We start from the raw sequence: 72,089 nt of genomic DNA, 5'->3' as shown, positions 1-72,089 counted from the left end.
GCCAAAAATATGAAGCAAAATCAATCAAGGAAGATCTGCATTAAAAGGAGAATTTAAGGTTGTTCAACTGTAGGAAGTTACTTGCTACATTTGTATCAATCTCCATGCAATAGTCTCAGAGTAGAAGAGTTTTTCCCCTTCTTTTTAGTTCCTTTTATCCTCAATTTGAACACCTTTTCCCCTGCTCCTGAAGCTGCCAGGAGTCATGATTGGCAGGTGTGTATGGGAATACAGTACTGGCATTTGTGGTTATAGCTGAAGTGCTCAGCATATATGGTAATTTGACTGTAGCAAGATGTTTGTTACATTTGTAGCAAGCTGCTTGTTAAAGTTTCAAGTAGAAGAGCTCTCCAATTTTGTTGGTCTTCAAAGTGAAGACATTATTTTAGCTATGAAAACAACACAACCAACTAGTACTCGTGAACACAAAAAGACAACGAAACTTGCAGATGTTTTCCTTTTCCAAAACATTATTCTGTAAGCACTTTCGTAAGGACTAGTATCCAAACTTCCTCAGACAAAGTTACACAAGCAGTCAATGACTTATATACTTATACAATTAATAAATAAAACAATAAAGCAATTATATAAAAAAGCAATTGAATAATTAAATAAACAATTCCTTTCCTCCTATGGAAAACTATTTACTTTGTATTTACATATGTAATTCATGATTGTATTATTAAATATCTAGACACTAAATTAGTGACTTGAATTAATATAAAATACAAATGTATTAAGTAGAAAAAAAAAAAAAAATATATATATATATATATATATATAAAAGCATTTGTGGTATAATTAAATAAATTAAATACCTGGGGCTATGTTTTTTTGTGTGTTAACCCCCACACACACACACACACACACACTCTACCTGTCTAGCTGTTTAAGTTTCAAAATGCATTTAATGGAAGCATATTCATTAAGGCCAGGGTATGTGTGTGCAAAGGTTCTAATTTGTCACAACAATTCCTTTTCTTCTAACCTTAATGCCCATGGCCCTCCTCTTTTGTTATATAGTTCCTGGTGCACAATGGCAACCAAATATTTGTGAGTGGGATGTTGCAATGTATGCCTAGCCAAAGCATTTGTGGTGGTACCTTTACTTCTATGATACGTATGCTTGTATATGCATTGGCGCACTGTCCTTTCTGCCTTTCCTATATAAAAGGATTGGCATTGTTGGCATATAGCAGCATAAACAACGGCCTTTGACTCACAATTAAATTTACCTAATATGTTGTATTCAACATCTCTAATGGTTATTTTAGTGCCACATGAATATGCTGACACTGATGGCAGTGACCACATTTGTACATACCCATGTTCTTTTCTGTAATTCTACTTGGAAGTTTTAAGCTGTCTTTTAAATTTTGGCCACGCCGATAAATAATGTGTGGCAATTTTTCAAACTTTTTGTTGATGTGTGTATCTTCTGCCAGCAGTGCCCAATTCTTATAGATAATATTTGAAACAATTTTTACATCCTTTGAAAAAGTTGTGATAAGTGTGGGACCACCCATGTCTAATATGCCTTTAGTATGGGAATTCATTTGTGCATAACAATTTCTATCACCATCCGACTCATGAATAAAATCATGGTATCCATTAAACAGGATAGGTCTAAAATGTCCCATGTTTCTCTTGTTAACTTCTTGCCTTATTTTATCAAATAGTCTGGGTGGATAACCTCTACTACTGAACATGGATCTAAGTAAACTACATTGTACTTGGAAATCATCCTCGAAAGGAATCATTCTTGATGCCCTGACCAACTGGCCTTTCATAACCACCTTCTTTTGATGGAAGGGGTGGCTGCTAGAAAAATGCAAGAAAGTATTGGAATATGTGGGTTTCCTATATATAGTTGTTCTAAATATGTTATGGGATCTATCTTTTGATATGTACACATCCAGATAGTTGATAGCTCCTGTTTTAAATTGAAAGGTGAAATCCAAAAAGTTAATGAAACATTTAATCTCTTCTATAAAAATTGGAACTGTGGTATGATCACCTTTCCAAATGAAAAACATGTCATCCTGGTATCTAGTATACCAGGCAGCATGTCATTGGAACAAATCATTTTTAAATAAAAATTCATGTTCCCAATATGTTAAAGCACAATTGGCGAAGCTACCACCACAGGGTGCACCCATGGCAACACCTGTAGTTTGTTTATATGCTTGACCATCAAATAACATGAAATTGTTGTGCAGAACTAGTTGTAAGAGTATTTCCAAGACATGTATTTCATCATTATCCATGCCTTTGGCATACAATAGATGCCTAACCCAATCTATGCCTTGATCTTGTGGGATAACAATGTATGAATCTTTTATATCAACTGTTAAAAAAATTGTAGTTGGCATTAAATTCTAATTTATTTATGCCTTCTAAAAATCCCCATGAATCTGGGCAAATATGTTCTTCCCCTTTTATGATTGGTTTTAGTTTTCCGTCAACATATTTGGCACAAGCATATACAATAGAGCCTCGTCCGGCAACTATAGATCTAAAAGGTGGATGAGAGACTTTCTTGTGTACTTTAGGACACCCAAAAATGGCCGGTGTCTTTGGTGCTGCCATGGTTAAGTAGTGAAGTGTATCCAAATTGATACTACCTTCCAAAAACAGATTGTTAATATGGTTATAAATTTGCTTATATGCAATGTTAATTTCATTAATACTAATCAACTCATAACAGTCATCTTCCAAAACATCATGCATCTTTTTTATATAATCATGCTCATGCATAAATATAATCTCCCCTCCCTTATCGGGTTTCATTACCCGAATTCTGTGTAACTTCAGGGACACCAAAAAGTCCAGCTCATCTGGAGTTATATTACTAGTAGTTTTCTTAGAAATGTTACTGCGTATACCATCTTTCAAATCCATTTCACAAATGCGTTCGAATAGTACTATGGTAGAGTGTAGTGGTGGGTTGAACAAACTCGAAACTTTCAAATCATGTGTTAAGCAAGGTGTATTGCCCATTAACACTGTTAAATTAAGTTTCTGAGTGAAAATTTTCAAATCCAGAATGGCTTTTGCTAAATCAGCCCTTTTGTCAGGCAGAAAAGAAAGCCCCCTAGATAAAAAATCAACAAAACACATATCCAACTGAAAATTGGTATAGTTAAAAACTTTAAAGTCACCTGGGAGCTCAATGTAATCAAAGGGCTAGCAAGCGAGCCATGGGCTACCTCCTCCGGCGATTCTGCTTCTTCCGTTGCTGCCCCTGATGGCTGGAATTCTGTTGTGCCAGAGTAGCTTTCTGGCGAGCACCCTGAAAACCCTGTCCGTTCATATTATTTGATGTGAACCCTGATATTTGTCGTGGACCATTGCCATATTTAATTCTCTTGCTCCGCCTAACCTGTGGAGGTTGGATGTTATTGTCAGAGCCTTCATCCTCGCAAACATTGTCAAAGGAGCATGAATCATGGTTAACCTCATCAGTGCCAATGAAATTAGACACTTGTGGAGGTAAAGGATAAGCATTGCCTTTTTCGTAGGCATAGATATCCCTATTCAATTTTTTAGTTTTCACCTCAATGCTTCTCTTAATAACCACATCAATAGATGAAAAAATTCGACCATAATTGAATTTATACCTGGGGAATTCTGTATCAGATGTAATGTTTTTCTCCAGGATTTCTAGTTCGCCTTTAAGAGTAGCTACTTGTATGTCATAATGTTTTATGAGGATACCTAGGAATTCCATGCCTTGTCTGTCGAATAAACTAATAAGCTCTAGATGGAAACTAGATTTTGGAATAAGTCCGACAGGATACCTCCACTGATGGAGACCCTTAGGTACTACCCTTTTATTGATGCATTGTTGCAGATAACTAATTTCCAACTGTAGTTTCCGGTATTTTAATAGCTTCTTGTCAAAGTCATTCAAGTTCACTATTATGTTAGAATTGTTGTTGACCGGAGAGCTTGGAGAGTGTAAATTGTTATCTTGGTCACCACCAAAAAAGATTGGGGTTTTTAGATATTCGCCAAAGACAGGTAACATGTTTAATGTATTTTGTAGTTGTCCTTGACTGTCATTTTGATTCAAGCCGTGATCAGATGTTATAGTGCCACTTCTAGTTGCATTGTTCATATTTTCACGGCTGTTTGATACTTGAAAATGGGACAAACCTTGTCCATTGGGAATCAAGCTGTTTACCGAATTGGTAGGCAGACAGAAGCCACTATTTCTCTCATTGTCAAGTTTTTTAGACAGAGTATCCACTCCGCCTAGCAGTTGTTGTACCAAAAGGGTCAAATTGCCCACAGCATTTGCTTCGTTGTTGGTGCTCACAGGTGGATTGAGTTCATCTTGTGAAAATAAGGATTGTGAGGAGATACCTGCACCGTTCACCATATAACTTCAGAAACTTGAAAACAACACAACCAACTAGTACTCGTGAACACAAAAAGACAGCGAAACTTGCAGATGTTCTCCTTTTCCAAAACTTTATTCCGTAAGCGCTTTCATAAGGACTAGTATCCAAACTTCCTCAGACAAAGTTACACAAGCAGTCAATGACTTATATACTTATCCAATTAGTACCAGCTTATATTTATGCATTTGGGGAATACCTCCCAATATCTTTCTTCAAGAATTCTGGGCAAAGGCAAAAATAATGGGGGAAAATGTCCAAATTTGGGACATTTTTAAATGTTACTCTAATTCACTTAGAAATTTAATAGAATGGCAGGTTTTGCATGAATTGGCATTTTCTGAACAATATAACCTATGAAATTCTAATATCTGGCATTATTGATTGACGTTAATTCCCAGTAATTGACTAGAAAATCAATAATTCTGTGAGAGACGTCAAAAATATGAAGCAAAATCAATCAAGGATGATCTGCATTAAAAGGAGAATTTAAGGTTGTTCAACTGTAGGAAGTTACTTGCTACATTTGTATCAAGCCCCATGCAATAGTCTCAGAGTAGAAGAGTTTTTTTCCCTTCTTTTTAATTCCTTTTATCCTCAATTTGAGCACCATTTCCCTTGCTCCTGAAGCTGTCAGGAGTCATGACTGGCAGGTGTGTACGGGAATACAGTACTGGCATTTGTGGTTATAGCTGAAGTGCTCAGCATATATGGTAATTTGACTGTAGCAAGATGTTTGTTACATTTGTAGCAAGCTGCTTGTTAAAGTTTCAAGTAGAAGAGCTCCCCAGTTTTGTTGGTCTTCAAAGTGAAGACATTATTTTAGCTATAGAGCTAAACTGCAGATTACAGTGACAAGTGTGGGGCCCTACTGCACCCATTTGGCTGAGTCAGCCTAAGGCTGAACCTGCAAATTGGGGGAAATTTAGCTGGAACATTTGGGGAATTCCTTGATCTTTTTTCTAGTAAGTACTATGAGATTTTTCCACTAACTAAAGTAGGTCTCATTAGAAGGACAGCATGACAAGAGAGTAACGCCCTTCCTCCCAAGCTACACTACAGTGCTAGTATTTGAGTATTATGTTGAACTTACCTAAGGTGCATTTCTCTGTCTTCTGTGCTCATTTTGCAACTGTATTTTTTTTTTTTAGTTTAATATGTCACAGGTCATTTCCTGAATTTCACTCCACTTATCTCAAATAAAAACAAATAGGGCCAGATTCCAAAAGAGATGCCCTCAGTGTAAGTAGGTCCTGATTCCAAAAGACCTGCTCTCGGGGTAAGTGACATACTTCAGAGTAAGGCCTATCTATAAACAGGCTTATACCAGGGGCCAGATTCCCAAAGACCTGCTCTCAGTGTTAGTGGTCACTTGCACTGAGAACAAGTCTTTTGGAATTGGGCCCATTATGTGCAGAAGCTTACTTCAGTGATTTTGACACTTCTGTCCATATTTACCATTTTGTCTTTGTACAATTTCAGTATCAGATAGTACATATTCTTGTACTGCCATTTCAATACTGATAAAAAACCAACAAAGTATTCTCAAAAAAAGTATAATTTAGCTAAATTTCTAACTTAATAGAATATGACTATAGATAAAAATGCAAGAACATTTTTTTAATTTTTATTGTTGCACATCTTAGTGCAAAAAAATGAATATTTTTAAAAACTGCATCCTGGTATCAGATATAACACTATCTTCCAAATTAACAAATTATAATTGCACATACAAACTGTGCGTGCATGCGTGTGTGTGTGTGTGTGTGTGTGTGTGTGTGTGTGTGTGTGTGTGTGTGTGTGTGTGTGTATATATATATATATATATATATATATATATATATGTGTGTGTGTGTGTGTGTGTGTGTGTGTCTAAATTGTTTGATCAAACATTTTAGCTCTTTAGTGTGTCACACAAATGAGTATTTATGCAATTTGCATATATATATATTTATATATATATTACACACACATAGAGAGAGAGAGAGAGACAGAGAGAGATATCTTTATATCACATACGTATGTGTATACATTTTTTCTCTCAAATTATTGTTCATGTTTAACCACATACTGATGTCTGCACTTATGCATATTTTATATGTATATATATATATATATGTATGCACGTGCAATTTTTTTTCTTTTTCTTTCTTTCTTTCTTTCTTTCTTTCTTTCTTTCTTTCTTTCTTTCTTTCTCAGAAGATTGTAGTCATACCAGTTATGAACTGGCCTCCATTGCTATGCACTGTATTTCAGCATTTTTATATATTAATGTGCCTTTTGTTAAGCAGTGGATATGATTGTATCTGCAAAGTCATTATCTGCTCTCAGTGTTATGAAGTATCTGCCTGCATCTACAAAGTGCTTCTTGACTTATGACTACATTTTTCTGTTATTTGGATTTTTTTATGTTTGAGCCCATGTGTGAATTTTCTGACAGTTCCTTACGAAGCACAGGAATTGTTCTTTTATTTGTTATTGATTTTTCAATCAATATGTGCATTTTTCAACAACCTTTTATGGAGCAAGAGGCTTTGCATTAGCTGGGATTAGTAAACAGGAACCTGGCTGAGGCAACCCTTAAATAGTTTGCTGCACCCCTCACACAAAGTTGGCATTTACTGATGCCCCACTTCCATTTAATAGTATTGTGATTTGGAAAATATAAAACAAACAAAAAAGATGCCTCTGTTTAACAAGCCTGTCCAGTAAATCTGTGAATCAGGGCAGAGATAACTGTCACATTCATCTGTTCTTAAATCATGCTGCAGCAGTTTTTAAGAATTTTAAATTGGTCTCTGCTGGAGACCTAACAGGTCTCAGCCCTGGCTGAATGCAGTATTTATTGTGTTCATGTTTGGATGTATGAGACTGAGGAGAACTGGGTTAATCCAGAAAACCACAATACTTTGAAGCCTAGTACGTGGCTCCTAACAGACCTGCTCATTGTCAGTAAAGACACAATTTAAGATGTCCTTACATATATTGTGGATTCCAGAGCACTGGTGCATAAAAGCGTTTTTACAGTCTGCTGTTGCAGTCCACTGGCATGGACAGGGTGTTCCTACTTAGACCAAGAATGTGACAAGAACAATGCAGTCTTTCTTTTCCTGAGAACACTAAGGAAATACAGCCTTAAGCCTGCTAATTATTTTACTGATTTTGAAAAGGGGATAATCTGTCAAACTTTATTACCAAAATTAGTTACTAAAATGTACCGGTGCTTTCTAAGCTTTTACATCTTTTGCTTGATTTTGTTCTGCTTGTGTGGTTCTGCTTTAGCAACAAAAAAAAAAATAGATTACAGAGGTCTTTAGTGAGGTGCAAGAAAAATATTACAGTTTAGGATAATTCAGAATGTCTTTCATTGTTTAAAATGCTTCAATGATCAATTCTAGTGATTTACAGGAGCAGGAATAGTCCTTGAAAATAGTGCAACTATGCCCTTTTAGAGACACTGACTTAGCGAACTTTACTAGACTGTATGTAGATTAAAAGCTATCAGATTCACTTACCGTGGAGTAGTTACTCTTTAAAGTAATGCATAATGACCTAATCTATGTCATCAGTACACGTAATATTTGAAATAGCAAGGTTATGGACCATGATTTTGTAAAGAATAGTGGGGTAAGCTGGGTGATGCAAGTGATGTGCCAGGCTGAGGTTATATCAGTGACTGTCCTTGCTTGCCACCCATTTTCTTACATTGAGTCAGCAGTATTGAAAAAGAGATTCTGGACAAGTACAGGGATGGTCATGAAGGAAGTGGCTTGGCATTTTGGTTCCCTATTATGCCGTTGCAGGTGCAGGTTGTCAAATGCGTCTTTGTCGAACAGTAAAGCGCAAAAAGGCAAAATAGCGAGGCAGCTTTTCAGCGAATTCTTTCCCTGGGAAAGAATTTGTTTGGCTGCTTTCGCTACTTTGCCTTTTCGTTACTGTAGTACGATCTCGAAGTTGGTATATTTAAGTAGGAGGGTGTAGGGGGTATAACCCCCATGTCAGGGGGTGTGGGGGTGAACCCCCCCCCACATTAATCTTCTTTTCTTTCTTGATGGGTTGGAGGTTCGATCCCTCCTCTCAGCCCACTCTGCTAAGCTCGAGAAGAGTCTTTTTACCAGCTCGAGGCAGCCCCCCCCCCCATGATGCATGCAAGGTACCCCCAGATCTCGCTTTGCTGACAGGCAATAGCAGCAAGCAGCAAAAATAAATCCAAAAAGAAGAAAGAAAACTGGAAAAAAAAAGACCAGAGTCTGAATGGTCTTAGCATATAACAGTTTCTTATACAAGGTCTGTCCAGGCCAGGGGAGAGGAGGGGAGGAGAAGAGAAAAGAGAGAGAGACGAGAAACAAACATGATGGCTATGGGGGGTACATATACTTAAATGTTTTGTCAAATCTCGCCTTCTCTTCTTGATGGGACCGCCGGCCCCTAGCACCTCTATCCTGGGTGGCTCAATGGAACAAACTGTCAGCTTGAAAAGCTGTAGAAGTAGCTAAAGCTCCTAGTTGAATGTGCTTTAGGCCTTTTATTATCCTGACAGGGAAACAAAAAGTTGATCAGATTTTCTAAATTTTATAATGTAGCTTTTTGTTCAGCTTCTTTTTGAAGCTTTTTAGGTAAAAAAAAGGTTGATAGTTCTCAAAGATACTCTCTTTTTGAAAAAACCAAATAGGGGTCGAAACCGAAAGAGCATGAAGTTCAGACACCCTCTTGGCAGATGTAATAGCCACTAGAATAAAGTTTTCCAAAGAAAGATATTTCAGGAACAAGAACAGCTGCTCAAGGGGGGAAGAATCAAGGGATGTCAGCACTAAATTTAGATCCCACTGAGGAGGAGGATTCCTGACTGTGGAAGAAGAGGAGCCTGCATGAAAAATCTCGCTAAGAAGTCCAGGACTGCCTGAACAGGGGCAGTAAAAGATCAATATATTTGGGCCTTAGCCCAATAAGAGAACGCTTCCATTTGCTTGCATCCTCTTTCCGGTAGAGGATTTTAGCCGGTCTGATATCTATCTCTAACTAAGAGATCATCAAAGGCCTGGCTAAGAAGGAAAGTGGATAACCATGCTGTGAGGTTGAGAGAAGGGATTGACCGGTGCAGCTGACCCGATTGGTCACTGGGTCCAGATGCCACGGCTGCACCAAAAGGTGATGATGGAGGACGGGAACCAAACTTGTCGAGGCCAGTAAGGGGCAATGAGAATCAATTTGGCTCTCAAACGCTTTTCTGGATCACCTGAGGGACGACACTGAGGGATCAGAGGAACCTGGGTCAGAGCGCTGGGGGGGATGGCCTGATAGAGGGAAGAGGCTGAAAGCAAAAGATCGCAACATGGGACGACCCCATTCTGTTATAATGTTGGTTTTCCAGATATATGCTGCTACCAGAAACCGATGAGAGGAGATCGCCCATTGCCATAGTCTGAGCGGACAACACAAGGTAGGACTGGTTTTCCCCTGTTTTGTGATATACTCAAAACTACAGACATGTGTGTGGTGTGACTGCAATTGTCCCTACGGGAAGAGGGCTTGCAACGCTAAAAGCACTGCTCTCATCTCCAGGTTGCAGATGCAGATGGTACTGAACGGCTGCCACGCCCCCATGACCATCCTGCCCTAATGACCCCCCCCACCCGATCAGGAGGACAGTGGCTATCGGGATGGGGGGGCAAAAGTACCCCTTGGTGAACCTTGAGACGATGTGATCCACCAAGCAAGATGCTCTTTAGATGTCTTGTCACCAGAATGGTGACGCATTGGAAGTTGCTGGTGTAATGGTCGCAGCCATGAGACCTAATACCTTTAATTTTCTTTGAATGATCCATGAGTCTGAATGTCTGAAACTCTTTGTTCTGTATTGGTCTGAGCTGACATAAGAAACAGTGTTTAAGTTCTCATGCTATGAAGGTAAGCTGGCAGGGCGATAAGGATGACTTTTCGAAGTTGATTGAGATGCCCAAGTCTCGAGATACGGAAACACCTGGAATCCTTGACGCCTCAGGTGATGACTGGACCAGCGGAGAAATCTCCTGAGCCGCCTGTGAATTTTTGTGATAGTGCGCATGATAGTACGATCCTGAGATAATCTTCCCACTGCCTCCAAGGAGGGGGCTTGTCAGAGAGCTCCCCCTGTTTCCCTTTTTCTTCCCCCTCTCCTCTGCCTCTAGAGCGCCTGTTGTTGTTACCCCACGTGAACCGGCGTGACTCCTTGGATTTTACAACCACATCTTCCAGTCTGCTTGTCCTGCTGCTCGCACCTGGTCAAGTTTCCTTCACGTGAAGGACCTTTAAAGGGATCCGCGAAAATCACATAGCCGCATCAGGCTTTACGCCTAGGGTTCCTAGCTGCGATTTTTTTTTTCTGCCCCTGCAGCTGTTGGATCCTGAACTACTTCTCCCAGCGCCCACGCTGCAACACAACCCATAAGGGGGGGTCGAAGGCGACATCCTTCTTCTCTTAAGTCCCCTTTCCAGGAGGATGAGCTCACCAGGTTCGAGGCTCCAGGGGAAGGAAGAGCGGTTCGGACAAGGAACTGCGGGTGTGGACCAACAGTCGCTGTTGAGACGGATCAGGTAACATTTGGGCCAGTACCTGTGACTGAAGATCGGCTTGCTCCGATAGAAGAGGTGAAGCCGGAAGAAGAAGTATCCGCAAGTGAAGGAGACCTCGGACCCTTCCTGGACTTGGCAATGGGAGCCACATAGCCATAGTATAGATCCGAGCCGACGACACCGGAGCGGACCTCGACGGAATCTTCGCTCGGCGCGCCGGCGATACAGCCACCAAAAGTAACGTGTCGGGAGCGATCGAGCCGGTTCCCGATGCCTGTGCCACATGGGTGTCGGAACCCATCGGAGCCGACATCGGCGTAATAATTCCGCAACCGAGCCCATCATCGAAGGCTTTGTTGTTTTTGAATCCATCGCCCAGCCCAGCGATCTCGACTCAACGAAGTCGGAGCCGAGGCAGCAGGCTTAGATACATGGAGCCGACTAGCCGGAGAGCCCTCCCGCTTAAGAAGGGAGGACCTCATATTAAGGCGGCAAACGAGATCTGGGTACTTACCGCCTTGCATCATGGAACATGTAATGTTTTACTGTTTTGTTTTGTTTTTTGTTTCGGAACAGCAATTGTTTTCCATTGGAAAAGAATCACTGTTCTGAAGTTTTGACATTGTAAGCTTTTGCTTACATGGGGTCGATTATCTGTCGTTCACTCTTCTGAGCATGAGATATGATAATATAGACCATGGCATTTTATGTAATGAGTAACTAACCCTCCTGCTGTACCAAGCAGTGTGTTATATGACATGACCTATCAGGCCCTATAAAATTACTATTTAACTGTAGCCTCCAAACAGGCTTTATGCCTCACGAATAGAGAACAGCAACAGTAATCCCTCTCCACAAAGGTGAAACATCTATAGACCCTGGAAACCACAGACCCATAAATCTCACTAGTCTTAAATGTAAAGCCATAAAAAGAATTATCATAGAAGTAATCAATAATGATATAGGAAGCCTCCAGACACTGGACGAAACCCAGTTTGGTTGCATCAAGGGTAGGTCATGCCTACTCAGCCTGGTACACTTTTTGAGAAGGTTACCAAAGCAATGGATAAGGGCAAAATGGTTCACACTGCCTACCTTGACCTGGCCAAGGCATTTGACACAATACCCACTCAGTCATTGTTAACAAAATCAAGAGGTTAAGTATAAACTCTTATGTCACCCAGTAGATAGCCAGCTGGCTCACAGACAGGACCCAGGACGTTAGAATTAGGGAGTCCACCTCTACAAAGAGGCCAGTCACAAGGGGAGTCCCTCAAGGATTGGACCTGGGATCGCTCCATTTTGGCATTTACTTTTCTACAATCAAGGCTATGTCAATGGTCTCTGGCAGACTAAATTTGCAGATAACTGCACATTAGAAGCAGTCATAGAATCCCTCACATATAGAAATATTCTCCATGAAGGGCTGACCCAGACAAATAACTGGTATCAGAGGCGTGGACTAAAACAAAATGCCAAGAAATGCATAATAGTATCCTCTGGGAAGTCATCCAACCCTGGTGACTACCATATTGACCACACACCACTAGAAGTCTACCTCTACAGAGAGGCCAGTGACAAGTGGAGTCCCTCAGGGATCAGTCCTTGGACTGCTCCTTTTTGGCATTTACTTCTCAGAGGTCAAGGCCAATGTCAGTGGTCTCTGGCTGACTAAATTTGCAGATGATTGCAAATTAGGAGTTGTCATTGAATCTCACACTGACACAAATGTTCTACAGGAGGGGCTAACACAGACAAATAATTGGTGTCAGAGTCATGGACTAAAACTAAACACCAAGAAATGCATAATAGTATCCTTTGGGAAGTCATCCATCCCTGGTAACTATCATATTGACAACACACCCCTTAGAATTGACCCAGTAGTCAGGGACTTAGGGACACACATAGTAATCTGGCTTCTGACCATCATGTGTCTACAGTATTGAGAAAATCATTCTGTGTTGTGCATCTTATAAACAAAATTATGGCATCTAGTTCCAAGGAAGTCATTGTTCCGGTGTATTCAGCAGTCATCAGACCTATCATTGACTACAATGCCCCCTTTGGCATATACCCAACCAGGCACATCCAGCAATTAGGACATCCACAGTGGTTCCTCACTCAAAGAATACAGGGCATAAGTAATATGACCTTTGCAGACTGACTCAAGGCCCTATCCCTGCATTCTGTCTCCTACAGGCTGTTGAGCATACGAGGCATTGTCAGACCCCACTCTGATGGACCTCCTCCATATCCACAAAACAAATCATCGTCATCATCATCATCAAACCCCCTTTTCCCATTTTCTATATAGGGTCAGGGTATTGTGTTAACTGTCTCCATCTCTCTCAATGCAATGCCATATTCCTGATTTCTTCGACACTCATGCCTAACTATTGCAGAGCTTCTCTCACACAACCCATCCATCTCTTTTCTCGGGTACCTCATTTCCTCTTACTTTCTTCCTGTTTCATCTAAATCTTCTTCACAAATTGTCTTCTGCTTTTCTGCATGAGTTCGAACCACTGAAACCTGTTATCTTTGACCTTTTCTGCAATTGAAGCTTCTTTGGCTTCTGCTCTTATGTCCTCATTTCTTTGTTAGTCCCACAGTGTGCATCCTACCACTCTTCTCAGGCACTTCATTTCCATCACCTCTAGCTTCCTCATCTGCTTTGCCTTTACTGCTCAGATTTCTGTGCCATGCAAACTACTGTTCACACCACTGTTTTGTACACCTTACTTTTCAGCCTCTTTGGCATTCATCTGTCATTCACTACACCTGAGACTCTATGCCAGTTGGCTGCAGCTCCTCTGATTCTATCTTTGACCTCTTCTTTCAGACTTCCCTTCTCCTAAACCACCCCTCCTAGATACTTGAAGCTATTAACCTGTTCCACTATCTTCCCTTCTATCTCAAGTCTCAGCTTCTTCTGATTTCCACAATTTGCTGACATTACCACTGTCTTATTTGTGCTTAGTTTCATCCCATGTGCCTTCAGCTTTGCATTCCATTCCTTTATCCTTTGGTAAAGTTCTTGCTCAGAGTCTGCCTGTAATGCCACACCATCTGCATACTGCAACTTTGACGATCTGTCCCCTCTAACCTCTTTGTAATGTAGTCCGTCACCAGTATAAACAGCAGTGAGCTCAGAGCTGAACCCTGGTGCACACCCACTCCCACTGGGAGCCCCTCTGCGAGACTGAATGCTTTTCATACTTGAGTCACTGGCTCTTTGTACATAGGTTCATAGGTAGGTACTAGGCTATCTGTCTGAAGGCATTTATAATCCTAGCCAGAATGTGTTGGCTTTTGCCGCCCCTTTAGATTAGTTCCCTGTGCCTCTGTCCAGCAGAGCTACTGAAGTGATCCTCGGGGTAAACTTTCTGTTTCCCATCCACTCATCAAGGTTTCCCTTGAAGAGGGTTAGCGAGGAGCCCTGCCTAATGTAGATTGGAATCTTGTTCCAAAGCATGGGAAGTCTCTGGGACAGGAATCTATCCCTCCAGCATGTCCTATTTATTGTTGTGGTGAGGTTTAGATCCCTAGAGCATGTGGCTTGAGGGGATATGGTTTTCTTTAGGCTGAGCATGTCCATCAATTCTGGGTTGGACATGGCCTTGTATGTCAGGCAGAGATCACCTGTGAGTAGGCAGTATGCAACCGAGTACAGCTAGAGTTTCTTCAGTCGAGCTGCATAGGGCACCTGTTTGAGGCCAGTGATCCTCTTGGTGAGGTACTTCTGTGGTCTTTCCAGCTGTTGCAGGTGTCTTGTAAGGTACATCCCAAATGGGGCGTTGTACTCTATGATGGGTCTGATGAGCGATGTGTAGAGGGGCACAAGGACCTCTTTTGATCTGGATGTGAACCCTTTTGTGATTAGGTGGGTCACATTGAAGGATTTTCTAGCCACTTTGGCAATGTGATTATCAGAGGTGAGATTACTATTTACTTGGGTCCCCAGATCCCTTATTACGTCTTCCGTATTTAGGGGACTACCACCTATGTGGTAGTTCATGGGTACTTTGTTTTTTCCAAAGGGGATGACTACGCACGTTTTGGCATTTAGCTTGAGGCCATGATTTTGACATCAGGTATCCGTCTCAGTGAAACCCTTTTGGGGGGTGTCTGTATCAGCCGGAGAGTCAATTATAGCCCCTAGTTTTCAGTCGTCTGTGAACTTGGTCAGCCATAGTCCTCCTGTGCTTGCCTGTACCTCTAAGAAGTATATGCCAAACAGGAGGGGTCCTAGGACTGAGCCCTGGGGAACACCACTTGTAACCGGTTTAGAGTCAGACCTAGCTCCCACAACTCTCACCATGTGGGTTCTGTCCATGAGCCAGTTGGCAACCCATCTTGTGACGTAGGGGTTTATGTTCAGGCTGGTGAGCTTGTCTATAATACCAGAATAGGGAATAGTGTCAAAGGCCTTTGTGAGGTCTAGGTAGGCTGTGTGCACCACCTTTCCCTCATCTATAGCCTTGGTAACTGTCTCAAAGAAGTCCACCAGGTTTAGGAGGCATGATCTGCCCTTAACAAAGCTGAACTGGGTAGGTTCCAGTGTTTGGAGGTTCCCAATGTCTCTGTTAATGAGTTCCATGATGATGTGCTTCATAGCCTTGCAGACCAAGCTAGTCAGGCTTATAGGGCGATAGTTCCCGGGGTCTGTTGTGGCTCAACTTTGTGGGGAGGAATAACCATTGCTGTGTGCCACTCTATGGGTATGTAGCCTGTGGGGAGGCTGAGTTTGAATAGTGTGTTTAGGTGAGTGGTTAGTTCGTCTTTGAGCTCATGTAGGATGCAGCCTGGGACATCATCCGGTCCCATTGATGCTGTGTTTTTGGCTTTGGAGAGGGCTGTTTTAACCTGAGTGCCTGTGATTTCAGGGGCTGTACATTCCTCTGGTATGATTATGGGCCCTTTTGGGGTTGAGAGGGAGGTGACATTTGCACTGAACCTGTCTGCCAGGATGTTGGCGATATCTGTCAGTTCAGTGTATTTTGTGCCATTCTGAACTAATGCCGAGCAGATCTGAGCATTGCCACTTACATTCTTGACATAGCTAAAGAATGCCTTGTGGTTATCTTTGGAGTCCTTGGCAATTTTTCTTTTGAAGCTAGCCTTGGATGATTTTATGAGGGATCATAGTTTCTTGCTGATACTGATCAGGGATGTCTTCCCTTCTTGGGATATTACTCTTTTCTGTACTAGCTTCCTCCTTCTATTGTATAGCTTGTTTATGGCAGGGGTCCACCAGACTGGTTTCCTTTTCTTGGAGGAGTGAGTCTTGGTTTTGCTTGGGATAGCATGATCCATGCATTCTTGTAGGTGCCTGTAGAATGCATTAGTAAAGGATTTTTCAGCTTGGACAGCATTATCCTTTAGCAAGGGGGCTTTGAAATTTTCCACCTCGGTCTTAAGTAACTTGAAGTTTTCTTTTGAAAAGTTTTTCATGGTGGTTTCCTTGACCGGGGGTGGGGGCGGAATGTGGATATCCAGAGTGATTTATTTATGGTCAGATCTAACCAGCGAGGGGTTGACCTCCGGTGTGGCACCCATGTTGGTGATGACCAGGTCCAATATGTTGTCACCTCTGGTGGGAGTGTTGACCAGTTGATCCAGGGTATTTGAGTTTATAAATTCTAGGAAATATTGGGCAAGGGAGTTAGTACTTGAGTAGTTCTCCCAATTAATGTTTGGGTAATTGAAATCACCCAATATTAGAGTGTTTGGTAGGACCTTTATGTTTCCAGTGTTTCCAGAAATGTGGAATGGGGGTCCTGGGACATGGTGGGTGATCTGTAGCAAGCTACAATTTGAATTGCAGTTTTGCCCATTGTTAGTTGCACATGGATGATATCTGAAGCATCGTGCTGTGCCACTAACCTGGAGGTGTGGGTATCCTTGATGAATATGGATACATCCCTACCTTTTGTATTTCGGTCCGGGTTCAGTGGCCAAAATGTATGGTATGAGTTATAGCCTGGTAGTGCTGGGGTGCTCTCTGGAGCCTTAAACCAGGTTTCTGTTACTGCACATATATTGATTTTCTCCATACTGAGGAGTGCCTCGAGTGTGTGCATTTTAAACTTTAGACTTCTGGCATTGAGTAGCATTACCTTCAGTTTTTTGTTACTTGTGCTATTTACGGTGGTGGGTTTGTCTTTTGAGCCTTGCCAAAAAAAGACACTATGGGGGTAGCAAGAGCCTTGGCCAGTATTCGAAAGCCTAAGGGTGACAGGTGCAAGCTGTCTCTAGTGAAGCAGCATGGCTTGTCGAGCATGTCATCCCAGGTGGACAGACACTGGATCCCCTTTGAATGACACCAAAAACTTAGCCAATTGTTGAAATTAATAATTACTTCTTTATACCATGGTATCAATCTTGGTGAGTACAGGATGCTATTCAGGGTCAGGGTCATACCAGCCTGGGCTATGTGATCAGAGAGCTCTTCCATGTCTCTTTTCATGTAGTCCTGGGAGGTATGGCTCAGGTCATTCACACCAACATGGAAAATGACAGAGTCGTATTTGTACTTGTTCTGGAGTGACCTGAGTGCTTGTGTTATGTGGTGGATCCTGGCACCCAACAGGCAACTAACAGTAACTCTCTCTTTGTTCAGCCTAGAGAGTGGGATGTCAGTGTGCTTGACTATAGAGGCACCTATTACTAGTGTGTTGGGTATGTTATTTTGCATTAAGGGCTGTGATTGTGTGGCACACTGGTTTTGTGAAGTATGTGTTTCATGGTTTGTGTTGGGAGGTGGAAGTTGCTTGGATGTCTGCTTTGGAGGTCTCTGTTGCTTTTGCAGATTTTTATTTAGAGCCTCTGAGTATGTTTTTGTGTATTTATGTGTGTTTTTTGCCAGTGCTGGTTTAATGGGTCTATGTAAGACTGGTGGTGTGATGCAAGTATTTCCCTTCTCCTCTTGACTGCATGACCCAGTCTTGGGTTGAGAGAGCTTAGCCTCCAGTTTGGCTGTATAATTGCATCTCTTACATGTATTAGTGTTTGGTGGTAGGAGGAGAGGGTTGTCTGTGTACATGAGGCAGTTGTAACATTGCCTCAAAATGCCCAGATTCACCAGTTAGACTGGAGAGTACACCTGAAACTGCCCTTTGGACATGCCTGGATAGGTACAGTGAACTGTTTTACTGATTGGCTGGTAAGGTCGAATACAGAGCCTTGTCCTTCTGTACAGTATTGGGGGGGGGGTGCAGTGCTAGGGTTTATAAGTGCTTGCTATGAGTTTTGTGCAAGTGCCAGGCTGAGAAATGAATGGTTTGAGTGTTTAAGTTGAAGGTTTGTCTAGTTCCAAGGGAAAAATTGAAGAGTAGACTTTGTGGAGCCAGGAATAGTTATACCCTAGCTAACCAGTGCTGCCCGGTGCACAAAACCAGGCAAATGCAGTTTTTATAGCAGGGAAATGAAAGAGATAGAAATTAGCCCAAAATGGCCAATAAACTACTAATTTCTGGGCTGACACCACTCCTCCAGGGACAGATAGGCTGCTCAAAGCTCCTCTCTTTCACAGGTGAACAGAGAAACTTCTTTTTATCCAAGTAAGGTATGGGCAAACGCAGAGACTTGTAACACAGCCCTGAATTCAGCACTAACCAATAGCCTGTACTATTCTACAAATGTTTCTGGGACTTCAATCCACCACATTACTGCCCAAATCAGCTTTTTTGGGACCTTGTCATATGCTTTCTCCAAGTCTAGGAATGCCAGTTGGACTCTTTCCTCATCTCTAGCTTCTTCTCAACTGTCTGTCTCACTGCAAACATCAGGTCAGTTGTGCTGCATCCTGATCTGCATCTGAACTGCTCATCTTCAATCTTACATTCTACTACGCTGAGTATCCATTTATCAATCACCCTCTTCAAAACTTTCATGCAATGTGACAGGAGGTTGATGCCTCTGTACTGCCCGTACTTGTGGATGTCCCCTTTGTTCTTGTGCGCTGGCAGGAGTATGCTTATTCTCCAGTCATCTGGGATACGTCTTTCTCTCCCCACTGCTATGAGTACTTCAGGAACTATTTCTCGCCATCTCGCCCAGCATTTTTATCATATCTGCTGTGACCTCATCTGAGCCTGCTGCTTTCCCTGACTTCATTTTCCTTTAGTGTTATTCTTACTTCTTCTAGGGTAGACTCCTCCTCTTCTTTCATCATAGGCTGGGTCTTGGTCAGTACAGCTTCTGTTGGGTTTTCTTCATTCAGAAGCTACTAGAAATACTCTTTCCACCTGCCTTTGATGTCCTGTGGACTGGTGAGCAGGTTGTTTCTGGTATCCCTTATGAAGGATGTCTGACTAGCTTCTTTACCTTTCTGTCTTTGCCTTACAACCTGATTTAGTTTCTTTGTGCTACCTACTGAGTCACTTTCCAGAAGCTACTAGAGTTCCTTTGATGCCCTGTTCTTTGTTATTGCAACTCCTTTCTTAGCTTCTTTGTTAGCCAGCCAGTATTCCTTCCTAGGTTGGTCTTTTTTATCTCCCACTTTTTCCTGCACTTCTTTCTTTTAATGACTTCTTGTACTTTTGCATTCCACCACCAGTTTTCCTTATGTACCTTATTTCCATACCTGGCCCAGCCACATATTTGTTCTGTAGTCTTAAGGTGCTATCATTTTTCTTCAACTTCACCTATTTCCTCCTCTTCTTGGGGTACTAGAGCCCTGAGTAATTCTTTGAACTGTTGTACTTTCTCTCCAGTCAACTTCCAGGTCTTTGGCCTGGTCTCTGTTGCCTTTAAAGCTTTCTCTGACCACTGCCTGCAGCTGATTGTGGCAACCAGTGGTTTATGCTGTGGGCCGACTGTTTCACTTGGGATGACTTTACAATCCTGCATTATTTAGTATGTCCTGCAACTGCTGTTTGAATGCACTCTTTTCCTCACTATCACACCCCTGCTGTGGGGCATAAGCTAAGATTATAAATACTGCCCTATCATAACACTGGAGTCTAATTGCCATGAGTCTTTCATTAATTCTAATGATATCCCTCACTTCCTTCTGAAGCCTCTTTCTCTCATCACAATTCCTACACCATTTCTAGCCTGTCCTCCTCCTGAGTAGTAGACTCTGGATCCCAAGCCAAGTGGCTTCACTGCACTGCCCTTCCATCTTGTCTCTTGGATACATAGGATGTCCAGCCTCCTCTGTATCTTCATCAAGTCATCCACTTCCAACCTGCATCCTGTCAGTGAGCCTCCATTAAGTGTAGCACTTCTCAGTTCATGTTTGGCAGGTTGATTGGTTTTTACATCCCGCTTTCACTCAACAAACTTATCCCAGGTAACCCAGGCTGGACAACTAGACACCATCCGACCAGTAGCTTATTGACCTAGGACTGCTGGGCTTTGTGGCAGGCATACACTGGCCAATAGAGGCACATACACCCCTCTCACCATCAGCATGGGTCCTTGGAGTAGGTCGGTCCTAATAGCAACATTAGTCAACATGACTGAATCACATAGAGCATATATTTACACCATCAAGGGGTAGCCCTGCCACAGTGCACAGTCTGTGATCTATTTTCTCCTATCTTGAGGATACTATGCACCGCAGTAGATACCCAAAGTGGTTAGTCTGTACAACTCCTTCTCCTTAGTCTATGCTGCTTCCCACAGCTCCATTCATTGGGAGTTTGAGATGGAACCACTCAGCATGTTTTGTGGAGGTGGGAGGAACCCCACAGAGACACAAGAAGAACATGCAAACTCCAAATAGGCATTGGCTAGATGTCAGGACTGAACCTTGTAACTTGTACACAGGAGGCGAAGACCATAACCATTATGCTAACTGATCTCTGCAAAACAAACAGGAACAGAATTACTGATTCTAAAGACTTAAACCTTGCCTGTGATATAAATAGGACCTGCTAATGAGACAGGTGTGTATCCCACAGTCTACCCTTCTCTGGAGCAGGCTCCCCATCCATGTAAAACAGAGTTCCTCCTTAACCCAATCCAAGTGTAACATGGACAATTAGATGTGGAACAGGAAATTCATCCCTGGTTTGGCACCTATGTTTCTAATGGACACATGCAGCTTGTAAATGGTTCATCTCCCAAGCCCCTGCTTGTAAATGTTTCATGTCCTAAGCCCTTGCTTACACTTATCAAGGGAACCAAAACTTGCCAGAAATTTGGGATGCATGGCTAGACTTAAAAAAGCCCTTGTGTTTGTTAGCCTAGTAAACAACTATAAACCTATCAAACTTGGTGGACTGTGGTATTATCAGCCTGGAAATTACCTAACTGATTAGTGATACTATCCTGATTTCCCAGCCTGCTTATACCAACTAGTATTATGGCTGACCTATTTATGTCTGAAGCATGCACTGTAGATCATACATCCCAACCTCTTGGTGCAGGAAATCTGGACAAAGCCCAAAAAAAATGGGGCGAACAAAGGCCCAAAAATAGGGACATATTTTAAATGTTGCTCTTATAAACTTAGACAGTTGCTAGAGTAACAGGGTTTGTGTTAACATACATTTTCTGAAGGATTTGAAGTCTGAAACTCAAATGTATGTCATTAGTTAGGGACTTCAGTCCTGAGATCATCCCAGTGATTTGACAGCAAAACACAAATTTTATGAGGAACAGATGAAAAATATGAACCAAAAAATCTGGAGAGTTGAGAGGTATGCTGCAGATGGGTTTGCCATTTCATGTGTATTCACATGCAGACATACTGGAGACTATATTGATGAATTCAGTCATTCTCCTGTTACCTACTTAATCCAGTTCAGGGTCATGACAGAGCTGGTGCCCACCCTGTAACTCAAAAGGTAAAAAGCTAAAAGAAACTAATCCTAGATAAGGCACCATCCCACTGCAGGATGCATGCATCACACACGCACACGTACACGGACACGCACACGCACACGCACACGCACATACACACACACACACACACACACACACACACACACACACACACACACACACACACACACACACACACACACACACACACACACCCCACGCACAAACACTCACTCACACATGGGACACGCGCACACACACGGCACATGCACGCATGTCTTTAGGACATTAGAGGAAAGAGGAGCACCAGGCAAAAATCTCTGTGAAACTAGGGAAGGCATGCATACTCAAAGAACTGAATTAAAGTGCCATGTGGAAAGGAAGCATTTTATAATCCCTGATCTCCGGTGACACTTGAAGATGTATTAATCCTATCATAAAATAAACAGGCTTTAATATTATGTAGTTGAAAAAGCAGATATAATTGTTTTATCTTTCAACTGGAAAGGCAGAAAAAGTCTATGGACTTCAGTTCCTTTAGCTACTCTTCCATTGATAAGATCTGTGTGTGTGTGTGTGTGTGTGTGTGTGTGTGTGTGTGTGTGTGTGTGTGTGTGTGTGTGTGTGTGTGTGTGTGTGTGTGTGTGTGTGTGTGTGTGTGTGTGTGTGCGTGTGTGTGTATGTGTGTATGTGTGTGTGTGTGGTGGGGAGTTAAAGCCTAAGGAAGGATGCTTACTGCTAGATGTTAGTCCTTGCTGCATCATTACTAGGGGAAGGGGAGTAGGGAAAGCCCATAAGAAAATATCTGGTGATAGATGTTTTAAACTGGGCCTCTAAGCAGGATAGGCAACTGTTGTTGGAGTATAAAGATAAGATTTTTTGAGGTGGAGCATGTCCATTAATTCTGGGTTTGACATGGCTTTGTACGTCAGGCATAGATCGCCTCTGAGTAGGCGGTAAGCAGCTGAGTAGAGCTTGAGTTTCTTTAGTCGAGCTGCATAGGACATCTGTTTGTAGCCCATGATCCTCTTGGTGAGGTACTTTTGGGGTCTCTCCAGTTGCTGCAGGTGTCGGGTAAGGTACATCCCAAAAGGGGCATTGTATTCAATTATGGTCCTGATGAGTGACGAGTAGAGGGGCACAATGACCTCTCTTGATCTAAATGCGAACCCTTTCGTGATAAGGTGGGCTATATAGAAGGTCTTTCTAACCACTTTGGCAACGTGATTATCAAAGGAGAGATTACTATCTACGTTGGTCCCCAAATCTCTAATTACTTCTTCCAGATTAATGGATTACCACCTATGTGGTAATTTGTGGGGACATTGTTTTTCCCAAAGGGGATGACTATGCACTTTTTAGCATTAGGCTTGAGGCTGTGGTTCTGGCACCAAGCATCCGTCTCTGTGAAACCCTTTTGGAGGATGCTTGTGTCAGCTGGAGATTCGATTATGGCCCCCAGTTTGCAGTCATCTGCAAACTTTGTCAGCCATAATCCCCCCCGTGTTAGCCTGAACCTCAGAGAAGTATATACCGAACAAGAGAGGTCCCAGAACTGAGCCCTGTGGGATGCCACTTGTAACTGGTTTGGATTCGGACATGGCACCTGTGATTCTGACCATGTGGGTTCTATCTCTGAGCCAGTTTGCAATCCATCTTGTGATATAGGGGTTGATATTTAAGCTGGTAAGCTTATTTATGATGCCTGAGTGGGGTATTGTGTCGAAGGCTTTTGTGAGGTCCAGGTAGGCTGTGTAGACTACCTTGCCCTCATCTATGGCTTTGGTAATTGTTTCAAAGAAATCAACTAGGTTTAAGAGGCAAGATCTGCCCTTAACAAAGCCGAATTGGGTAGGGTCCAGTGTCTGGAGGTTCCCAATGTCTTTGTTTATGAGTTCCATGATAATACGCTCCATAGCTTTACAGACCAGACTAGTCAGGCTTATGGGGTGATAGTTTCCGGGGTCCGTTGTGGCATCACCTTTGTGGAGTGGGACCACTGTAGCTGTACGCCATTCTTTGGGTACATATCCTGTAGTAAGGCTAAGTTTGAACAGTGACTTAATGTGAGGGTTCAGTTCTTCTTGGAGCTCATGTAAGACACAGCCTGGGACACAGTCCGGTCCCATAGATGCTGTGTTTTTTGCTTTGGAGAGGGCAGCTTTCACCTGTGCATCTGTGATGTCAGGGAGGTTACATTCAGTTGGGATAGGCGTTTGCTCCTTTGGGAGGAAAGGGGGGGGGTTTGCGCTGAATCTGTCTGCCAGGATGTTGGCTATGTCTGTAGGTTCGGTATATTTTGTACCGTTATGCAACAATTCAGAGCAATCTGGGAGTTTCCGCCCATGTTTCTGACATAACTAAAGAAGGCCTTGTGATTATCTTTAGTGTCTAGGGCAATTTTTCTTTCGAAACTGGCCTTTGATGATTTTATGAGGGATTGAAGTTTCTTGCTAATACTGATCAGAGATGCCTTCCCTTTTTGGGATTTTGCTCTGTCATGTAGTAGCTTCCTCCTTCTGTTGTATAGCTTATTTATGGTCGGGGTCCACCAGACCGGTCTCCTGTTTTTGGAGGAGTGAGTCTTGGTTTTATTTGGGATAGCACGATCCATGCATTCCTGCAGGTGCTCATAGAATGCATTTGTAAAGGATTCTGCAGATTGGGCTGTATTATCCTCTGGCCCAGGGGCTTTGAAGGATTCCACCTCAGTCTTGAGAAGTGCAAAGTTGGCTTTGGAGAAATTCTTTACAGTGATTTCCTTGGCTGGGGGTGGGGACGGGATATGGATGTCCAGGGAAATTTGTTTATGGTCTGATCTTACCAATGAGGGGTTTACCTCTGGTGTGGAACATAGAGTCCCCATGTTGGTGATGACCAGGTCCAATATATTGTTCCCTCTTGTGGGAGTGGTGACCAGTTGTTCCATTGCATTAGAGTTTATAAATTCAAGGAACCATTGTACGTGGGTGTTTGGACTTGAGTAGTTTTCCCAGTCAATGTTTGAGTAGTTGAAGTCACCCAATAACATAGTGTTTGGAGAGACCTTCATATTCTCCAGTGTTCTCAGGAATGCCAAGTGGGGTTCCTGTAATAGGGAGGGTGTTCTGTAGCAGGCTACAAACTGAAAGGTAGTTTTGCCTGCTGTTAGTTACACATGGATGGTTTCCGATGCTTTGTGCAGTGCCACTAACCTGGAGGTGTAGGTATCTTTGATGAATATAGATACTCCCCCTCCTTTTGTGCTTCAGTACAAGTTTTGGGGCTGAAACGCATGGTATGAGTTATAACCTGGTAGTGCAGGGGTGCTCTCAGGAGCCTTGAACCAGGTTTCTGTTACTGCACAGACATCGATTTTCTCCATACTGAGGAGAGTCTCGAGTGCGTGCATCTTGAGGTTTAGACTTCTGGCATTGAGTAGCATTACCTTTAGTTTTTTTATCTTTGGGTTGTCTATGTAGGTGGGTTTGTCCTTTGAGTCTTGCCTAAAAAAGGCACTATGGGGGTGGCAAGATCCTTGGCCAGTATACAAAAGCCTAAGGGTGAAAGGTGCAAGCCGTCCCTAGCGAAGCAACATAGCTTGTCGAGCATGTCATCCCAGGCTGACAGACACTGGATCCCCTTTGAATGACACCAATACTTTAGCCAATTGTTGAAACTGATCATTTTGTCTTTATACTGTGGCATCATTCTTGGTGAGGGCAAGATGCTACTCAAGGTCAGGGACATACCAGCCTGGGCTACATGGTCAGAGAGCTCCTCTATGTCTATCTGTCAATATGGTTTGTTCACTAAAGAAGGCAGGAATGCCGAAACCGGTATGATGGTGGAGCCACTATTTTAAAATAATAAATGACTGTGTGCTTCTAACATTTTGGTGCTGACTGTTTTGCTGGACTTCATGATTTAGTTTTTTGGCCGTCTGCACCTGCCGTACTTGCGAGTGCTTTTTGGTGATGATAGATGTTTTGAAACCAGGGAATTCATTTGCTTGAGCCATGGCTGGTTTATGAATCTTTCAGTTTCATCTGCAAAACCAGACATAAAGTGGCATGCATTGTAAACATCTGTATATATAAGCAGCCATGAAGAGGTGTGTGATGTATATACCTGCAAATGAAGGAAGACATGAAGTGATGTGTGGTGTACATACTTGTACATGTTGCCCCCCATTAAGTGGTGAGTGGGATATACAGATACACCTGAAGGATTATGCAAGCACTCAACCCTCCTGGACCTGAACCATTATGGAAGTATTTCAAACCTTGTTGTTTTGTCTTCCAGCCTTAGATGAGTCAAATAAAAGATATAGATAGTGGGTCAAGCAACTTCAATGGCTGCCAAAAAAGAACCAGGACAATGAAGTGGACAGTGCATGCTTTTATTTCTTCCTTTAGTTGATTATTCAAAATTGTGCTGAGACCTTCGTCAACAACATCACAAATGGCATGTGACAACAGTGCTCTTATAGTTTTAGCTTGTGCACATCTTCACTAAGATCCAGCCAATCAGAATACTGTTTTACTGCATCAGCTACAAATTATGGTTTAAATGTATATATATAGAATGGAGAAATTATAAAAGAAATCCCAAAGTAGGGTTGTGTTTTACATACTGACATTTAAAAAATGTTACTTGCAATACAAATAAAAAGAAAACTGCTGTTCTTATCATCGTAGCTATCATTAATAAAAAATAGGGGTGAACTGAGAGAAACTGGAGCAGCCTTTAGTTGACTTCAAGGATATAATGTTGTTTGAATCAAATAGAAGAATTTTCTTAAACTATATAATGGTTTTGTTCTATATTAAATAAGACTGCAGATAAAATAACTAAATGTGTGGAGTCAGCATAAAATGAAATCTGTCCCATGCACCAAGGAATATCCTGTCTTTCCTGAAAATGCTGTGGATATCTTTAGTTTTGCATGGATTCCTTTAGAGAGACACCAGCAGACAGAATGTAGAGATCATTCTGCTATTAATATCTCATTCAGACAGTAACAACACACAGCCAGCAGTACAAAACCCAGTATTATGGATCTCAATTCTTACCTGAATCGAAACCCATCATGGGATTAGAACTCCTGATGTTCTAGTCCAGTGCAGATATTTTATTAGTCGAGTCACATTTATAACCCTGAAATAAACCATCTGAGGATAAAGAGTTCTAGCATTAAGGTTGTATCTGAAGGAACTGTATAATCACATTTACTTAAACAATGCGTCAGTATATGACTCATTATGAAATCATGATGTAATTGTGTGAGAAACAACACAGTATGATACACATCTCAGTTTACAATTTCTTTGAAGTCATTGAACAAAAGGCATAAGCATTTGACTGCTTTTTGTCAGGATTGTTTCATGTACCACACCCATATTTCAATGCAGGCGAAGGATGAACCATTCTTGTGGTAGTTAGAGGGCTGAGTCATCAGACTACATAAAGAAGTTTGCAATGTTTTAAAACTTCCTCCAGCACAAAAACCATAAACAGGTATGATTTTAAACATAAAGCTTTCTGGCATATCACTTGCTGTCCCAAGGGCCATGATTTCTTTTATTTAAGGTCAGCTGAGGTTGCTTCAATGTGCCCATGCTGAACAGACCATTTGTAAGAACATATTTTCAAATATAAATGCATCTTTACTTCATGGTTTTGCAACCAACTGACACGATTCAATGACCACAGCCTTGTCTGTTATTGCCAGATTTCCAGGTTTCATGATTATCTTAAAGAACTGACTTGAATTGTTGCTTTATATTAATGCAAACACCACAGTTATGATACTAGTGATTTCATCTTTTGCAGTGTGGGAACTGGAGCTGATACTTCATCTCCTGTACCTGCCTTTCTCTCAAACCCACTACTGATAAGGGTGAACTCTGTATTGGAAAAGCTTAACATCGCATTAAACGAAAGAACAGAATTTGTTAACAGGTGAAGACCACCTGACCTATTTGGTGTTCCTATATATCTATATTTCATTTTATTTATTTATTTATTTTTATATTTATTATTTTATAATGTTTCAGGTAAGAAGTTCATTTGCAACTACTCCAGATGAGAAGAGAAAAATTAAACAAACAGGTTATAATATGTAAGTAACAATGGATAACAATAGATTCCTTGCACTGCAGGGATACATACACCAGTCAGAGGAACAAGTCTTGTGAAACATGGTTAAGGTGCAAACAGAAGAATATTTTATAGCGTGGGACAACAGATCCTTCACTTACAGATGATGGAAACAAACATTAACTCATATTAAAAATAATGTTCACTTTAATATCTCTCTAAGGAAAACCACTAAATAATGAGGTAACTAAAGATTAGTTACACCTTTGCCCATTAAAATGAAAACATGGGAGAGTCTAGAAGGAACCATCCCAGAGTTAATGCACCATTTTCAGGTAGCTATCAAAATTGCAAAATTAGAGAGGGAGGGATGGATTGCGATTTAAAAAATATTCATACATGTAACTGTATAAATACAGTGGATATAAAAGTGCACACTCCCCTATTAAAATGCCAGATTTCTGGGATATGAAAAAATGAGACCACAATAAATCACTTCAAAACATTTCCCACCTTTAATGTGACCTATAACCTGTACAATTCAATTAAAAAACAAACAAATCTGTTAGGGAAAAAAATATAAAAAATAAAAAATGTACAATAAGCTGGTTGCATAAGTGTGCACACCCTTAAACTAATACTTTGTTGAAGCACCTTTTAATTTAATAACAGCATTCAGTCTTCTTGCATACAGACCTGCCATCAAATAAAGAGACTCTGATTAACCCCAAATAAAGTTCAGCTGTCCTAGTAGGATTTTCCTGACATTTACTCAGTTGCCTGCTACAGCAAAAGCCATGGTTCACAGAGAACTTACAAAGCATCAAAGGGATCTCATTGTTGAAAGGTATCAGTCAGGAGAAGGGTACAAAAAAATTTCCACAGCATTGCATATACCATGGAACACAGTGAAGACAGTCATCAAAAAGTGGAGAAAACATGGGACAACAGTGACGTTGCAAAGAAATGGACGTCCCCCCCAAAATTGATGAAAAGACAAGATGAAAACTGGTCAGGTAGCCTGCCAAGAGACCTATGATGAAGGAGTTGTAGGAATTTCTGGCAAGTACTGGTTGTGTACTACATATGACAACAGTCTCCTGTATTCTCCATACATCTGGGCTATGGGGTAGGGTTGCAAGACGGAAGGCTTTTCTTATATAGAAAAACATCCAGGCCCAGCAAAAATTTGCAAAACAATACATCAAGTCTCCCAAAAGCATGTGGGAAAATGTGTTATGGTCTGATAAGACCAAGTTTGAAGTTTTTGGCCACAATTCCAAAATGTACCTTTGGCGCAAAAACAACACTTCGCATCACCAAAAGAACATCATCGGAAAAGCATGGTGGTGGCATTATCATGCATTGGGGTTGCTTATCTTCAGCTGGAACTAGGGCTTTACTCAAGGTGGAGGGAATTATGAACAGTTCTAAATACCAGTCACCTTTGTAGCAAAACCTTCAGGCATTTCCTAGAAAGCTGAAGATGACGAGGCCTTTCACCTTTCAAGATGACAATGACCCCAAGCATACATCCAGATCAACAAAAGAATTGCTTTCACCAGAAGAAAATTAAAGTTTTGGAATGGCCTAGCCAGAGCCCAGACCTAAATTCAATAGAAAATCTGTGGGGTGACCTGAAGAGGGCTGTGCACAAGAGATGCCCTCGCAATCTGACAGATTTGGAGCACTTTCACAAGGAAGAGTGGGCAAATATTGCCCAATCAAGATGTGCTATGCTGATAGACTCCTACCCAAGAAGACTGAATCCTGTAATTAAAAGGTGCTTCAACAAAGTATTAGCTTAAGGCTGTGCACACTTATGCAACCAGCTTATTGTATGTTTTTATTTTTTATATTTTTCTGCCTAATAGATTTGTTTGTTTTTCAATTGAATTGTACAGCTTTTAGGTCACATTAAAGGTGGGAAAAGTTTTGAAATTATTTATTGCGGTTTCATTTTTTTATATCACAAAAACCTGGCATTTTAACAGGGATGTTTACACTTTTTATATCCACTGTATGTTCTGAAGTCAATTGTTGTAACTTTTCAAGACAATAGCACTGCCACATGGGTAGGGTAAAGGACACTTCCATTAAGTACCTTTCTCTGAAATGCAGTCTCTGACTGTAAATGAGAAAATGTACAAAACTTACATTTGATAACTATATCTGCAAAGTTCAAAATGTTCCAGGATTTGTTGATGATTTGTTTCCTTTTGATCAGTGGACTCTCAGAAACCACCTGAACACAGAACAAGAACATTCTCAGGCAGGAGTACATTTGAGCTTTTCTGGCACAGTACAGTGTTTCTGAGAGGCATGTTGTTGAATCCAGATAGGCTTACTTCAAAACCTTTTAATGTTATGTAGAGTAATACATGAATAAGCAGCAAAGAAACTCCAAGTGAAATCTCACTAGCTTTAAATATTTAAAGCAAACAAAATATTATCCTGAAATGCAAAGAAAAAATAAAAGAAGCATCATTGTGAGCTCAAATGTAGTTCAGTAAATTGAGAGTTTCAGTTTAAACAGCTTATGACATTTAAATGCAATGATATACTTAGCTAAAAGTGAATGCACAATTTAAATCAAGTTCCCTTTATTTATTTGTTAACCAGGTAAGTGAAATGGTCTTTCCCAGCTCCTTTCCAGCCACAATCTAGGCCACAAGGGCAAGGCTAAATGCAACATATATATGGACAACTTAATGTAGCTGGTCAACCAATATGTTTGTTTTGGAACATGGAAAGAAATATGAGTACTCAGAAACAACCCAAGCATACATGAGAACAGTTTGCAAAACTCCACACACGATGACCAGTAGTCAGGACTGCACCTAAGCCTCTGAACGATAGGTCAAAAATCCTACCACTGAACCACATTGCTGTAAGGCAAGGAGGCTTTAAAACAAAGTATTGTAACACATTAGTTGTAAGGAAAAATTGTGCTGTTTATTGATATAATGTCCCTCATCTCTTTCCTTGCAGTCTTAACATATCAATTTACTAATCTTACTCAGGTATGCAAACTGGCTCTAACCTTTTCCTAGCATTAGATAGCACGCACCATTAAACTCACTGTGAATGCCATAACTGCAAATAGAACTATGGCACTGAGAGTGATAATGCTGCCAAATGGGGCTACATCAAAAAGACGAGTTCCAAGCTGTTCCAGTGCCATAGAGGAATAAAGCCTTGACTATGGACAAGCCGACCCAGGATTGATTTTCAGCTCGGGTGACTAACAGAGTGGCATGGAGGGAAGGGTGTGCTCTTTGGAGGGGGGGTTGTGTGGACATATATATTTATAAGGAACCAACTAAAATGATCGCTGTTTCAGCATTGTATGCCAAAGGATATGAAGTCTGAAACTTCAGCCCTTTTAATGAGGAACAGACCAAAAATATGGGGCAAAAATATGGACATTCTGCAAAAATCTGGACAGTTGAGAGGTATGCACCTACCTCTTATACACACACACACACACACACACACACACACACACACACACACACACACACACACACCTACCTATCTACCTCCCTCACACACACACACACACACACACACACACACACACACATGCACACACATACATGCACACACATACACACACACACACGCACACACACACACACACACACACACACACACACACACACACACACACACACACACACACACACACACACACACACACACACACACACACACACACACACACACACACACACACACATACCATACCTCCCAAATTTTCTTAGCACAAAAAAATCTTGGCAATGCCAAAAATAATGGTGGAACAAAACCCCAGAATTAGGAACAGACTTTAAATATTGCTTTCACAAACTTATAAAATTGCTAGAATAGAAGATATTTGTGTTATTATGAATTTTCTGAAGGATATGAAGTCTGAAACTCAAATGCCTCTCATTATTTAGTGAATTCCGCCCTCATGGATTTGCCGCAATAAACCCCAAAAAACACAAACTTTATGAGGAACAGACTAAAAACATGAGTCAAAAATCTGAACATTCTGTGAAAATCTGGACAGTTGAGAGACACCTCCCTCCTTATTTTTTACATGCACACATGCCTACTTACTTCTTACACACACACACACACACACACACACACACACACACACACCTACCTTCCTACTTCTTTAGACACACCTATCTACCTACCACTTAAACAAACACACACACACACACACACACACACACACACACACACACACACACAGACACACACAAACACACACTTACCTCTCATTTGTCCCTTCATAGTCTGCATTTCAAATGTCTTCTAACATTCAAATTCCACGTGTGCGGGGAAGATGAAGACATGAACAACAGGTCGTACAAACAGGTCACACACACCTGTTGTGTTTGTGCAATCAGACACAAAGGATGTTCTTCTTAAAGAAGAACAACCTTAAAAATAAAAAAGAAAGAAAAGCTTTAATTAAAAATTAAGTCTCCCAGCAAGCGGCCCCTCTCCCAGCCAGTGGGCCCTAGTCTTTCATGGACCAGCAGGAAATTTCTACCAGACCGGAGCCAGTCCGAGGACAGGCAGTTGAAAAACACTGATCTAGACTGATATCACTAAAGTGCTATAACCAGTGATCTTACACTAAGAGGGACCCCTGCACCCTTGTGGCGGAAGGGGGTTGCTCAGGACCATTCTGAGTTGGAAATTGTTGGAATAAGGGCTCAGTGAGGGTTTTTTCTATTGGAAAACTTTGTTAGAGCTGTTTAAATTCATTTGTATTTAAGCACAGCATTTGTACACAGCTGCGCACCTCACAATGGGGTCTAGCACTGCGGTCTTTAGACGCAAGCACTTAAGACAGACACATTTTCCCTAGGTAACTAATATTGAACCCCTCTTAAGCTTCCCTGCTTTTTGTTGCACAATGCAGTTGCACACTGGTGCCCGGAGAGCAACCCAGCAGCACATTTTGAGGTGTTGATGCAGGTTTCTACACCTAAACCCCCCCACTGATTAGCTATTTTTACTAGTCCTACATTAGAACCTGGTCCTTCTAGCCCACTCTCTGCTACTTATTACAGAATACATCTGTCATAATGGACAGACAGTTTCCCGCCATTTCTCCAGCTAGCCTGATTGACATGGGCATCCTGAGGCAATGCAGAAATTGCCTCATGTATAATGACAACTTATTACTCCTAAAATATACAAACACCATCTGTGAGGGGGTGTTATCTGTACTAGGAATCTTGACTCAATGCTCTCTCTCTCTCTCTTATGTAACAACAAACTAGATAATCTAACAGGTTGTCAGCACACATACTCCACCTCTTCCAGAAACCAAGCACATAACTCATAAAACAACATACGTGGAGGAACTAACTAGACATTTACCAAAAGAGCAGAGACCTCACAATTGCAAACCTTCTGCACACAATACAGTCCCAAGAGAATCCACTACACATAAAAATACATGCATCTCACTCAATAAGCCCCTAAGGCAACACTTCAAAACCAAATGTCGTGATCACAGGTGACTCCATAGTGAGACACACAGATGTCCCCTCACCAGGCTAGACAAGGAGAATGTCATGGTCATCTGCCAGGATCCGACAAATCACGCATGCACTCGAGTCACTCAACAACAAGTACCGTTATGACTGTGTTATAATCCATGTTGGAGTAAATGACTTGAGATGTACCTCACTGGACTACATGAAGATAAACATGACTGAGCTTTCTGATTATCTGTCCCAGGCTGGTATGTCGCTAGCCCTAAGGATCATTCTACCTTCACCCAGGATGATGCCTCATTACAAACAAAAAATGATCGACTTCAACAATTGACTTAGCTTCTGGTGTCTATCCAGGGAGATTCAGTGGGATGATATGGTTGACAGACCACGCTGCTTTGCCAGAGGTGGTCTTCACCTGTTACCTCTTGGCTTTCGGTTACTGGCAAAGGTACTTGCCTCCTCCATAGTGCCTTTTTTAGGCAATGTCATAAGAACAAAATTCCTGACATAAAAATATCCTCTAGAGACAAATTAGGTTACGCTGTTTAATGCTAGGAATCTAAATCAGAAACTGCACTCACTGGAAGCGCTTCTTACTCTGGAAGATGCTGATGTCTGTGCTGTCACAGAGACATGTCACAGAGACATGGTTCAAGGCCACAGAGAATACTCTGGCCATGCAATGCTACAACGCCTTTCACGTGTTCAGACCACAAAATGAACATGAAAGAACCAAAGGAGGAGGTCTATTCATCTTCATTAAAGATAAATACACCTCAAGACTGGTGAAACAGTACAACTCCGTAGAGTTACTCCAAGTCCAAGCCACAAAAACCACACCACCTACCTGGACCTACTTGAGTCACTCACAGTACAGCCAAACATCCTGGCTATGTGTGACTTTAATTATCCTTCCATCGACTGGGAAACGTATATGAGCACAAACACACTCACCCTAAGAGTGTGGACTTTGTTAACACAAATGCTCTGGTTCAGATAGTCTGCACCCCCATAAGGGGCTGTAATGTCATTGACCTAGTACTCCAACATGGTGGATCGCTGCACCTTCCCATGTGTGGGATCCTCCCTAGTAAAGTCCAATCATAAATCAGTCTCATTCAAAGTAACAATCATACCTGACCACCACCACCCCACCCCACCCCAGGAGGAAAAAGGTTGAAAGTTTTCTCCAAAGTAAACTATAGCCTTCTAAGCAATGGCATAAATACTTTCAAACTCTGCCACCACTGACTGCAATGTCTCCTCTACGAAGATGTACACAAATGTCTTGTATAAACACCTTTACAATGTATAGACTCAGCTGTACCAGAACGGATCAAAACAAGTTCCTCACAAAAAAACAAGCCATCCTGGTGGACATCTAACATAAATAGGTTATACAACAAAAGAAAGAAATTGCTATCAAAGAAAAAGAGAGAACAGTCCCAGCAGAGGAGTAACACTCTCCACAGCTTGAACAAGCAAATTAGACATCTTGTAAAGTCCTCTAAAGCTAATTAGGAAACAAAATTAGCATTCCTAGCTAAGGATAATCACAAGGCATTCTTCAGCTATGTCCAAAATCTGAAAGGGAATGCTCAGCTTTGTGCAGAATTGATAATGGATGGTACCACTCATAATGAACCTGAGGACAGTGCAAACCTGCTAGCAGACAGATTTGGTGAAAACTTCACCCCCACCAAACACACCCCAAAGCATACATTTCACCAGTCCTCTAACTAGAATTTACAATGAGAAGGTCATAACTACACTCTCCAAGGCCAAAAACACAGCCTATAACTGGATAATATAACAGACTGCTTACTAAAAGGTCTAAAACATGAGTTAGCTGAACAACTAGGCGGTCTCTTCAACCACAGTCTATGTACTGGCTTCATTCCAGCTGAGTGGAAAACCGCAACCATAATCCCCTTGCACAAAGGAGGACTCTTCAACTGACCCATAAGCCTAACCAGCCTCATCTGTAAGGCCATGGAGAGAATCATCATGGGCCTAATCAACAAGGATATAGGAGACCTTCAAACTCTTGACCCAACTCAGCTTGTCTTTGTTAAGAGAAGATCATGCCTGTTAAACCTAGTGGACTTCTCTGAGAATGTCACCAAAGCTCTGGATGAAGGAAAAACAGTATATGCTGCCTATCTCAACTTAGCCAAAGCCTTTGACACAACCCTCCACTCAGGCGTCATTGAGAAACCCACCCAGCTGGGAATTAACCCATACTACATTAGATGGGGAGCAAACTACTCATAGACAGAACACATACAGTCAAAGTTAGGGATTCCACCTCTACCAGCAGACTTGTTACCAGTGGTGTTCCACAAGGTACTGTGCTAGGCCCCCTACTGTTTGGAATCTATTTCTGAGAAATCCAGGTGAAAATAGATGGCCCGTGACTTACAGAGTTCGCTGATGATTACAAACTGGGCGCAATCATTGACTCCCCCAGTGATGTCAGCATACTACAAAATAGGCTTACACTAATAAATGATTGGTGCCAAAGCCACAAACTTAAACTTAATGCAAAAATAAATGCATTATCTTTCCCTTTGGCAAAGGAGATGTCCCTGGAAATTAAAATATTAATAAGATTTCCTAAGTTCAAACCCAGTGGTGAGAGATCTGGCAACACAGGTTGATAGCAACCATAATTTTGATCATCATGTGTCCACATTGGTAAGGAAGGCCTTCTATGTTCCACGTCTCATACGTAATGGCATAGCATCCAAAGCTAAGGAGGTTATAATTCCTGTCTACTCATCCTTCATCAGACCAATAATTGAATACAATCCTCCCTTCTGTATGTACCTCACCAAACACCTGCAGCAGCTAGAGAGAGACCTCAGAGGTTTCTCACTAAGAAAATTCAGGGTCTTCAACACATGACCTACATGGACATACTAAAGGCCCTGTCACTGTGCTCTATATTTTATACACTACTTAGAGATGACTTGTGCCTGGCCTACAGAGCAGTCTTGGACCCTACCTTAATGAATATGCTGCACATCCGCAAATCAAATGGGGCAAAGCTCACTCGCTCTAGGGACCTTTACCTTGCCTTTGACATTGACATCACATGCTGGAGAGACAGAGATGTCTCCCAGAGGTTGCCACTCCTGTGGAACAAACTTCCAATTCACATTAAACAGAGCTCCTCAATGACCCTGTTTAAGCATAACTTGGACAACTGGATGGCAAACCATAAATTTACCCCGGGGGGTTTACCTATATCCCTCCTGGACAGGGACAGCCGGTGCTGACCTTAGATTCGCTTTGCAAATATTAACTATACATTTTAATCTATAAGGGGACAAGGGTATATCATGGCTAGGCTTGTAAAGGCTTAAGGGCCAATAGCCTAGTAACCTCCTATGATCCTAATATCCTATGAATATTCTTTCCCCATCTGTGTCTCTACATAAAACTTTGTTAGGTTGTGGTGTAGGGTATCTAAGTTTCTCAGCAATTAGGAAGATTTTTACATCAGACCAGTGGCTGGAAGCCATTTGTTGAGGGGGTAAGTAATAGAGCTTTCAAAAAATTTAATAGCTATACAGAAAACAATGAAAACTAAGTGAATGAAAATAAATAAAATGTTCACAAAATCTGTCAAGCAGCCAATTTAAAATCCCAGTGATGTCTAAACCCTGCTTGTTAGAACCAGGAATCCAAAAATGTGCTGCAGCATGACTCCATAGGTGCACAACCCTGGGACTTTGTTAACAAAACTCAAGCACCTTTGTCTATATCAGTAAAAGACTTCATTAGAACTACATATTCAGAGGGTAAACACACTTAAATAACAAGAGGCAATATCAATTTTTTAAAACACATAATTACATACATAAAATAAATATTTGTACATAAATTTAAACTAGTTTACGTTGGTGGTGCTGCAGTAGCGTTGTCACCTCACAGTAAGACGCTGACCGGTTCGACTCTCAGCTAGAGCGTCTTCTGCGTGGAGACATGCGTGAATGGGCGTACCTTTGTTGAATGTTGTGCATCAGGGCTGGGAACTCGGCACGTAAAAATCAACTGTCACTCATTAGCGGATCGGAGTTCCACTGTGGTGATCCCTAACCGGGAAAAGCCGAAAGACACAACAACAACATAAATTTAAACAAGTTTAAATTACAGCTTAGCTTCATGCAGTTTAAACAAACTAGTGAATGAAACAATTTATTCTTGGTTTGTCAGTAGCATCAGTTTTTAACAGCCATTACAACTCAGCATTCTCCAGCTTCTCACCCCATTGCCTATCTCTAGGGTCTCTCAACATTTTCTAAAACTGTAAATAAAAACTCCAGAAAACCAGTACACAGATGAATGTTTGTACAATGGATTTATTTTTAAACAAGCCCAACTAATGTCATATACATGTTCTGTAATATTCTTGGAGGATCCTTTCAGTCTTTCCTATATAAAAACACTTGCATCTCTGTCACACTGAAGCATATACCACACCCATTTTAGAACGATTATAATAACTTTTAGCTCTAAATTTGTAATTGACCAGTGTACAGACATCACTGTTTAGTAGATACTTACATATATTGAAGGACTGGCATTTAGACGTATCCATCTTTTTATGTGAGGCAAATACTTTTTTTCTTATACTCCTCAAGATTTTTTAAAATTCGTCCCTTGTATAGAAGTAAAAGATGGGCAACATGCAATCATATTTTTTAATAAAATGATCTACCTGTAATAATGACCAATTCTTCCTAATAATCACACTTACAGCATAGAAGTCATTACTAAATGTTAATATCATGTTCCTTGAAAAGTCACATCTATCAGAATCAGTACTAGTAAAATTGTTTTCTTCTACGCCCCAAATATGGATAATAATAATAATACCATTATTGCGTTTTAAAACAATTTCATTATATAATTCATTAAGCATAGAAAGAAAATATGCTCTTTCTAATAACATCTTTTTCAAGTTTAAGTAATCCACTTAAATTCATGTTTTCATCAGTAACCACGCAAGCTAGTCCTACCATCTAGGCTTTAACAAGGCGTGTCTTCTGAAGGTGAGGATGACAGCTCTCATAATATAAAAAGGAAATGGAATAACTTAATTCACCGTAAATATTAGATTGTAAAAGCTCATCATAGTTATACAAAGTGATGTACAAATAATTTACCCTTGAATGAGTAAAATGAATTGTAGTTGAATTAATGTATGTAATATATGTAGTAAATTAATCTATTAACTTAACAGGTCCCTTCTGAAAATACATATTTGTCCAGATAACATAGTTAGTCCCTGGGATTCATTAACACTTACACTAAGTATACACTGTTCTGAGTGAACAGACAACACAAGCATAATTCACACCTTCTTCCTCCTAATTTTAGTTTTCCTACTGATGTTTTCTGCAGCTTTAAATATTGACAGGATTCATAAAGGTTACCCCAAAGTGTAGACTACATGTATGCTTAGTTTAATCTTTCTGAGTGACTGGGAAGCACAACAAATATGCTAAGGATGTTCTTGAATACAGATCATGTACACTTAGTGTAGGTGTTGATGAAATCTGGCCCAGTATTTCCAGCACCTGGCATATCCAGAATTAAAGATGTACCCTTTCTGTCAGAACCAAAGAATTATGCTGGAAAACCTGTGCACATGATACCCCTGTGACAACACCTTAATTTTGGTGATACTATTCACCTTCAAAATAAATGAAATCATTCCTTAAAATCAATTCCATAAATAGGCTAATCAAATTAATATCTTCACCTGTTAGATTTCCATATATAACAGAGCCTCACTGAATGGGGCCAGTGTTGTCAGAGAAATTGAACATACTGTAACTGGTAATCTTCAGAATCAGTTGGATAATTTTGAAGACAATGCTTAATAAATATTGAAAAATTTGATTAGAAATGCATACTTTAGGGAATGCATCAGGTCAAAGGTTGTTCCTAAAAGTCTCAGGGCATAGAAATATCCTAATGGCATGATTGATATTTCTCTTTTCATCTTCAGCTTACAGCAATGTTTCACAGACATGAACTAGAGCATCTGACACTGTTGATTGAATGCAATGAATCAGATCGTGATTTGCTAGCTAGTTAAATCGACACACTATTCACTAGCATTAAAAATACATTTGTCTTTATCCTATCTACAGTGTTATGCCACTGTGTTCAAAAAAGTAGAAAAAATCTGCACAGAAATTAAATTAAATAAAAAAGAGTAAATTAACCAGAGGCATTAATAATTAGAAATATGGAACAGCCTGTCCTGCTTCTCTGTTTTTGAAAAATTTTAACAAGAACAATGAAGGGTTTATCACACAATTAATAGACTTGCTACAGAAATGCCAGAGGAGGATGCTTTTTTTAAATTTGTCACAAGAAGAGTTTCCACCATTATGTTTGTCATTCAAGGTTGCTGAATCAGGCACATATACCTCACAGAAAGAACCTGCCCACCAGGAATGTTTAAATGGAGCAGGAACCTCCCATAAAATGTATTCCTGGAGCGGGAAAGAGGGATGTTGCAAAGACTAGAGCAAAATGTAGAATTAACAAATACTGTTGCAAATACAAAAAGTACTGTATTATTTCAACGTGATAATTTTAATATTTTGAATTACATTTTATTGGATATCACTGATAACTTTTTTAAAGCTTTTCAATGGAGCTTTTACATTTATCCCAGCAAGGACAAGTTGCTAAAAAGAATACTAGTGAAGCTTTCATTGTTTATACACAATCTAAAGTTTTCCTTGTTGTTTAACAGTGATCGTGATGCTTCTGAAAATGTCTTTTGGAAGCAAAGTTTATAAACCTCCCTTACATCCTGTGTTGGCCTTATTTGCAAAGGGCTGTGAAATGATATCAGGTTAATTTTAAAGGACAGTTTCTTACTTTAATTTATAATAGATTTGCACCTATTCTTGGTGTTAAAGAAACAAACATGGGGGTTACACTTAACGACAAAAAAGAAAGAGAAGATGGTGAAGATACATTTAGTCCTGCATTTATTACTGATTATAGTGGTGACTCTAAAATCATTTGTCAAGTCATTGAACAGGAATGGACTAAGTTCAGTAAATTGACAGATTTAAAGTTGAAACTTGATACACCCTTTAAGTGTGTTTATAGAAGAGGGTTTATTATTAAAGCCATTTTGGAAAGTCAACATCAAAATAAAAGAACTACAAATAAATGTAGATTGGGGACCTTTAAATGTGGCAGATGTACCCAGTGTCCCTATATATATAACAAAGAGTTTAGCCTCTAGGAACAAGACTATCACAGCGAAACAATACAGTAATTGTGAAAGTATGGGCGTAATATAATTAGCTTTGTGTACGTGTCAAGCGTTTTACATAGGTAAAACAGAGAGAAAATTAAAAAGGAGAATATACGAACATTTAAATGCTATACGTACACAGAATATTAATAACGCCTTATACAAACACGAACACAAACTCAAAGTAAAAAACTATTTAAAAACACAAAATGCAAGGAAACAGCTTAGAAGAAATCCGCACGGGCTTTAATTCCAATAACTGTAAGCGCTTTCGGTCAAGCCACTTGCTCAACCTTCATCAGACAAAAAAACATGCTCAGAATGTAGTTTAAATGCAGAAAATACTTAATTACATAATTAGATAATGAGCTATGGAAGGACAACCCACTACTCAAACTTAGCTTGATCCAAAAAATCAATGTTAAAATTACTAAACATATGAAAGAATTTGTATTTTCAAAGTTTAAAACCTGTTACAAATCAATTTTAGAATATATATTTACTACCATACTAAAATATATATGCATAATGAAAATAGCAATGGTTCAATAAACTTCTATTTAAAGAAAAGCTACTATTTAAAGAAAAGTTCAAACAAGAACTGCTTTTTTAAAGAAAAGAAAATACAATACATATTAAAATCTTAAAAAAAGAGTCTATGAGCACTTATATGCAATGGAGAGGGGAGATGTAACAAATGCACTTGCCAAACATGTTCTTGATTGTCCTGATCATAGTTTCAGGTTTTGTGTAGTACAAGTAATAGAAAACAGACTCAGGGGAGGACCCTGGCAACTACATCTTGAAGAGCAGGAACTCTTCTGGCAGTTGAGAACGGATGCACACTTTCCACCAGGACTTAATGATGTAGCATCAATTAGATGTATACTTAAACTTAAAGCACTTAGAAGGTAAAAAAACCTTATAGTATATAAGCAATATTACATTTATTATTATTACACTCACTATTTAATGTATAAATATTAAAATATAAAAAAACTTTTTCTATAGTGCAGTTAAAGTAGTTCATTATTCTTATCTAGGACATGTTAAGCATACAGGACAAATAGGGTTAAATATTCATATATTTATATATTTATCTATTCAGTGAAAGATTTTAATATGTATTGTATTTTATTTTCTTTAAAAAAGCAGTTCTTGTTTGAACTTTTCTTTAAATAGTAGCTTTTCTTTAAATAGAAGTTTATTGAACCATTCATTATGCATATATATTTTAGTATGGTAGTAAATATATATTCTAAAATTGATTTGTAACAGGTTTTAAACTTTGAAAATACAAATTCTTTCATATGTTTAGTAATTTTAACATTGATTTTTTGGATCAAGCTAAGTTTGAGTAGTGGGTTGTCCTTCCATAGCTCATTATCTAATTATGTAATTAAGTATTTTCTGCATTTAAACTACATTCTGACCATGGTTTTTTGTCTGATGAAAGAGTTGAGCAAGTGAAAAGCAGCGACAGCTTTTGGAATTAAAAGCCCCAATGGATTTCTTCTAAGCTGTTTCCTTGCATTTTGTGCCTTATACAAACACAATATACAATGTGATATGGTGAACTGCAAGTTTTTTATACTTGAAGAAATTCCTAAAGATGTGAGGGGTGGTATGTGGGAAACTAAAACTAAGTGCAGGGAATTATACTGGCAAATTTACTTGGAGGTCAGTAGATTCCCTGGGTTAAATGATGCAGTTTCCCTAGCCCCAGTCCTTAAATTAAGGGCAGCTAGGCTGTAATAATAAAAAGCGCTATTAATATGCTTTTATTTATACTAAAAAGCATTAACAGTATTTTAATTTATTAGTTCATTCATTGTTTTTTAAACTAGTTATTAACATTACCACTAGAGGGAGCTACATTAAAGAAAGTATGATATGTTATTTATATATTTTATAATAGTATGTGATTAAGTTTTATGAATCCATTACATTTTACTAATAGTATAGATTGTTATAGAGATATTTATGATGTATAAATTAAATAATGAAATGGTATATTAAATTAGATCAAATTTTAGAGTATAGAATTTTAATACACGTAATGTTTTTTATTGGTTGATTTGAATTAGGTGAGGGTATATAAGGGGATTGATGTCTTGTCATATTATCTGATGAAATAAGAGACAAAAACGTATTGTGGATGCTGCTATCGTTAATGTATTTTGGAGAGCCTTTATTAAAACTGTTCCAGGAAGATTTTGCCTGCTTGTGCTTATTTGGTGACATTCATAGTGCTGAAGAATTGGTTTTTGGTTTTGCACAGCACTTTTTCTTCTTTTTTCGCGTAAAATGTAGAATTAACAAATACTGTGGCAAATACAAAAAGTACTGTATTATTTCAACTTGATAATTTTAATATTTTGAATTACATTTTATTGGATATTACTGATAACTTTTTTAAAGCTTTTCAATGGAGCTTTTACATTTATCCCAGCAAGGACAAGTTGCTAAAAAGAATACTAGTGAAACTTTCATTGTTTATACACAATCTAAAGTTTTCCTTGTTGTTTAACAGTGATCGTGATGCTTCTGAAAATGTCTTTTGGAAGCAAAGTTTATAAACCTCCCTTACATCCTGTGTTGACCTTATTTGCAAAGGGCTGTGAAATGATATTAGGTTAATTTTAAAGGACAGTTTCTTACTTTAATTTATACAACGACGAAGCATCACTAATTGATAAATTAACTAGTAGAGGACAACAGCATTTCATGAAACCTAACAAGGGAATAATTTTCATCATCATGCCTTACATTTACTATAATAATAACAATAAAATGTTTTCTCTGTTATGACAGTAATGTATATAGTATTAGTTCATGTAATGAAGCCAACGTTGTTTATAGGTGCATTGATTTAGTTTTATCTGATTTGTTGATACGATATGATATTACTCTAGAAATTCATAAGCTTTTGAAAGTTGAGAAAGCCAATATATTTTGTATATCTGGGATTCCAAAAGTACAATATTTTTGTTCTAAATATACATAACTACTCAAAGATTCATGTCACTTTTTTGCATTGTATTCATCTAACTTAGTATTCTAAATGATTGATGTTATTGACTTGTTTATAGTAATACCTGATAACCTCAGTTTATCTTGTTTCAGTGAGAGTCTACTATGTTTGGAAAGTCTAAAAAGTGCAGATATTCAGTTGATCACATTGTTTATGGAATTGATTTTAAATAAGAATTGTATTTATTTTGAACACAAATACTATTGCTAAAATTCAGGTGTTACCATGGGGGCACCATAAGCCCACAGTTTCCACTATATTTAGTTCTTTGGTACTTGGAAAAAGAGAATGGATTTGATTCTGTATATACTAGGTACTGGAAATACTATATATGTTATTTGGATGACATATGTATTTTTGGAAGGGTCATATCCAGTTACTAGATGAGTGTATTGCATATTGTAATTCAACAACTGATTTTTTTTAATTTACTTTTCATGTTAGTCATTCAGGTGTAAATTATTTGGATGTCACTTTATATAAGGATAATGATCTTTTGCAATCTAATATTTATCATAAATCAACTTATTCCAATTATTTTTTATATTGCAATATCTGTCATCATACAATCAGAAGAGAGGCCTAGTTAAGAGCCAGATAGTAAGACTAGCTCACATGATTACAGACCAAAACTTGTTTTTAAATGAATTATTTAAGCTTGAAAATCTATTTTTAGAAAGAGCACATTCTACTTCTATGTTTAATGAATGTGTGTAATTAAATTGTTTCATAATGCAATAATGGTATTATAACCAATTTTGGGAGTAGCAGGAAATAATGTTGCTAGTACTGATTCTGATAGATGTGTCTTTTCAAGAAACATGCTATTAACACTGAGCAATGACTTTTGTGCTCTAAGTGTGATTATTAGGAAGAACTGGTCTTTATCACAGGTACATCCTTTTTAAAAAATTAGGATGGCATGCTCTCCATCTTTTACTTTTAAGTGAAGGCTTAATTAAAAAAAAAGTGTTTGCCCCACATAATAAGTTGGGTACAATTAAATGACAGTCCTGTAATATATGTAAGTATATATTAAAAAGTGACATCTGTACACTGGGCGACTACAAATTTAGAGCTAAAGGCTATTATACTTGTTCTAAAAAAGGTGTGTTATATGCTGCACTGTGTCAGATATGCACCAGCTTTTATACAGGGAAGACCAAAAGGACTCTTCAAGAGCATTCTCCAGAACATTTATATGACATTAGAAAGGCTTGTTTAAAAAATGTACTGTGCAAATATTCAGCTGTGTGTTGGTCTTAAGGATCTTTTATTTACAGTTTTAGAAAAAGTTGATGAAGACCCTAGGGGTGGTCAATGGGGTAAGAAGATTGAGTATGCTGATTTGTAATGGAAGATAAAAACTGATGCTACTGCCAAACCAGAAATAAATGAGGGTTTTATTCACTGGCTTGATTAAACTGCATGAAGCTAAGTTATAATTTAACAGCACAAATGAAAGAGCACCAGTGCCAGACCTCCAAGCAACAGCTCGTAACTACAAAACCGATAAAAGGCACTGCCGAGATGTACAGGATAAAAAATGTTCAATCCAGGATGTAAACATAATAAAATGTAATAATCTCAATCCAAAATACATGCAGCAGCTTGTAAAATGCGCTAAACATACTATAATATATATAAAACGGTTAAATGGATCATCACGTTTTATGTCCTTCCTTAGGACCTCTTCAGATAACTGAATCAACTTGATCCTTTCCTTTTATACCTTATTCAATCAATCAATCCCTTTATTATTTAAACAATAAATCAATTAACTCTATAAAATATAAATAAAATATAAATAAATAAAAGGGCCATAGCAGAAGAGTTATATTTTATATCCTATCTTGAGAGCTTGACCACAGGGGAAGTATGCACATACCTGCATAACACTGATTACAGTTCTGCACCACTGCATCCACTTTTTTTAGAACTTTGGCAATAAAATAAGTTGTGATTACATTTTTTAAGACTTTCAGTAAGCAAGCCACCTCAGGGGCATCACATCACTCCTAATTGTTTATTTATTTATTTATTTTTACAATGTACCTTGTACCCACTGAGTGCTGGGATCGGCTTTCACTCCTCCACAGTGCTGTAACTGGAATTTGTGAGTGATCAGAGAAAGAATGACTTGTGATTGAATAAAACAGATCAGGAAAAAAAATTAAAGTTCCTGTTCTGCAATCACTTTTTGAAATTTCTAAACAGCTTCCATACAAATACTGCATTTAAAACTTTTGAAACAGTTTTACTGATGCATTTTGATGTTTCTAAACAGCTTCAAAACGTACATGGCATTTAATACTTAAAAAAAGCTCATATAGCTACTTATAGTTTTATGTAAACAATTTTATTTCCCCACATATCCTGTAAAAGGAAGTATATTAAGTTATTCCACAGCAGACAGTCTTTTAGGTAACCATATATCTTTACAGTTGTTTGTGATCTTCGAGGCAAAATTATTTTCTTGTCAGACTTATTCTTAGGTGGATAACTAATACCTGACAAATTCTCATGTATCATTTCAAAAGGGGAAAAAAAAGCACAATTATCAGCATGCAATGCTGACATAGAAGAACTCTGACTATGGCCCAGGTGAACCCAGTTTGATTAGTGGCTCAGGTGTTTGTTGGCATAGGAAGGGGTGGATGGGAATAGCAATCCTAGGTGGTGCGTGAGGTAGAACAGAACATGTACCTTCCACATGTACCCTCAGAGGACGGACCTGCTTGAGTAGGGGTTTTAGGGTAGGCTTTTTGGACAACAAAGCCACCATATGGTGATAGTTTTCATTAGTAAATGGATGGGACATTACTCCGGCAGGTAAAGGGCATTGAGAGTCTCAGTGATGATGAGTGTAGCTTGTTCTCCTACCCATGGGGTATGGTCAACTTAAATACTAAAAGCTCTCATTGGTGGAATGCTTGCCAGTTTGAATCCAAATACCCTGATGTCTACTAGGATGATGGCCTCTCTGGATGTCTCTAGCCCTACTGGATGTAAAAAATGGAGCTCCTCACCACTAGGAAATGAATGAGCCAGGTCCAGCAGGGGGACAGTTGATGGTTGGCATGACAGAGGGAGAAAATGCATATAGAAAAAAATTGATAAAGTATTCAGGGTAAAGCTTTTACAGTGAGCATTATCTTATTAAGATATGTACGTCATTACTTACTGTTATCACTTTGTGTCACAAATGTATCTCAGGGTTACATAATGATGAAGGTTTGTTTTATCTTACATATTTTACTGCCACACACAAGACTTTTCAGAAACTGTATTCTTTGGCCTCTTTTTGAATCTAAACAACACCAATCAGCACCTTATAAAATATGTATGCTGAAGTATAGTAAAACATAGGTCAGAATAGACTGGTTTTAAATAACGCCTTCCTCATTACTTACTCATACTGAGGAAGGCGTCAGGTGAAACTGGTCTATTTTGACTTCATCAGTAAAATGATTTATTAATATTTCAGCTTATGTATTTTTATAAGGTACTTATTGGTGTTATTTTGTTGCCATTGGCAGAATTTGGTTCTGTTTTAGAATTTCACATGTGGGTTTTTTACATTTGTATTGGCCGGGCTCTTTTTGTATCTGCATATTTTTATTTTGCACTTTTGCTTCAGGTTTCTCTGCACTGCAGTCTCATGTAGCTTGTCTCTTGTCTCGTGACAGATAGAATCTTCTTATTAACCTGATTATCCTACTAGCTGATGAGTTTGAAATGGATGAGCATTCATCTCATCAATTTAAACATACTGAGATTGCACTCCCTTGATTGTTGTTTTCCATATAAACCACTGACAGTGTGGTTTCTACTAGTGCAGCAGCAGTGATAGCACAGTGTGTCATCTTTTCACTGTGTTTCTGCAACTTGCAGTTGGTATATATAAGTTTTGGGGATGCAGAAAGGCTTGAGTTTTTTTAAGTTTCATCAAACAAAACATTTGACTGATCGTTTTCATCCGAATAAGCCTCCACTACGTTTTAACTTGACAAGATATAGGGGAACCACACTGTTGTGTCTGTGGGATCCCCTTCTCATTATCACCCTTATGGCATTCCTATTTGAGCCATGATTCTAGTACGCCATTTGCCTGTGACCATAACGGACTCTCCTTTCTCTCAGTTGTGTGCCTCAGAACTGTTTGAACTGAAGGGTGTAAAGTGGTAAGTCATTATCAGATTTCTTTGCAGCTATTATGCCAAATATTCGAAATGTCTTGTGCGATTGTAGTTACAACAGTAGTGAACATACACATTACAGACAGTACAGCAGGGAAAATGGAATACTCATCTGTCATTCCTAACAAATAGTTGGTGGTATAGATTGGCTCATAAAAGTCTGCAGTAACATTCATCCAATGTGCTTTTGGTAAGTCTGACATCACAGCAGCAACACTTTTGTTTTGCTTGGTATTAGCCTGGAAAACAGTCATGAAAGAGTTTCTTTATCATACCATCAGTATTTGGGAACCGAATCCCCTCCCTAACCATGGCCTTTGTTTTTACCACTCCTAAATGTGTTCCATAGTTAATGGCTATATCCAGTTCTTTTCAACAAATATTGTCATCTGTTGAAACAACTATTTCTGGATGGAGTCTGCATGTCCTCCCTCTCTCTCTTGCTCTCTCTCTCTCAGCATCCTCATGGATTTCATCTTGTGTTCTTGTTTCCTTTCACATCCCTAAGAACTACATTAGGTGAATTGGCTAGCCTTCAAATTTCCGGTAGTTTTGTGTGCCATGTGTGAGTGCATCTATGCATTCTGTGATTGAGTGGAATCTTATCTAGGTTGGATTCTTTGCTTTGAGCACACTGAGTGCCAGGATAGGATCTGATGCCACTGTGATCTTGAAATGGTAAAGTACATAATAATAGAATAAGTATATTAATGCATTCTTATTCCTTTTTCACAATGTCAACATCTGGCTCATCTTTGTTTTTGCTGTGCCATGTGTTAGTCATGTAAATTATCTTCTGTCTGTCTGAGTCTCTCTGTCTGTATCTCTCTATTTTTCACAGTTCAGGGCTTTTGTATTGCATAGTTTGCTGTCATGCTCACTTGGTCATTTATAAACACTGTTATACCTCTCTCCCTTCTCCATTGTGACTGCTGGATGACTTGTAGTATAATCAGTTATAATCTGTTTCCTGTTTTGTATTTTACGTTGAGTTGATAGGGTTGTAGCCTCATTGGTCATTTTGTCTGTTTTTAATTGAGAGTTTGAGTTAGTGTTGTTAAAACTGGCTCCCATGTTTTATGGTTAGTAATTAATGTGTATTTACCAAATCACCATATGTGAACATGTTCCTAGTTCCCCACTGTTGTTAATGCTATCTTCTTGTTCATTCTCTGCATCTGGCAATGATCCACTTGCATAAGTGATTACTTTTTGTTTGCCACTCTAAACTTGGCTAGGGAAAGCTCTCTGTCGTACTGAGATGACATCTCTTTCTAGAATTATCTCACACTGTGAGTCAAGGTAAGGTATCACCACCTGTGATCTGACGTTTGTTGCCTTTACTTTATTAAATAATATGAGAAACTTTGACAGAAATTACATAAGGCAATATGACTATGGTAAATGCCAAAACACTGAAAAAACATGCAGTGTTAACTGAAGTTTAAGATATTTTTTAAGATTTGAAAAACTTTTTAGGGTGAGTTAACAGAACAGTTGTGGGGTAAAAAACTATTTCAAAGCATCATTCTGACATTAAAACAGAGAACTGCTTTAAATGATCTGCATTTATGAATTTGAGATATGTTATTTAGCAGCAGAAACATGGAGTTAAGAAAGAACCTGAATGAATAAGAGAAAATTATTAAATTTTATTAGTGTTCAGAATTAAGAAGATACAGAATGACAAGGCACAATCTCATTCTAAATAAATTGATTCCTTCAATGTTGGAACTGGACTGTTCTACTCAGTTATGCACACTGACACGACACAATACATCAGACATTTAAAAAACGTTATCCTTTCATGAAACAAAGTCAGTTATAAGACCACTCTGGTGGCATAGAGGAATAAAGGCCTAACTATGGCCCAGCTGACCTGGGTTTGATTAGCGGCCCACGTGACTGAAGGAGCAGCAGGGGGAGATGGGTGTGCCTGCACTGGGGAAGGTACTCACTGGTAATGCTTCCTACTGGGAATTGCCCTCAGATGCAACCAGTGAGTGTGAGGAACAGGGAAAGGGAAAAGTGGGTAGGGCATATAAAATAAACCACCCCACCAGAGGAGGCTGAGCCTCCAGGATGCCCTTAACATCCATGACTGGCCCCAGCAATACTGGAGCAAGTCTGTGGGCGGGGGGTAGAAGGATGCTCATTCAAACTGGTACGAAGAAGGGAAACATTTATGAACTGGTAAGGGGAAGGAATAATGAAGTTCAATACTTTTCCAGACAGAGTTTGAAAAAAGTATGACTACTGATAAACCTGATAAAAAATACAAACTTTGTATCCTATCCATCTGAAGATTTTTGTTCTTCATGGGAACGGACTTTTGAAGGTTTTGACAAATTTGTGAAAGTACTTACGAAACGGGGCTATATCACTCAAGAAGAGCAAATGGACTTGTCCATCTCCAAAAACAAGAGCCTGGCAGAAGTCGTCCGCAGAGTGCAACTGCTGTGTTAGATTATCATAGCCTGCCTAATTAATGAAATTTGTGGGATTTCATCAATTATCTGCTTATTTTACTGCTCTGCATGTTCCAGTCAACTGAAATTTGTTTCTTATTACATTATTTTAACTTAATATGGTGATGCCTTGTTATATGAGTTGGAGACAGTGGCATTGACAATAAGGCAGGAGTCAGAGCTTGACGTGGCAGAGCTGAAGATGTTAAGATTTGCACTGGGTGTGACGAGGATGGACAGGATTATGAACAAGTATATTAGAGGGTCAGCCCAGGTTGGAAGGTTTGGAGACAAAGCCAGAGAGGCAAGATTACGTTGGTTTGGACATATGCTGAGGAGCGATGCAGAGTATATTTAGAAAAAGATGCTAAGGATTAAGCTGCCAGGTAACAGGAAAAGAGGAAGGCCTAAGATAAGATTTATGGATGTGGTGAGAGAGGACATGCAGGAGGTTGGTGTGACAGAGCAAGATGCAGAGGACAGGAAGAAATGGAAACAGTTGATCTGCTGTGGCGACCCCTAACAGGGGCAGCCGAAAGAAGAAGAAGATGGTGATGCCTTGTGAATCTTGTAAATACAAATCTCTGAGTGACTTACTCTGAGAGCAAGTCTTTTTGAATCTGACCGTTACTCTTTCAGTCAACAGGGAAGCTCCTTGTGTAATCTGCTCTGATAAAAACACTTCAGTGATTAGTATGAGATCTAAAGTGTTTGTGCTTTTACATTTGCAAAGTTTGATAGTTGACAACAGCTAACCTGGGAAAAGCATCAAAACACTCAGCAGTAGGGTCTGGCTATTTTCCTACTAAATAAAGCTGTTTGACTTCATCCGGTTGGCAGACAGCATGCGTATCACCTACAAACATTCTGATTTGTTGACATTTACGCATGATTCTCCATTGTATATTTCTATATGCATAAGGGTATAGTTTTAGAAACATAATCCTAGCACAGTAGGAGACATCACTTTTAACACTGAGTTAGAAGAAGTGGTTAATGATGCTTGCTTTAACAACTAAAAAAAATAATATACTACACGAGTGATGATTTAGTTCACAGTTTTAAGGCAGTTGTTAAACTGAATCATACAATTGGTTCATAAGTTGTACTATCAAACTTATGGTCCACTAGCCTTCATGAAGCTTGGTTACCATTTTCCTGTGTGAATTTCTTTGTAACCATAAATATGACAAGTTTGCTCCTGAAACTGATTAGTAACCAGTGTAATATATCTGTCCCCTTTTAGTATTGCTAGTGCTGATGTTCAGTAACAGATAACCTGTCAGTGTTTATGTGTTCCAGAGACAGATTTGTAAACAACACTATCATGTTGTGTCCTAAAGGGCAGACAGAGAGTACCCATCAAGAGTTTATCTGTCACCAAAAATGTGACAATTCCTTTAGCCTGTGTACATGGATTTTGTTTTTGTGACCTGTAGATTCTCTTTCTTAGGAATCTTTCAACTTTTTCTGATTTGCTTTTATATTTAATTTTTGAAGGTACTAATTTAGCAGATTAATGAGATTTATAAATGGCTTGTAAGTTCCCTGTTTCAGCCACATATGCCTTTGAGTATGATATTGGACCTATATAATTTTTTCAAACCAGTACAGTCACATTCTGATCAGCACAGAGTTTATTATCCATTATTGTTTCTATGCCTTTGACCTGTCAGTCTTTCCATACCTTTTTCCATCTGTCATATACGCGGTGGTGGTGCTGCGGTAGCGTTGTCACCTCACAGTAAGACGCTGTCTGGTTTGATTCTCAGCTAGAGCGTCTTCTGCGTGGAGACATGCGGGAATGGGTGTACCTTCGTTGAAGGTTGTGCGTCAGGGCTGGTAACTCAGCACGTAAAAATCAACTACCAATCATTAGCGGACCGGAGTTCCGCTATGGCGACCCCTAACCGGGAAAAGCCGAAAGACTCAACATATAGTGAAAGTCAGCAACTTTTATGAAATTGATTATGCTGCATCAAAAATAAGCTAATGTTATTACAACAGGTATGTAGTTTATGTAACCCATTTAGTAGTGCATAGACCTTTGCAGAAGATATGTCACCCGGTTCATAGTTAGCTGCATATTTAAGCCAGCACCAGTGACACAGAGGCATGAAGCCCTATTTAGGTCCCAGGTGACCCAGGTTTAGTTAGTCTCTTTGCTGTTTGATGGGGCTGACAGTGGAGAATGGGCGTGCTCATACTGAGGGGACAGGGATGGATGTGACAGGGGTATAAACTGCCCCAAATCCTTGGATAAGTGGTGACATGCAAAGAGTGCCCTATGGGGCAGGAGGTTGTCACAACAAGCCACCACTTGAAAGTAGCTTTCATTCACAAATGTATGGAGGGATGCATTCATGGCATAATGGGTCCCTGCAATAATCATCTCCCCAAACAAGGGCGGGGGTTAGTACTGTCTGGATACTAGCATGGGTACAAACAGCTCTCATGGCAGCCTGCACAATAGTTCCTTGTATGGTGCACACACCTTAAAGGAATGGGGAATAGCCCCTCATATGGAGGAACAAATGGTTGGGACCCATTGGAGATGACCTGCTGGTCATCAGGTATGGGGGAAACAACCTGTGAAATGTAGTTATCTGCATATTAAGTGAAACAAAGTCGCTTTTCCCCATCTTGGATTAGAAAACAATCGCATACAGTAGAATAATTTGCCCGACTGCGTAATTTACTCATTTACAGTCAGCACACTGACGTTATCAGCAAGACTTTTATGTTGAATCCTGTCAGAGAGCTTAGCTAAATTCAAGTAGCCTTTGTCTACACCAAAGCCTTCATCAATCACAGCTAGGACCTCCTCAAAAAACAGGTTACAAATGCAAGAGCTAAATGTAATAAACCCATACTGGTGAAGCCTAAGGAAGAGTAGGTCCCCATTATCTATGTATTATTTTTATTATTATTCGCCCCAGTAATTTGCATAGCACACACTAGGCTTACCAGTCTGTTGTTAGCAGTGCCAAAGTGATGCTTACAGAAAGTAAAGCAATGATTATAATGTGTCACCTTGGATCAGGAATGTATCCTATTGTTAAATACCCGATAAATGGAATATGCACAGGTTTAATCTTATATGGAAAAATTACCAAGAATATTGTCTAGAACCATAAAGTGCTTAATTTTGTTTAGGGATGTTATAATCATTTTTCCTGAGACACACAATGACATTTTTAAGTTAACATGCACAGCTTGTAAGCATTTTTTGTTATAAAATGTGTCTGTTGTTATATTCGACATTGTTTTAGACTCAGTAAACACTTTGCTGTTCTAGGTTAGAAAGTTATATTGTTGGCTAGTTTATATTTTTATTTACTTATTCATTCATTCATTTTGCTTATTTTCAGTTTGTTAACTGGAATTGATTCACCCGGTGTCTGGCGCCTTCTCAGTAGAATCCTGTAGAAAAAAAGCTCCAAAACAGTTAATTTTACTTGGATATTTACTTTTGTACTATAGTTACTGTTTATTATTTAATACCTATCATGTCTGTCTTTTTGTGTTTGTTTTCTCCTGTAAAATAGCTGACACTCAAAATTTCATTTAGGTAGCACTAGTGTTTTCTAAATGACAATAACATTTCTTTGAATCCTTTTGCACTTTGAAAAGTTAGGTGACGATTGGAGTATGAAGAAGCTGACATCAGCACCTTATTGTTAGGTGACAGTTCATTTTTATGAGTAGGCTGGATCAGCATGGGTAAGGTGGGGGTTGATATGAAGATGATGGGTTCAACATTTCACGAGAGGTCCATCAAAGGTACTGAACATGGAAAAAGTTAATTTCACTATAATTTACAGATAGAGGGGGAACTGGGCTGTGAAGAAATGGGCTCAAACTATCAAAGAGTCAGTAGTGGGTTGTGTATGAAAAAGTGGCCTCACCATATCAAAGGGATCAGGTGAGGCTGGGGTATATAGAAGGTATGCTCAGCATATTATATCATTAGTACTCAGGTGGGGGTGAGTATTAAGAAGGTAATCTCGTCATAAAATGCTAGGCGTATGAGGTACTAGGCTCATAATATTATTAGGGGAAAGGGTGGGTTAGGCTATGAAAAGGTGTGCTCACTGTACCATTAGAAATTAAATGGAGTTTTAACTATGAAGAATGGTGACTCAATAACATTCATGTCATAAAAAATATGAACCAACCATGTCATTAACTGCTACTATATATCTGGCCTTGGAAGCTCTTCTCAGTCTCATCTTCTTTATACCTGTCTCTAGAAGCTACTCCCAGTCTTATCTGCTCTGCTCATTTACTGGGTACTGACTGATGAAAGTGGGAAGGTCCTCCCCTTAGTATTATTGTGGTTTGAAATTGCCTTAAAGTATGTGTTCCTCATTGCTGGCTTTTCTGCATTTGAATCATCTCATAATTACTTGCAGCTAATTGTTAGATTTGTTTCTGTCCATTTTCACTTTTAGTTAACTAAAGTATGTAAGTTTTTTTACATTAAGAGGACTAGAACTGCAATTCTAGTGGCAGTACAAAGGTAGCTTGGGCTGTCTGGGTTGGGAAACACACAGGGAGGCTTAAAGTGGGATTATTTCATCAGCTAAAGGGATTTTTGTTGGTTTAGATCTTTTCTTTGAGTCTATAAATTCTGTGTGTTTGCTCTTCTCTTGGCTCAGTTCCACAGAGCTCAAATGCTTGTTATCCATGCCTGTGTTCTTAGGGCGTTTGGTTTGCACTTTTCTAAGACATTTTTAAAGACCGCTGCTGTATTTTCAAATTATTTTATTGCATTTTTCTTCATTTCGTCATTATAAACTATATTTGCTTTTTCTTGGTCAAGCTGCTGTTTCTGTGCTTTTAAATTGTGTTAAAATGTGTATTCCTCAATGCTGGCTTATCTGTCTTAGAATCACATTGAAATTACTTGTTGTACCAAGTTGTTTGATTTGTTTCTGGTACCTTTTTATTTTTGACTAATTAAAATGTGTTTTTACATTAAGAATACCAAGACTGCAATTACAGTGGTAGTAGAAAGGTAGCTTGATCGGTCTAAGTTGGGAAAAATGCAAGGAGGCTTAAAGTGAGATCACTTCATTGGCTAGAGGGCTTTTTAGTTGGTTTTGTCACTTTTCTTTGAGTCTATAAATTCTGCTGCTTGTCACACAGTGGTATTTAGCAGTACCTACTATAGATGCAGGCAATGTAGAAACCTATAAAACCTCCCCTGTAACTTTACCCAGTACTCAGTTGGACAAAAAGCAAATTGTTTATGTGTTGAAGAGCACTGCAATACAACTTAAGTCATACATAGCATACTTGTAGTTTCTACCCTCAAAGCACCTAAGTTAGCCTGTTGTTCCTGTTTCACTGCATAATCAAAATGCTGAAATCTCAAATTTCAGCATTTCGAAACTATGAAGCCGAACCATTCACAATCCCGAAACCCACAATCATGAATCACACAATCACGAACACCATACACCATACACCACATAACACACACACCATTCTACCCACAGCACACAAACTACACAACCCTACACTACATGTAAGCAGGGGGACAAGCCCCCCTGCACCCCCACACCCCCCCTACTTATATATACCAACTCCGAGATTGCACATAATGAAAAAAAAAAATCACACCACGGCATTCTACACTCGCTCGCACACAAATACACATCACCCATACACAAACACCAGCAAATCCAATGCTCACACTCATACTTGCACCTCCCTTCCCTTACCCACACATACAACATACAAAAACACAAACATGCACTCATTCACCTTCACTTCCAAACACCTTACCAGCCAAACACTTCACGTGACTTACCGGAAATGCATAAGCGCGGATTCGAGATATTCGAATTCGCTCTTATGCACTTTCGGTATGCTGCATTTTCAGCTTCATGGTCTCGGAATGCTAAAATTTGAGATTTCAGCATTTCAAGATTATGAAGTGAAACCATTGTACCACCCTTTTGAGTTCACCTAAAAAAGACCTAACACCACAAATGGGCACTACCGAATTTCTCTGCCAGCAGATTGGTAGATAAGGACATCCTGACACAATGTAAGAATATACTCATGTTCACTGACAAACAACTAATCCTTAGTGACATGGATACAGTATATAAGAGATGTAATCACACAATGTCACTGGAGGCAAGACTCTCACATAAAACGCTCAAAATAATAATCAGGTTGTTGGTAATGTAAGCATTACACTTACCACACAGAGTACTGACTCAACACATAGACTAACATATGGTGAGGCACTTAAAAGCAAGCTTCTTAAATTCCAAAGACCTCTAAGGCATCCATCCTGCAAAAAGAATCCTCAGAAGCCCCAAAAGCACTCCTCAGAAGCCCCAAAAGTACTCCACCAGAACAACACCCAACACAACACATACAGCCACATCCTTTGGAGACTGAACTACAAATCCTATAAGGGCAGCCAACACAGTATGCAGCACTTTTATCATAGGAGACTGCATTGTGAGACATACAGATGCCCCATTCACCAGACTGAAAAAGGAATAAAATAACAGTCAGTTGTCTATCAGTTGCCAGAATCTGCCAAATCACCCACACACTCAAGTCATAAGGCCACAACGGCCAGTACAACTCAGTTATATACCATGAGGGTGTAAACCACCTAAAATATATCTCCCTGGACTGCATGAAGAGAAACATTATGGAGTTTTTTGATTGTTTCCCAGGCTATGTGCCTAGCTTTGAGCAGCATTTTACCTTCACCAAGGATGATGCTACAATTTGTACATAAAATGACTGACTTCAGTAATTAGCCACAATATTTGTCAGCATGGGTGGATATGGTCAACAGACCACATTGCTTTTCCAAGGATGGTCTGCACCTGCCCCCTTTAGGTTTTTGAATATTGGCTAAAACATTACCCTCTCCAATAGTCCATGTTTTAATCAATGCCAAACTGACAAACCTTCCAATGTTGCAGAATCAGCCCATGAGACTCTAAAGGTCTTACTGTTCAATGCCAAGAGCCTAAACAAAAAGCTCCATTCCCTCCAAACTGTCCTCACCCTGGAGAATGTAGACATCTGTGCAGTTACTGAGACATAACTTAAAGGTACAGATAGCACCTGGAAGTGTAGGGCTACAATGTCTTCCTCACATTCAGGCCAGCTACTGCACAGGCAAGGACCAAAGGTGGAGGTGTCTCAATCTATGTCAACAACCAACTCACCTCTAGTCTGGTCAAACAAGATGATGCACTTGAACTTCTTCATGTCCAGATTTTCATAGGCAAGGCCCCATCTCATGTCCTTGCAAGTTACAGGTCATCCTCTATGACCCAAGTAACCCATAACTCATACTTGGACTTACTTATGTCACCATTCAGTTTAATACCATATTCATCGGTGACTTCAACTACCCCATTATAAACTGGGATACTTACATGACTCCAGACGTACATGCTCAGAGACTCCTGGACTTTGTAAATACAAACTCCTTGGACCAGATAGTACATACGTCCCCTCTGGGTACAAACATACTCATGCTGGTGCTTACAAACATGGGAGAATGCTGTACGTGCTCCCCCAAGTGTAATGTCCTGTCTAATAAGGTCAGACAACAAAGCTGTCTCCTTCATAATAAAAATCAGTACTGTGATCCTAGCTAACCCTGAAACATTTAGGAACTATCGTAAGACAAACCTTTTACTACTAAGTGATAACCTGTCAACATTTCAAGCCTCCCCAAACCCTGAGAACTCAGCAGCTTATGTATAATTTTTCACAGAAATCCTGAATAATCATGTCAATCAATGCACAGAGAGACAGATGTGCCTATCAGAAATAAGTCCAAAACTAACTAAAAAAAAAAATCTCGCTGGTGGAATCCAAACATAAACAATTTGTACAATAAAACAAAAACAGTCATAGCCAAGGTTAGGAAATGCTATGCCCAGCATGATAACAACACTCTCATCAATCAAAACAAACAATTAAAAGGGCAAATTTGAGTTAAAGATAGTCTCCCAGGCAAGATATACTACAAGAATTTCGTTAGCTATGGCCAAAACTTCAAAGGCAGCATAAAGAAGTGTGCAGAACTAATTGTAAATGGAGCCAACTACATGGAACCAGAAGACATAGCAAATCTGCTGGCTGACAAATTCCACTCCAATTTTAACTCCAACTGCCTCCTAGGGAATATCCTCATATAACCCCCCCCCCATATATCACTAAGGAGCAGGTCCTAATTACATTTTTTAAGTCCAAAAACACTGCATAGATTGGCCTCGATAACATCCCAGGATACCTTCTAAATAGCCTGAAACAAAACCTATTGATACCATAGGGTCACTGTTTATCCATAGCCTCCAGACAAGCTTTTGGCCATGCAAATGGAGAATTACAATGGTCATCCCTCTACATAAGAGTGGGCCATCAATGGACCCCAGGAACTACAGACCTATAAGTTTGATTAGCCTTATATACAAATCCATGGAAAGGATTATCATGAAAATGTTTAATAAGGACATAGAAAACCTTTAGACACTGGATCCGACTCATTTTGGTTTCATCAAGGGCAGATCATGCCTACTCCACCTGGTAGACTTCTTTGAGAAGGTCACCAAGGCAATGGATTGGGACAAAATGGTGCATAGTCCCTACATGGACCTAGCTAAGACATTTGATTCAATACCACAGTCGGGCATTGTAAACAAACTCATTGCTATAGGCATAAACCCATAAGTTATATGCTGCCTCTCAGATTGGACCAAGAAAGTTAGAACCGGGGAGACCACCTCCATAAAGAGGCAGGTCACTAGTGGCATCTACTTCTTATAGGATCATAGGATCATCTTGGAAGTCAAGGCCAATGTCAAGGGCCTCTGACTGATCAAGTTTGCAGATGACTGTAAATTAGGAGCAGTCACAGAATCACAAAAACAGACAAATGACTGCTACCAAAGCCACAGTTAAAACTCAATGCCAAGAAATATATAATAGTACCCTTTAGGAAGTCAGCCACCCTAGGAAATTACCTCATCTATAGCACTTCCCTTAGAGAAGAACCAGTAATCAGGGATTTGGGTATTCATGTAGATAGTAACCTGGCTTTTGACCAACATGTGTCTAAAGTAGTAAGGAAATCATTCTATGTTGCTCAACTTATAAGCGAGGGCATGGCACCTAGGTCCAAGGAAGCGAATGTTCCACTGCATTCGTCCCTCATCAGGCCCATCACTGAGTACTACACTCCCTTCGGTATGTACCTGAACAGGCACATGCAACAATTGGAATGTCCGCAGAGGTTTCTCATGAAAAGAATATAGGAAGTAAACAGCATGTCCTATGCAGTTCACCTGAAGGCCTTATCTCTATATTGTTTCCCACAGACTACTGAAAGGCGATCTATGTCTAACATACAAGGCATCCTTGGTTCCCACTCTGATGGACGTTTTGCATATCCACAAATTAAATAGCATCAGATTTACTCAGTCTAGGTATTTAAACTTTGCTTGCAACATAATAGGATATGTTAAAGAGACAGGTATGTTTCTCAGAGAATTCTTCCTCTCTGGAACAGGCTTCCCATCCATGTGAAGCAGAGCTCTTCCCCAACCTTATTCAAGAAAAACTTGGACCAGTGGATGGAAAATCAGAAATCTTCCCTGGGTCTAGCACCTATGTCTCTAATGGACAGAGGCAGGCTGCAAATCTTGCCTTCACTTATATGTACTTCTTAACTCATATAGAGCTCAGGAAGTTTGCACTGTAACTTCAAATGGGCAGAGCCTAAGCCTTTTGACAGAATCAAATTATGTCCTCACATTTCAAATAAATGTTCATATCTCCTGAACCACACGAGTTATGAAAGAAGTATAAGTGGCAAACCCTTCAGCACAAAGTATTTTTATAGTGGTAGTATTTTTTAGGTTTTAGGTCTTAAATTGAATGTTATAAGTCACAGTAAACACAGTGACTATTATGTTTGTTATATTTTGTAGCAACTTACAGTATCTCAGCAATCACTCAAGTTACACACAGACAGTCAGTAACATTTTAGGAAAGAGATACAAGCAAATAAGTATACACATATGATCAGTATGCATGCTAACCATGTGTTTAGGGGTATAATGAAAAGTCAAATTTTACGTATTAGTAGATTGAATACGAGTGATGATAGATGTAATGAGCAGATGAATGATATGATAGTGGACTTTAAAGAAAGGGGATATGAGGTTGATTCTCTGATTAAGTCAAAACTGGAGGTTATGGAATAAAGGGCAGGTAGAGCTAAACCTTTTTTTCTCCGATAGGGTGGTGAATACACAAGTTACTGGGGAGAATGGTAAACCCAAACGTCTATGCTATTTGACTACATACAATAGGAGAACTAGGGATGTCCAAAATAGTATCCTTAAAAATTGGAGGTTATTGTCAGCTGTACCTGAAATCAGGGATGTGATAGGTGACAGACTGGACCGAGTTTCTCATATAGAAATAGTAAAAACTTGAAGAAACACTTATGCTATAAGGAGATGCAAGTTGTAGAAAATAAGGGTAGTAACAAAATAGGGGCTTTCCTATGTTTTAACTGTGTATGCTGCCCTGACATTCTTACAGATCCAGAATTTTTGCATTCTATAATTGGAAAGGTATATACTTTTAAAGTAATTTTAAAGCATTTGCTACATACAACACTTTTAGTATAGTTTACCTTGCCACCTGCATGAAATGTACAGCTTATTATATAGAGAAAACAACATGTAAACTTAAAGAGTGTACTGTTGAACATGTCAGATGTTAGATGAAGAGTAGGCATTAATGCTCTTGCAAAGCATATTGGTGAAATGGGTGATGAACATACTTTTAAATTTAGGGTCATAAACATTGCCCCTAAAAACAGAAAAGGGGGTGACAATAATAATATGCTAGAAACGAATGAGTATAAGTGGATAGTAATGCTTCAAGCAGATGCTAAACCCAGAATTAATGCAGCTGTAAGCCTAAAACTTGTTTTGAAAAAGAAACAGATGATTTTACAGAAATGAACTTGTTCATGTATGTTTGAATATATTTTTTAGGCATGTTTTATGTGGATGTTTTATACCTATTTACTGTTTGGGGAGTTTTATTTTGCATGCATTTGAAATGTCTTAAATTCTATTTTTCATGCATTGTTTGAAATGTGTTATGTTTTAGAGAAGATTTTGATTGGCTCGCTGGCTGTGTCATGTGATGCAATTAAGCTTCATTATAAAAGGAAAAGGAAGTATTCTGTGCTTGTTTGTTCACACTGAGGAAGGATGCATGTCTCAAAGCTTTGCGTTTTATTAAAAATGTTTTGTTGTATTGAAGCGAGTCAAGTGTTTCCTTACACTGGAATTTTTTTGTGATTGATATTGCTGTGACAGTGAAGGTTTACCATTGTGCTGGTCCCTATTCTGTTGCCCTTTTCCAGCTGCTCAGGCCATTAAGTCATGAACCTTCTTTAATCAGGACGTTTGACATTTTGCTGTTCTGTCCCTCTAGAAACAGTCCATCTTCTACTTCATCTCCAGCCCCTATATTCTTTTGTATCCATACCGACAGGTTACATAGTGCATAATAATATTTCCTTTAAAGTTTTGTGGCTCTGATTGAAAAGTATCATGTTTCTCCAATATTTACAGTAACTTAAACTTATTAACTAAGAGTCATAACAGCTTAAACCTTTAGCAGTTACTTTGCAGTCATTAATACTAGCTGAGTCACTAATTCATGGCTTCCATTCCCAAGAGCACGCACAGCACATCTATACTGCTGAGCAGCTAGTTATCCTGTCATTTCAGCCACAGTTGTGTGGTACTTAATATTATGAGGTATAGACTGTACCTTTACCCATATCTGCAGCTATTTTCCCTCAACTCATACAACAGGCTACTGGATTTCTCTTTCTCTGTATGTGCATGTTGGTTGCTCGAGCTACCTTTTTCTACACTCCTTAGCACCTGGTTGTTAGATGTTCCAGGTTCCAGGTGATGCTTCCAGCTAGTAGTCACCCTTAATACCACACTAAGGACACAGTCAATTACTTACTGAGACTTTGTAGTACTTCTTAGCCCCCCAGCATAGCTTTTTAGAAGAGCAGTCATAACCATTTTGTTCTTAATGCTGGGCTCAGAACCATGTCACCCAGTCTTTCATAAAGCATCTGTTTGTAAGATGCACTGTCCATCTTTCGTCACTGCTGTGAGACTTCTAGAGTCCCATTGAAATAATTTACTCAGCACAGATATACGTAGCAGCAGACTGTAATGAACAAGTAGAGATAAGAAGATGTCTAAGCCATTTGTTGCAAGAGTTAGCACAAACTGATGTTGACACAGTGAAGGCAGCACCACCAATTCATTCACTATAAATTGAGATTGTAAATATAATAAAAACATTGTACATTGAAGCTGTATAATAAGAGCTAATTAAGGCCTATAATAAATCAAAATATACCCACATTAAAGAATCTATAAAAATCAGAACAAATCCAATTTTATCATAAAGATCAAAGTAGAGCACAAATTAAAATCATCTGAAACAAATAATAATCGTAAATCAGTCTTTAATTACATCAAACAATTAAGAAATAACACATAACAATGCTCTGACTTCATACATAGTGGTATTACCCACACTGACCTTAAAGATATTGCTAATATAATAGCAGATAAATTTAGGTACAACTGCACACCAGAAACAGCCACTGAAGTTCCACAAACTCTCAAGTCCCTTCATCTACCAAGATCATTATGGAACATTCTAAAACTAAAACTACCACCTTTCTGGACCCTGACAATATAGCAGACTGCTTAATCAGTAGAGCCAAACACATGCTGCCTGACCTGCTCCTTCACTGTTCACGTTAAGCATAGCCACAGGGTATGCTCCTGACCTATGGAAAATGTCTTTCATTATGCCATTCTATGAAGGAGGCCCACCTTGGAACCAAGGAACTACAGACCTAGCAGACTAACAAGCCTAATTTACAAAACCATGGAAATATTATATCTGAGTTCATAAGGTCCTGTTGTTTGGTGTTCAGCTGTAATTAAGTATACTCGTGAAGAATTGTTGAATATTCAGCAATTCACTTTGTGTAATTTGACAGCAGATGTTTCACAATTAAGACATTTTCTGAAGATCCTAGCTGGGGGAGTAGCTGCTGTCAGCAGCAGAGGTAAACAAAGGCATCACGAAAGGGAGAAGCTCACTGTTGCACTTGTCAGGCTGAGACAGAGAGGTTTTTGAACAGCACTCCCAAGTTTACATCTGGCAAACTTCTGCTCCCTATGCAATAAGATGGATGAACTGTTATTTCTCAATAAAACTCACAAGGATTTTTCACTTTCTTCTGTACTGTGTTTCCCAGAAACCTGGCTAAATGAATCCATTCCTGACTCTGCATTATATCTGCCTGACTTTCAACTTTACTGAGCAGGCTAATATTGGAGACATCAGGGAAGAGCAAGGGAGGCGGAATCTGCTTTTACATCAATGAAGGTTGGTGCACTGATGTCACAGTATTAAGTAAATGTGCTTCCCTAACTTAGAAATCTTTGTTAATTGTAAATCTTTTTATTCATCTTGGGAGCTCTCTTCATTTATTTTGGTTAGTGTTTAGATTCCATCTCCAGCTTGTGTGAGTGAGGTGCTACAAAACCTGTCTGATCAGATAATGTGCACAGAGCAGAGTTATCCATACTCCTTTCTGATTATTCTAGGGGATTTTAATAAGGCAAATCTCAGCCATGAACTTCCTAAATTTGTACAGCATATGACGTGTCCTACCAGAGACAGGAACAGACTGGATCATTGTTATACAGTGTTTGAGCATGCTTATTGTGCTGTCCCCTGTGCAGCTTTGGGCTTTTCTGACCACGTTTTGATTTTTAACTTTTAATTGATCAACACTGCGAGAAGGTGGACTACCTGCTTTGATTGTATGGACTGGAGCGTTTTTGAAGATTCTGCTTCTAACTTACATGAACTGGCAGACACAGTAACATCTTATGTTAGCTTCTGTGAAGATATGTATGTCTCCACTAAGACCGGCTGGCTGACGACTTGAATGCTTTTTACTGCCAGTTTGATAAGCCTCATGCTACAAATGACACTATCGCCAGCTCTCTCAATGTTCAGACTTATATGACTCTCTCTTCCACACATTCTCACATGCAGCCTGCGATAATTATCTCTGCAGAGGATGTGTGTTGATTTCTTAAAAGACAGCACATTAAGAAAGCATCAGGTCCAGATGGGGTTTCAGCCTCTTGTTGAAAAATCTGTGCTGATCAACTGGCTCCTGTTTTTTTACTCAGATTTTTAATAAATCATTAGAGCTGTATGAAATTCTCTTATGCTTCAGACAAGACACAGTCATTCCAGTCCCTTAAAAAATCCAGTATAACGGGACTGAATGACTACAGACCTGTTGCTTTGGCATCAGCAGTCATGAAGACTGTTGAGAGGCTGGTGTTAGCTCATTTGAAGGATATTACAACTCCCTTGTTGGACCCCCTTCAGTTTGCTTATCTAGGGAGCCTGCCAGTGGATGATGCAATTAATATGGGCCTGCACTATATCTTGCAACATCTTGACAACCCAGGGACATATGCAAGGATTGTGTTTGTGTACTTCAGCTCTGCATTTAATACAATAATTCTGGAACTTCTGCACTTGAAACTCTCTGTACTTTCTCTTCCTGCCTCCATCTGTCAATGGATCACCAGTTTTCTGACCAATAGGAAACCGGTTGAAACTGGGGAAATTTACATCTAGCTATCGCATGAACAATATGGGTACCCCCACAAGGATGTGTGCTCTCCTGACCACTATTCTCTATCTACACCACTGACTGCACCTCTAAGGACACCTCTGTCAAACTTATTAAATACATGGACGATACAACCATTATTGGGCTCATCAGGAATGGTGATGAGTCTGCATACAGATGGGAGGTTGAGCAGCTGGCCCTTTGGTGTAGTCAGAATAATCTGGAGCCAAACACTCTTAAAACTATGGAGATGAACGTGGACTTTAGAAGTGGTACTACAATATCATCCCCCGCCTCTTTATATTTAATAATGCTGTATCGGTTGTAGAAACCTTCTAGCTTTTGGGATCTACAATCTCCCGGGACTTGAAGTGGGAGACCAAATATAGGGTCCATCATAAAAAAGGCACAACAGAGAATGTACTTTCTGTGACAGCTGAGGAAGTTCAACCTCCCACAGAAGCTGTTGATTCAGTTCTATACAACAGTCATTGAGTCTGTTCTCAGTTCATCCATAACAATGTGGTTTGTATCTGTGTTGAAACATGACAAAAATAGGTTACATCGAATAGTCTGGTCTGCCGAAAATATAATTGGTGCTAGTTTGCCCTCCTTGCAGGACCTGTACTATTCCAGAGTAATGAAATGAACAGAGAAAATCATCACTGACCCTTCACATCCAGGCCAACATCTTTTTGAACTGTTACCATCACCCAGATGTGATAGATTAATACGCACCAAAACAAGCAGATATAAGAACAGTTTTTTCCTCACAGGCCATCAAGTTCATAAATGGTGAATTCAGCTTATTAGGTTGGGTATTCTTTTTCCCAGGCCTCCAGGGGTTCTGCAATATTGTTTACTTATTGCTGATACTTGTTTCTCTAAGAGCTTATTTCAGTATTTCTTGCACTGAGTTGTACTTTTCACTTTCTACATATACGTATATGTATATTTACATTTTTGTCGTGTTTGTAATAGTTTTATATATGTTGTTTGTCTTGTTCTTAACAGTTGTATGTATGTTGTTTATGTAATTCATACTTGGAGAGTCATTAAAGCTGGAGTCAAATTCCTTGTATGTGTGCATACTTGGCCAATAAATGTGATTCTGATTCTGACTATGGTTTTGTCAAAAAGAGATCATATTTACTTAATTTGGAAATGTTTTTACAGAAAGTAACTGATAAATAGTAGAGGCCATGCAATTCATAAAGGCTACATAGCTATGGCCATGGCTTTCACACTATTCCCCAAACTGAAATTGTAAATAAATCTAATGGCCAAAATGTAGACCGTTATGTTGTTATGTTGTTAAAAGGTGAATAGCAAACTGGCTGTCAGGTAGAATCCATAGAGACAAAGTAGCTAATGCCAATGCAGAAAGCAAAACTGAGACCAGTGGCATTTCTTGGGCTCAGTATTGGGAGTGGGACCCCTTCTGTTCAGCATCTACTTCTTGGATCTTCAAACTACTAATCCAGGCATATGGTTAAGTAAATTTACTGATGACTGCAAGCTGGGTGTTGTCATTTGCTTAGCATCCAATACCATGTTACTACAGCAATGGCTAAACCATACAGATCAGTGGTGTATTAGAATCGGGCTTAAATTAAATGCAAAGAAATGTAGTAGTCACCTCTGGTAAATAAATCTCAACAACAGATTACAGTAAAGACAGCGCTTCACTCCAGACTGATACTTTTGTCAGAAACCTTGGCAACTTCATAACCAACTTCTTATCTTTTGTTCACTACTTAGCAAAAAAAATAGGGAAATTCTTGTATCTAGCCCAACTAATAACTTAAGACATCAAGTTCAAAAGAAGTTAGTGTTCATTTGTATTCTTCCCTGATCAGAATAATTGCAGAACACAATTATATTTTTAGTATCTATCCAAACCTGACTGCTACCAAGACAGGCTTAAAGTGCTGTGCGTACTTTGTCTCATATCGATTCCTGTAACAAGGTTTATGTCTAGCATGCCATGCTTTTAAAGGACCCAATACTCCTTGAGTTACTAGACCTCCACAAAGCAAAAAGCTTCACAAACACTCAAATGATAGACTTAAATATCCATCAACACACTTTAATGAAGAAAAATACTTTACTTATGGAAGTACCACTGCAAACGTTGTGCCTTCCTTGCATGCTGCATGGCATTAAACACTGCAAGTACTTGTCACCAAATACATTTCCATCACAAGCTCGTAAGAATATCATATACATCATTGCAAAAGATTAACTCATTCCATATCTCAGCAAGATTGACCCTAAACATTAGCAGTTTCATTTCCAAAAGCCATAGTTGAAGGTACTGTCCTCCCCAAGCCTTCAGGTTCCTGCAGAGACAAGATTTACCCATTATGGTCCTTAACTGATAACACCAAAACCCTCATCAAAACACCCTTCGAAAAGGCCATGGGAGAAAAAATGTTTCCAAATTAGTACAAGCCTCATGGAACAGACTCCCGCAAGAAATCACAAAGACCAGTGACATTCAACGATTTTAGAAAGAAACTCCAGAATGGCCTGAATAAGTACAAATGAACTTGCTTTTATAATGAACAATTCATAAACACAGACTATACTGACAGCAAACAATAGCAACTGCCCCTTTTTTCATCACAGGAACCAGACTGAGATACCAAATAATTTTAATGGTACGTATGTATGAATAATAAAGGCATCATATATTTACTTCTGTAAAACCACATCTATTCTTTACAGTGTAACGTATATGGTACAGCAAAGTCTTGTATAAGAGTTGCATGCTGCCACAGATTTCTGAGGGACTTCTGTGTGTTGCATTTATGTAGTTGCTGCAACTTCACATGCTCTCTGTTTGCTTGTACTCTGCAACTGCCAATTTGGCCTTGGTCATGAATGAAAAGTGTCCTTGGACCAGCCCACCAACCCAGTAAACAAATCCAAACAATCAACGAATCATTTGGTTGATCAATCAATTAGTCAATCAGAAAACACACTTGTTTGACACCAAACAGAAACAGTAAACCTGCCTACTCTGTCCTTTAAATTAACATTCCACACATAGTGCTGCATAACTAATGTAAATTCTCCTCAGATCATTGTCATCCTATCAGTGCAAAAACAAATTTTTGTCTAAGTTAGTAGTGTAAAATTTTATATCACATAAAAGTAACAGGAACATAAATTTTAGTTCAAACTGGGCAGGCATGACATATACACCAGTGCTTGTCATTGTCTAATGAGCTTTGTGTTCCTCCTTTCACCAACCTATTCGGACTCATTTGCCAACAATTCACCTGCCCTCTCCCAGCTGATCCTTCTTACCAAAGTCTTTGTAAGCCAGGTGCAGTTACTTTACATTTGTCTGAACTGAACCTCTGCTACCAGCATTATGCCCAATTGGACATGTGTGGAATATGTCTGTGAACAGGGTTTCTGTGGTGCAGTAAGTGAGACTACTTAAAAATTAACAAAAGAAGCAATACAAACAAGAATCTATTTAAAAAGGAAAAAAAAACAGCTAGAGAGCTAGGTGACATCAAATGCCCACAGAGTGAAAAATGTGGGTCTGGTTTGTTGAGTCAAAGAAATACATTGTGAAAAGAAAAAAGCCCCCAGATTTACTAATCTTCCATGCAGGACTAGTCTAGTCCTGCATGGACGCGGCCGCTTAGGAGCAGGATGGCAGCGTGCCATGCATAGTAATGAAGGTACGCTGCCCAAGCTGCCAGGCTTACACGGAGCGTGTACAAGTGCAGGGGGTGTGTCTGAGAGCAGAGCTCTCAGAATAAACACTTCCCTGCAATGTTGAACAGCAGAAAGTAGAAATAGATGAGCAAGACCTCTCACAGGTGTCTACATATCCCCACCAACAGTACCCTATGTGTACAACAGCAACAGGACATAAAAATCAAAAGAAGAAACTCCTGTACTGTTGCCTAAAACTCTGAGTACAGCTAACCTTAGCTGCGTGGCTGTGCCCATTGCTTAACTATGGTTAAAGCAGCTGAAAAGGCTGAAGAGGATAACAAGGACGACATATGCAAATGAATCATCTCAGCAATAGTGTAGTGGGCAGAGTGTTCACCTAATGAGCAGGCATTCCCAGTTCAAGTCCCAATGCAGCACAGTCTATTTTACATGGCAAAGCATGGTATAAGCAATATTTGTCTTGCAAAACCCACTAAATAATGATACATTTTTATGAACTGGAGTACTGCAGGAAATGCACATGTGAAAAGTCAGTATCATTATGAATAAGGCAGCAGTAAGCAGATGTAAGCACAGATAAGCAGTAGTAAGCTTATGTAAGCACGTGCAAGTATGTTTGCACAGGGGTAAGCACTGCCAAAACAGATTAAGCAAAGAAGAAGCTAACCGGGTGTAGGAAACTGTGACCAGAAGGTAGCAGTGCTTACCTCCGCGCAAACCCGCTTACAACCACTTTAAAGTGCCTTAATCACACCATATCCAATGGCCGGTGTTCTGCCTAGCAACAAAACAAACAGCGTCTGTAAGGCTGGAACCCAGGACCATGCACACCATATGCAAAATGATTTACCACTAAGATATGTCAGATACGCATAAATTGTATGTTGTCAGAAACATAACTCCAGCCCAGTCATGCAACAGTACAGAGAATGTATACCTACATCTAGATGGACGTGTGTGTGCAAATATATTACTATCTAAACAGTTACAACATATCTATAGATGTAGACACACACACACACACATATATATATATATATATATATATATATATATATATATATATATATATATATATATATATATATATATATATATATATATATACATATATATAATATCCAGGAATATATATATATATATATATATATATATATATATATATATATATATATATATATATATACAAATATATTAACATATATACACGCAAATGCCGACACCTACACATATATATGTCAACATCTATATGTCCACATATACACATCAGGTTACATATATGTGTGCAGATATATATGTCTCCATAGGTTACGTATATACGGACATAGTTAGAAATATGTAAGCAAATATATATACCCATAGAGGTATATATGGCCAGACATCTGTAGATAGCAATGGTAGATTAACAGAAACATATATGTCCATATGCACCATTAATGGGCTTGAGAGGCCCCAAACAATATACATCCCGTACAAACTGGCATACCCCTCCACCCAGCCAAACACGTCCATCCTGCAATACACTACCAAGCTCATTGTATTGTATGTGGTCCATTTAAATAGGGATTTAAATTAGCCCTCTGTTATGTTTTACATGTTAACATCACATTCCCCTCTCACCCACCCACTAGGTGGGCTGAGCAGTACAGGCCCATCCAACCCAGGCCATCCTCGACCCATACATTCATTACCCACAGTTCTGCTTCCCCCCACCCACTGCACACATGCAGCCACCATCCCTACCCTGGTTACCAGCCCAAAGCAACCACACCACCACACATTGCCCTCCTTCCACTCCCCCCCTTGTCCTGACCCAAGTATCCTAGGTCTGGCACATGCTGTAGTCCATGCACAGAGCCATAGAGTGTAGACGAAAATTGAATACCCAATGGTTGTGGTATCCCGCATGAGACAATTGTTTCCCTGCTACTAACAATAGATTTCATGTGTGACTCTGTGTACACTAACGGATTTAGTTGTAGGTATCGCAAAGCATACGTGGCACACAAGGTTGGCTGGTATGCACACGAAACACAGTATCCAGCAATATCAGTCTACATTACAGGATGTGTAGCTAAATATGTAGAGGTATGTGTGTTTGTATATATACCCATAACTAAATAGATATACACCTCTCCCTCTCTGTAGTACAAATGTATACATACATAGACAGACATATACATAAATACCCACATATAGATATATACATATGCAGTCACCCATGCATCCACATGTCGTTAGATATATATATATATATATATATATATATATATATATATATATATATATATCTATATATATATATATATATATATATATATATATATATATATATATATATATACATATATATATATACATATATATATATATATATATATATATATATATATATATATATATATATATATATATATATATATATATATATATATATATATATATATATATATATATATATATATATATATATATATATATATATATATATATATACCCACACATGTGTGTGTGGGTATATACACAGATATATAGCTATGATATGATACAGCACTTAAGAATGACATATGCTCACAGGCCGTGCAAAGGGGGGTGAGGGGCCCAAACAACAAACGTGTAACACGTAGCATTACCCACCCCAGCCAGTCAGGGGAAACATGCAAACAAACACAAAAACAATGTAAACAATCCACTGCTCCCCAAACCACAGGCAGGACACAACCAGTGGGGGGAACACTGTGGAGCTGCCAAGTCTAATCTTGCAACAGAGACAGGGGCGTCCCTTGCGGGACACCCCAAAAATTGATGATGATCAGAGTCAGTCCCTGTAATGATTTATCAAGTCAGGCCATGTATGTACTCAGACTACAAGGTTGGGCAATCCTGATGACCCATGGGTCAAGCCAACATACGAGATGGGTCCCGAGAAGTGGAGAGTGGGCAGTGTATAGTTGTGTGGTTAGACCCAACCTGCACCCACAGGAAGGATGAGTGCTGTAGAGGAGGGACGGGTGGGGGAACTATGTGTATGCAATTATGGGCCGAGGCATGCAGGTGTTGGCTGGAGCAGTTCTAGTCAGACCGCCCCAGGGATGTAAGCAATAGTGCGAATTGGGCAGAGCTGCTACCTAATGAGCAGCCATTCTCGGTACTAGTCCCACTGCAGCACAGTCTATTTTACATGGCAATGTACGGTATAACCATATGTGTTGTTGCAAAACCCACTACATAACACCAAAAAACACATGGTCACAACACCTCACTGTAGGCATGTAA

The sequence above is a fragment of the Protopterus annectens genome, chromosome 7.part0 (assembly GCF_019279795.1).
Source record: "Protopterus annectens isolate FY-2018-M chromosome 7.part0, PAN1.0, whole genome shotgun sequence".
NCBI classification, from domain to species: Eukaryota; Metazoa; Chordata; order Ceratodontiformes; family Protopteridae; genus Protopterus; species Protopterus annectens.
This window is presented reverse-complemented; position numbering follows the sequence as displayed.